At 48.3% G+C, this 72089-nt stretch overlaps 1 pseudogene; it reads left to right on the top strand.

Moving 5' to 3' along the window:
* The first annotated feature begins 962 nt into the window (after positions 1 to 962).
* On the top strand, positions 963 to 38636 carry LOC149329140 (uncharacterized; annotated as a pseudogene).
* Positions 38637 to 72089: the final 33453 nt, after the last annotated feature.

Here is a 72089-nt window from a genome sequence, read left to right on the forward strand (position 1 = left end):
CTTCTGTGCATACAGTTTCCAGCCCTAGCAAAATTGTTGCACATGCCGTTCTCGGTATGTAGAAACCTTGGGTTTATTGGCGAAGGTCCGAACATTACATCAGCCGTTGCTCTAAGAAACACGCTTCTAGGGCCCCCTACGTTAGTGCAAGCAGTTCCGGGGGTCTCATGCGCACACATAAGTTACACGAAGGAAGTGTTCCAAAAGTCACACAAAGTATGCGGCCAACTGCGCCATCTTATGCTTGGGCTTGCCCCTGCGTCGACCACGGCCCCGGCCCGGGCAATTTGCTGTCATTGCCTGCCGATTACAGCGCGGGGTGGCTGTCGTTCGCTCTCCACTGCGCAGTGTTTCACGCTTTCCCCTTACGTGAGCGGCCACCCCGCGGTGGCCTCCAAGAACGGGAGCACAAGCAGCTGCGGCGTCCTCCGTTCCCGGGTGGCTCGCGCGGTTCGCCATGTGGCGTTCGCACGCTCGCCGCTGGCTGGCGGAGGAAATGGGGTACGCGGTTATCCCACAACATGACGGCGTCACGGAACTGCAGTGACGTCTTATTTCTCGCTCCCGTCACCACGCAATCTTTGTTGAAGAAACACGTACCTGCAAAACAAAAATGAAACAAGGACGAAGACCTTAACAAAGCCCCGGGAATCCTCTCCCTCTTTCCCGTTATGGTCAAAATGTCGGTGATCAACGAATTATCATTTCTGCTCAGCGGCAGATATGCGCATGCCTGCGGGGTAGCAGTCTGAAGAGTGACTTGAAAGTGTTGACGATTCACAACGTGGCAAGGAACTGGGACAGGTGTATACGCGGTGGCAATTCACATCGATCGGAGCCTGACGACGGGCAAAAAACAAAATCGATGGAGAGAGACGGAGAGACAGAGATAGCGGGACAAGCATTCTCGGATGGGCACAGCATTTCCATCGTCTTCAGCACTAGGACGACAGCAGGACGGGATGCCTCATGGAAAAGTGTCCTACACGCTGGTCGGTTTCACCTCCGAGCTCGACTGGAGGCCTCTGCGCTTCGTGAAGTCGCCTCTACGAGTCAGAGTGTGCAGTGCTTGCGGACTGGTGCGGTCAAAGGCGGCAGTCCTTGCCTGCGAGCACATCCTTTGCATGTCCTGTTACGAGCAGTGCACGGAGGGCGTCGAGCCCGTGTGTCCCCTGGATGGCCTCCTGTGCCCGGAAAAAGGAGTGAACTGGACGTATTTTCCCGTTGAAGAGCTGGTGAGTAAAGAGGTGAGTGACCAGGGCGAACTGTTCAGGTTTTACGCGTCGGATTCTTGGTGTTTTTAGATGCAATAAGGGCTGCAAGTTTAATGTAAGCAGACGACATGACGACGCCTTCTCATAACGAAAGTTGAATGTCTCGGAATGCGATTAAATGGCGAGCGGTGACGCAGTGGCCGTTTGAGTACGTTTCTTTTACTATCGGACTTTAAGCAAGCTTCCTGTAGCTCAGAAGTGCTCACGTGAGGAACTTAATTCTATTTCTACTGGTGGGGGGTGTTCGGTGCTCCTTATCCTCAGTCCAACCGCGAGATTTGACCGGAATCTCTGAAAGTTCAGCCTACGGATTGCTACGACTACAGCTGGGTAGTCATGGAAAATTGGAAAATAAAAACTTGCCCGGCCTCACAGGAAGTTTTATCCGCGGTACGCCACGACAGCTGCGAAGACGCAATTGGGCGGCAAGTTGAACGCCATGCATTCGTTGATCGTTGCCCTGAGATTTATTTCGCGCGCTCTGCAGAGGAAAACAAATCCCTAGAGGCCGGAACCATTATTCGCTAACTTATTTATTCAGATAAGTATATAACCTGTCTAGCGCCGGAGTGGACCATTTAATATCCGCACGGGCAGCATCCGCGTGCGGTAAATACAAATAGCGGCGTTAGCTATCTCTGGAGATTAAAAGCGCTTCGTTATCGTAGAATTACAACACATAATCTAGTCTCCTTTGTGACTTAGATTCCCATGTTGTCCATGCACAAACGTCGGTATACCCTTTGGGATGTAAACACTGCGAGTAATCTAACAGCTTGGCACGAAAATTTATTAGAGCAAGTCGTGTCGTTCAGGATTCGTTTTCAATCGTTTTTGCTATTACATGTCACCTAATTTAGTCGTTAAAAATTTCATTGCCACTCTAGCGGTTGTCACGCTTTTCTGCCTGGCTTGTATCAGGCGGCAGAGATCTCCGTGGCACAACGCGACTCTCAAGGCAACTTGGTCTATGCGCCTTCACTCCAGAGCCATCACTCTCCGGAACCGAGTACCTGCTAAAAATTTCACATTGTTTTTGCTACATCGCGGCGTTCGGTTGCTCTAGAGAATTGCTCTGACCACAGTACGAGATTTCGCTCATCATACGTGTTTCTACGGAAATGAAATAATGTATTTAAAAAATAAGAAAAATAAGAGTGAATAGACTGTGCTTTTCTGCACATCAGTGTAAAATCAGGTGGAAATTATGTAAAATTTTGGCAGTTCGAAGTGAATTGTCCGGACTGATAGTTTTAAAAACCCCCAGTCCAAAGCGCCTAGCACTCGGTGAGACGCCTGACGCCGTCTCATGGCATGCTTCCTACCATTGCACGCGTCGCGTGGACCGCTAGTAGTTAGACGCCTTTAGCATGCAATTAGCAGAATATTGGCAGCTCGCCCACCGCCACTGCGCATGCGCAGATCCCCTCGATAACGCTAGAGGGCGCCAGGTGCCTTGCAGCTGCGTGCACGCCTTCAGCATCAGGACCAATCAGCGCGTGCTCACTGGCAGTGGGCGGGATCCCGGTGCTCCGGCAATGGCGACGGTAACACACTACACGGTATGCTAAAGGCGTCTATTAACAGATACCTACGTACCGTGTACCATGTTACCGTTACTGGAGTGCGCGCCCACCGCCGCTGGGCATGCTGCCTAAAGCCCCTGGAAATTTTTAAGGTAAGGACAACCTTTGCAGAGCGCCGCTTTTCCCTCTCCTGCGCCCATCGCCTCTTCCCATTGGTCGGTGGTTTCACGCGCAAAATTCCTTTAAAGCCGCGCTTTTCGCGGCCGCAGACGCCATATTGTCCGCTCCAACCGCGCACCGTAGGTTGTCCAGGCGTCGTTGCTGTTACTGCGCTTTTGCTTGCTGTGATGAACAGCGGCTTTTGTTTTGCTCGGAACGTGTGTCAGTCACCCAACTTCAAGCCGTCCATCTGTGCGGCTTGACGGGCTGCTGCGCCTTCGGGTGGAGGAACCGTCACGACGGTGGAAAGCGGTTCTTCGCGATCCATCATCGAAAACCGACGCGGGCCGGAGGAAGGTTTGGTTACACAGAATTGGCCGTCCGAATTTTAACGCAACGCCATCGACCAGACTTTGCGAGTTAAGTGAGGGGCTTTCAATAGCTGCTGAGTTTTCCTTTTTTTTTTAAGCTACGCTGGGCAGTGGTTTGTTCGCGATCGAGCGTATGGCCGCAGTAAGCTCGATATGACGGCGCTTGAGCGCATCGTGATTGCATGCACGCAAACGTGTAAGTGACGCAAGGCACACGTCTAACTGCAGAGTGACGTTCCTTAAATTTGAGCGCATGCCGCAGTTAGACATACATGCGTAGATAAAACTGCGCTCTGACATGGTGAAGCGCACGCGTTAGATTCTTCCAGAAAAAGACAAAAACAGAATTATCGCGCCGATATGCATCGTTACGGCACTGTAGGCATCGCTGATGGAAACACCAGCTAGCGCGCGCTGGCTTGCGTTTACTCTCGAAATATGACCAGTAGCTGTGGGTATGCGAGATAGTGCCCATCGCAAGTGGGTCGCGGGTTTCCTGTCACATCACTTCCGCGTTCTCGCTTCCCCTTGACGCCTAACTAGTTAGGAGGAGGCTACGAATGCGAGCAAATCTCTGATAACCTCTTTTATTAATGCTAAAACGTTTTTTTTTTGTTAACGTTGCCATCAGTGATGCCGCCATTATCTCCATTTTTAAAAGTTTTGTAGCCGCTTTTTTCTTTCTAAATGAGATCAGTATAACAAAAGGCTTTGGCTTTGCCGATGTGCATTTAGTACTCGGGCGGTTTCCGAGCCTGAGCCGGGCATGTCTACCTCGCGGGCCGGGCCGGGTTCGGGCCTATATTGAAAAAATCGGGCCGGGCTGGGGCGGGTAACGAAAAAGGTTGACGGGCTCGGGACGCGTGACTAATTAAGGCCCGTGCAATGCTCTTATAGCGACTATACGAATGCGGAAGATTATCGGACAGAAGTGTTAAAAGCCTGGTAGGTTTCGCTCCTCACTAAATGACTGATTCCGATGAAACATTTACGTACAACTTTATTATCCCATTGCTGGCAGGCGAAGGATATTTGCGAGGTAGGTTTTTTTCTTACTAAGTACCTATTCCAAAGAAAATTTTTATGCGGGAGTGTATATCGTTACAGTAAATGCACGCGAGACAACAGGGGAGGCACAGGTAAGTGTACACGTAGCGTGGCCTTCATACCGTATTTCGAGCACTCACTCAAGCGTCTTACCTGGTCCGCGATACACTGCAGCAGACCAAAACCAAAAACCACTAGAAGAGCGGATGAACTACGGGCATTTAAAATGGAGGGCATTTAAAATGGAGGGCTAGTGGAGGGCTCCGGAAATTTCGACCCCCTGGGGTTCTTTAACGTGCACTCACATCGCACAGTACACGGGCCTCAAGAATTTCGCCTCCATCGAAATTCAGCCGCCGCTAGAGTTACTGCATAAGTACCTAGAGTTGCGCATAGATCTGCTTTGTTGCCGCAAAGCATCCAAACTATGAGAGAAATCCGCAACTCTTGAATGCAGGAGGTGGAATACGTGCAGGAGTTGGAGCAAGTGCAGGCTCAATCCGCTTATTTCTGGCAGCCGAACTTGCTTTATTTTAGGTAAATTTCTGTCGCATTGAATCATACAGCTTACTAGCAATGCGCCGGCTGCAACGAGGCCTACCTCAATGATCTGCGAACAAAATACTCGTCTTCTGAATGGGTGACGCCATCTTGTGTAAACGTCACAAATCACAAACGTTTTTCTGGTGGCCTCCGCGATTATTCTTTTGAACAATTAGAGAGCACTTGTGATAAAATTGCGTGTTAGTGATCAGAAAACATCGTTTTCAGAGAGCACGTGCTCTACGGCTAAAAAAAAAACTGCCACAAAGCACGAGGAAAGATGTTGTACATAATATTTGCCGGTGTACAATGCAAATGAGTTAGCGTCTCCGAAATACATCAATGCTTTTCAACCATGTGATCGCATATAGCTAATAGAGGCGCGTGCGGCCCAGGGAAAAAAACGCGCAACTCTATAAGCCAGTAACTCCAGTGCCAGCGGCAGCATGGGCGCCCTCTCTCGGTGGAGGCGACAGTTGTGAGCAGTATAGTAGGATGTGCCTGCGACAGGCCCTTTACATTGCCGCCTGTACATCGTGCCTCGAACAGCAGTGTGCTGCCGACGCTGCTGTTGTAGAGGGACTCAGTAGAGATCACCCCCTTGTGTGCGTGGCATATCCCAACGGTAGTCTCTCAACGCGCTAGTCGGTGTTGACCAGCGTCATGACCGAAAACTTAGGGCTAACTGACCGGTTCGCGACGTCACAACACCCGTGCTATCACACCCTTGCTTCCCGTATTTTATATTCTGCTCCGTCACAGCGCAGAGAGAGAAAAAAACTTTCATTTAGAATAGATTAATTCCCAGAAGTCAGGTGGTTGGGGCGCCTAGTCCAGGGCTCCAAGCAAAACGGCAGTGGCAGTGGTTCAGGTGAAGTTAAGAGTGAATAAAAGGTGTTTGCAATGGCCAACAAAAGGTGTTTGCAGTGGTTTGAAAAGTAGCTAAGCACTCGTTAGTCTGATCAATTGCTTGCTAGAGCATGCAAACCTTGCTCTTGCAGAGCATGGCCTGTCAATTTATATGCATATCACAAGCGTTTTCTGGTGGCCTCCCCGATCATTCTTTCAACAATTAGCGAACACTTGGGACAAAATTGCGTGTTATTGGCAATAAAACACCATTTTCAGCAGACGTGTGCTCTGCGACAAAAAAAAAAAAAAAAACTGCCGCAAAGCACGAGTACAGTCGGTGTACAAATTTACTGCCAGCAACGGCCGAGTGCAACGGAGTTTCCTTCTCCAAAATTATTTGATACCTTTCAACGATGTGATCGTGTATGGCTAATAGAGGCGCTAGCGGCCCAGGGAAAACAATGCGCAATTCTCGGCACTTATTCAGTAACTCTCGTGCCAGCGGCAGCGATGCGCGCTCTCTCGGCGGAGGCGACAGTTGTGCGCAGTGTAGTAGGATGTGCAGCGCTGCATGTATCCTCTTTGCTCCGGCAAGCCGTGCACATTGCCGCCGGTACCTAAAGTGACTCTGACAGCAGCGTACTGCCGACGCAGTTGTACAACGACGCAGCAGAGGCAGCTACATTGTGTGCGTGGAACAGCGCAACGGCAGTCTCTTAACGCGCGAGCTTTAAAGGCCCCGTGTCGCAGAAAAACCGCGGTTGGCGTTGACTGGCGGTAAGGCCGAAATCTTAGGGCGAACTGACCGGTTCGCGACGTCACAACACCCGTGCTATCGCAACCTTGCTTCCCGTATATTATATTCTGCTCCGTCACGTCGCAGAGAGAGAGACAAAACTTTCATTTAGAATAGATTAATTCCCAGAAGTCGGGTGGCCTGGCCCCTAGTCCAGGGCTCGGAGCAAGGCGGTGGTGGCAGTGGTTCAATCGAAGTTAAGAGTGAATAAAAGATGTTTGCAATGGCCAACAACAGGTTTTTGCAGTGGTTTGAAAAATAGCCAAGCACTCGCTAGTCTCGCTAGTGCATGCAAGAACTCGCTAGCGCATGCAGACCTTGCTCTTGCAGAGCATGGCCTGTCATTTTGTATGCATATTGGCTTGAATTTAATTGCAAATTTTGAAGCGTTAAACTTTTAACACCGGTGTGCTACAATTCTGCCAAATGGCACAGTTTTTTAATGTGGCCACCGCTAAGTCTTGAAAAGAAGTAGACATGCTAAATGTCGTGCTAAAGGTTGGCTGACTTACTTATTACAGTCAAGTGTTAGGTTACGACGACCAATATGCACTCAGTTTATGTCGGCCTGGTCGTCTCGTGTGGTCCTGTGTGGTCCTCTCTTGTGTACGTCTTGATTGCGTTACAGTTCTTTTCTTACAGTATGCAGGGTTCTTAGTGTTTAAAAAGTCCTGAAAGTATAATCTCGAACAAAGCGTATATTGTTCATTTTCTTCGCACATTTCTTATACGCAGGTGAAGTGCCGGAACGCAGAAAATGGCTGCGAGGCAGTGGTGACTACAAAAGATATCATCCGCCATTTCAATGAGGAGTGCAAGCACCGCTCAGTTTTCTGCCCCAGGTGCACGGCTCGGGTTCGCTGCGCCGAAGTGTGCACGCATCTGAGAACGGACTGCGCCATGTCACATTTTTGTGCAGAATGTGAAGACGAGTCCAGATGCATAGACGAGTCTATGCCTTTGCGGTCTGCCGGCCAAGTCTCAGAAGAGCAGGCGTGTGTGGAGCAGCTGGCCAGGAACCTCGTAACACAGAGCGACGCACTCAAGAAGCTCTCTGACACTATGCATACCTTCAGTCAGGCTCTCGGACTACTTGAAGCAGCAATGAAGCAAGACCATAGCAGAATGACAGAGAACGACACCAGAGCTACCACAACTAATGAGGAAAACACGTCAAATCTGACAGCACTGAGCAACGCAGTTGGCAATCTCTCGAGCACCACAGAGACATCCGACGCAACACCCAAATATGAACCAGCGAGGGTTGAAAAAGGGAGAAATGGGTCCTTATCCGCTGCCGCCGACGGACCAGAATCCGGAACGCAAGAAAATAACCAGACGTCATCGAAGCGCATCTACCCCGGGCTCCCAGCCGAAGAACGACGAATAGCTGTCAGCGAGTCGTCAATAACGGGGTTCGAATCACTGATAGATAAATACCTGGATAACGTTTATGCTGAGTTTAGGTGCGAGGAGGTACGGCAACTAGGCTGCTCCGTGTCACCTGTAGCTGTGCTCACAAATATCGACCAAACCTGTCTGCTTCAAGTGACTGTGCGGATGCTGTGGAACGATGACCTTTGGCTGCCTCCAGCCGTAGGAGCACTTGGGCTGAGTTTCAGACATCCATCGGGATTAGAAAAATATTCGGACGGAAGCAGAATACATTTGTCAGTTCCAAGAAGGGGTGACGAATTGCGGACCATTTTTTTTTCCTTTTCCATCGCTTAGGCTGAGGCAACTCTGGAATGAAGGCTTTGTGTGCGAGGACATAATTCGGTTGAAACTAAGGTGGATCTTCTGAGTCTAATCCACTCGAGGCGAGAATCCGGGACTAATTTCTACCAGAGAGCCTCTAGGAATCCCTGCAGTTTGTTCATGCTTCTGTGCATGTATCGAAAATTATTCAAAGTGCTTCGATGGTTCCATACATAAGCTTAGCTCTGTGCTAATGCTTCTGTTTTGCGGTTAGCAGTGGTGTTCCATTTCGTAACCAAAAATTTCCGAAATTAGGCCCGAAAATCGACATTTTTAGCCCTTTCTCCTTCCAGCAGTGTAGCAATGTGACCCAGTCGGTTGGAACGAGAAAATTTCCCGAGAACAAGTGAAGATTCCTTTTTAGGCGTATTTTATTCCCGAAATTCCCTGAAAAACAGGAAATTCCTCATGTGGAACATCAACGCTGTGTGTGTGACTTTTTTTGTGCTTTATGCGTATGATTTAATTGATACGCATACGCATTTAATTCATGTTATGGTAATAAAGAAAGAAAAAAATTCCAACAGCAGATTGTTTTTCCTCACTCTTCGCTCAAGGATGGAAGCTACATTGCATTTATAATTTTTTATCAGTGTTTGAGAAAGTCACTGTTCAACATTAGACAGTTTTAGCTGTGCGTCCGCAAAAGCTGTGCGTACGCTACGGGCGCACCTTACGCGCAGTGCCACCCGTCCTGGCAACGACAGTTTTAGTTGGGAGTGGCTAGCGTAGCGCCCAAGGTAGATATACCATGGTAGCGAAGGCTCCATAGACGCCCATTGGTCCAAAAAATGGCGACTCATGGGGCACCCCCGCGCCCCCATTTCGGGGGGCAACCTACGTATGAGTGACGTTGAATGACGTCACGCTTACGTATGCCCTTGGCGCGAATTATAAAGTGGTCTTTTTATAGGACCGGCATTTTCGAACCGGTATCTCTAGAAGGTTGCCTTTCAGCGCGCACGAACCTTTGCCAGTCAAATGTGCTCGCGTTCCTGCTAGTTATGGCCTTGTTGATGTGCAATTGGGAACCAAATGAAAGTCACTGGCAAAGAAGGCAGCATAGAAAGGCAGCAACACTTCCAGACGCTGGCTAAGGATGCATGATTCGTAGTGGAAACCTTGGTGAATATACTGGTGCCAGTACTTTTGAGTACATCAAGGTATGATGCACAAAGCACAGGCTCAAATGCACAGTTTGGAATACAGTGTACGGCAAGTATGGTTTTGATATTTATGGTTTATTACAGCAACCAAACAAATACAGTGATAAAGCACGCCAACAAAAAATGCGCGTCACAGGCAGCTCAAGCAGCAGCTTTTTTAAGCTGGCTATTCATCTCAATGGTCACAGTGCGGATAGGAAAAAGCCCTGAAGTTCCACGAATGTTGCCAAGTAGGAAATTGAAAAGTATAGAAAACAATGCTACGACAGCTTCCATTGAGGCAAACATGACATGACATAAGTAGGCGCATCAACACATAGACCATGCAGCACACAAGGATTACTCTTCACACATTTCGTTTCTTCAACTGAAAGAATATAGCAGCTATGTTTACACCTGCATGACAATATTGAAAACAAGTTTTAGCATCAACAAATCTGCTCAACGCTAGAGCATTACACCATACGTAGGGCCTGCGCACAACCTCGAGACCTGATTCTTGTCGCTAACCGAAGTAATTTGAAGCAATTCTAATCAAACTAAAACATACATGAAGTGCAGTTTAAAGTGAAGTGCAAGGACATTCAATACAGCCACTTTTTCCTCGAGTAGGCACAGCATGGAGACGCAGCCGTCCTGACCGCAGATACACAAACAGTTCGAAGTGCTTGGAAAAAGTCCTCAGGTCTCGCAGCTGGCACGGCGTCTTCTCCAGGCTGAGGTTGCGGCAGAACTGCACCCGCGATTTGCACCTGGACATGATGCAGCGTCCACGTTATACAACTGCACCCAAATGAATACCATATACTCCAAACGTCAATACGCCAAGACTCCTTTCACCTAAATACAGTACGTTATAACTATGGCAGAAAATGCTCGCGCCAAGCCTCCAAGCCTCAGAGTGCGGTTACGCTCGCCTGATACCACGCGTCAAGCTGCTTTTCTATGCTCAAAGAGTGACGAGAGCGATGCAGCGCAATGAGTTTAAAACTACATTGACGGTCATGTATACGTAAAACGGCAATAACTACTGCTGGCTGAATTCAGTTAAGGCACAGTCAATGCGGCGCACATGCACATGGTTGAGTTTCGATACTGTCAGTTGCGAGGAGATCCTCAAATTGGCTTCACGGTGCTGCAAAACCATTAATGTCATGCTCAGAGCTGTTATGCAGCGCAGTTGGTTTTAAATTGACGATGCGGCAAGTAGAGGGCACGAGGTTGCTCATGAGAGCCCGGTATCAATTTCATGTTGATGACAGTCGGCTGCACGAAACTAGCTACAAATAAGACAAATGATTTGTGTCTTTTGCACATCTTATGATTGCACGTGCGTGCCCTGCAATTTACTAAAATATCCCGATAACATGAAGCCAAGTGCGCAAGAAACGGTTACAGCTACGATAGGCGCGGAAAGCCCGACAAAAGCATATATAGAGCAGACGACAACGGCAAGAGCTCACCTGCGAAAGTCCAGAGGGAAGCGGTGTAGTAACTTGGTAAGACACTCACGGTACAACCCATGCTGTCACAATGTGCCACGGAGCAAGGTTTTTTCACATGCCGCAAGCTCATCTTGAAATGCAGAGCTAAGCGCTCGAAGCGATGAGCGCGAAGCCTCGGGAATAGGTTTCGCACTGGCCGTACACCGAAGCAAACGCTGCAGCGGTGCAGCGGGGTGCAGATCTTGCCAAACGGTGACAGAGAGGCGACGGGCAAGGACGACAAAAACTTCTTAAAGGGGCCATTTCGAAACCGGCGAGCTTAATTTGCACGCTTTCCAAGGCGTGCCATAGCAGGCAGCTGGAGATAACAAATCGCTTCGCAAGCTGCCGCAGCCACTGTGGCCGGGTACCGAAACTAGGCCTGCAAAGTCGCGCTGCAAATGCACCGCACACTGATCAACAGAGAGCGCAACAAGAGCGTTGAAAAAATTACAGAATTCGGCGTAACGTTTAGCTGAAATAGTTTACGTAACTTATAAAACGTGGCATTAAAATATTCATTTATTTTTGTTGTTTTATAGCATTTTAATTTGTGCTTTTGAATTTTATTATGTGAGTGTTTCGGCCGCCCAAAGTGGCTGTGCTGCAGTCGCGCTAAACCGATTTTGGGGCCCAGCCTTCGCCACCATTCTACATCCACCTTGGAGCGCCCGGGATGATGATGATGATGATGATGATGATGATGATGATGTAGCCTTCCCTTTGTAACGGGTGGGCGCCTACCAAAGGTGGCTGGATATACACACACATAAAAACACTACTATCAAACGCGAAGCGGCAAACACACACGCAAATACCGACGAAACAGTACTGTTCTAGTGTCGCACCAGCGTCCACCACTCTGTCAATCGGCGCTTCGTCGCTGCAACCGCCGCCTGGTTTGCCGCATCCGCCGTGCAGCCCTCGTTCGCATGGATGGATGGATGGATGGATAGGAGCGCCCCCTTTGAAACGGGGTGGCGGCAATGGCCACCACGCTCAGCTTTTCTTTATTTATTATTATTTTTTTGTTTGTTTACGGTGTTGGCAATTCTCACTAAGATTCTTCATCACCTTTGCCTACGGTTTCCTACAATTCTAACCTTATGCCACATCTCTGCTTTTCAGCCACCAATCCTCCAATCGCTTTTTGATGACTTCCACTGCAGATTTATTTACATGACCATTGTTATCTTTAAACCCTAGGGCCTCAGAAAGAGTGACTGTGCCTGCATCGACATCCGGATGGATACCATCACATTTGATTATGAGGTGTGCAATTGTTTCCACAGATCTACCACACACTGCACAGCTGCGCGTTCTAAGACACCCTGATCTAGCTTCAAAAAGTAGGGCACTGCCTCTTGAGTTATCATAGAAAAATTCTTTCCTGATCTGCCTTTTCCAGAATCGATATAGTTCTGCACTATGTTTCTTTTCCATTGAATTCATCCCATTTTTAACTTTCGCGTTTTTAACCTGTCGTTTAATGCTCTTTCTTTCTCCGTCCTCATGACCGGCATACTTATTGGTTAGTTTTCTAGTTCTTTTCCGCCACTGTGAGTCAACGTTCTTTCTGCATAAATATTTAAATACCTTAGCTGCCCATCTGTTATCGTCCAATTTCCTCAGGCGTTCTTCATATAGTATTTTACTCTTAGCTTCCCGTGCCTCGAACGATGCCCAGCCCATATCCCCTTGTACTGCCTCGTTTGTGGTTTTGCCGTGGGCACCTAGTGCTAACCTTCCAAATTCTCTCTGATTTACGTCTAATCTCGACTGAAATTCTTCGCATGATGATGATGATGATGATGATGATGTAGCCTTCCCTTTGTAACGGGTGGGCGCCTACCAAAGGTGCCCCGGCTGGATATACACACCCATAAAAACCACACTGTCAAACGCGAAGCGGCAAACACACACGCAAATACCGACGAAACAGTACTGTTCTAGTGTCGCACCAGCGTCCACCACTCTGTCAATCGGCGCTTCGTCGCTGCAACCGCCGCCTGGTTTGCCGCATCCGCCGTGCAGCCCTCGTTCGCAGGACGGAAACCCAACGCCTGCGGAAGCGTAGCGCCCTCGTGCGGTGGCGTTGGCAGCTTCTCGCAGAGTAGGACGATGTGCTCCGTTGTTTCGTCGTGCTCTCCGCAGGCTCTGCACTGGGTGCATTCGACTGTATTGTCGAAGCGCTTGCGATACACAAGCGTTGGCATGGCGCCCGCGCGTGCCTCAAACAACAGGCGGCTGCCTACACTGTTGTCGTAGAAGCTCTCGACGCAGATGTCCTGCTTGGCTGCCCGGTACACTTCCAGCGTCGACTTCCCTTCCATGGCAGTCCTCCACGCCTCTCGCTCCTGCGCACGCACTTGGGCATCAACTGCTTTGGCCCATTTCCTCGCGCTGTCGGCTTGTACTTCATTTCTGAAGAAGCCGAACTTGCGACGAAGGTGTTGGAGCCGTTTCACCCATGTGGTCCGCAGGCAGTTTTGACTTACATAGTCAAAGACTCTGCGCGCCCACCTGTTTTTGTGCATCAGGCGCAGCCTGCCGTCGTAGGCTATTTTGCTTCTTGCCTCGCGAGCCTCGAAGGTAGACCAACCGAGGTCTCCCTGCACAGCTTCATTAGCCACCCGCCCATGGCACCCCGGCGCCAGGCGTCCCACCGCTCGTTGACCACGCTCAAGCCATTCCCTTGTGGGCGATGTCACGCAGATAACTGCGTTCGCAAATGACAATGCGGGCACATGCACTGCTTTCCACAGCTCGCGGACCATAACAAACCGATTGCAGCCCCATAGGCACCGCCTTCGCAGTATGTTTCCCGCTCGCTGCGAAGCTTGCTTCAAGTGCTCCTCATGTCTTGCTGCATACTCTGGCTGCGTGCTGAACCTAATGCCGAGGTAACGGTATTCTGTTGCCATCTCGAGGACGTCCCCATTAGGTAAGTGGACCGGCTGCTCGGCGTCCAGCGGCGCTGAAAAACACAGCACCGCCGACTTCTTTGAGTTGAAGCTCAGGCCAAGTGGTGCCATGGTTTCAGCGCATATGTTGATGAGGGCCTGGAGCTCCGCATTTGTCTCTGCCATTAATACTACATCATCGGCGAAGACTAGGCCTGGCAATATCCATCGGTCCTTTACACCACCGCTGATGTAGCTTAGAGTGAACCCCAACTGCGCATCCAACAGCTTGCGCTCCACCCCTGCAGCGTACAACATATACAGAAGAGGGGACAACGGGCAGCCCTGCCTCAACCCCTTCTGTACGACCACTGGCTCCGAGCTGACGCCGCACACTGTGGCCACCACTGTGCAGCGTGCATAGAGGCGACGAAGCACGTCGATCCAGGCGGAGGGCATTTCCAATGACTCTAGGCGTTGCATTAGAGGCTCATGCGGTACGCTGTCATACGCCTTCGCGACGTCCATAAAACAGCATGTCAGCCCACGAGCTTCCCTTCTTGCAACCTCAATACACTGGGTGAGGACAAAAATATTATCTTCCAGCCGCCGGTCTCGCCGAAAACCATTTTGGAGCTCCGTCAGATGCCCATTTTGCTCCGCCCAGCCACTCATCCACACTTTTAACACCTGCGTAAATACTCTGTACATTACGCTTGTCACTGTCAGAGGCCGGTAGTCCCGCAGAAGGCCGCTGTCCCCACCTCTCTTGGGAATCAGTGTCACTCTTGCACGAAGCCAGTCTGCTGGTATCGGTTCACCTTCCAGTATGTCACCGAAGATATTTGCCATTTGGTATCTTGACTGTGCTCCGAGACACTTGACGAGGCCAGCGGGGATGCCATCCAAACCGCAGGCTGTACGCGCGCTGATTTTGCCAATGGCTCTGTCGATCGCTCCACTCGAAACCGACCACTGTCTGTCGTCCGGAGGTCGTGCGGGTGTTTCCACGCCTTCGAAGACGTATGGCATGCCGTCAGTTGCGTACAGTTGCCTCATGTGGTCTGTCAGTACGCGGTGGAGGTCGCCAGTCTTTCCAGTTGCTTCATCTCTGATCAGCGGGTCTGGTGTTCTGCCGTCCATAGACGCTACGTACGACCAAAATTTAGCTGCTGCATTTTTACCAGCGGACTTAATTTCTCCGAGCGTCTGCCGATCTGCCTCGGCAATCTTACGCTGCACCATGGCTTGCATTTCGTGCTTGCGTTCGAGGTAGGTGCCCCAGGCTGCAAGTGCCGCTTCTGTGGTCAGCATCTTCAGAGCATATCGGTGATGGCGGTTTGCAAGCCTTCGCGCTTTATAGGCAGCTTTCACCTCATCATCCCACCACTTTTTTCTGAGAACGGGCACAGTGGCGCCATCTAGCGACAGGAAGTCAAAGCTTGTGAACTCTGTGCTGAGGAAACTTTTTCCGCTTTTATTAATGGCAGTGGTGGATGTATTCGAAGGCTTTGTTTCTTTTTTAATGTAAATCAATTGAATCAAATGAAAATATAAATTCTCGCGCAAAGTTGGAGAAGTACTTTACCGCAGGTCGTGTCTATGACGACAGCGTACGCCGTAGATAGTTAGGCTTAACATCAAGAAATTCTTGGATTTATCTAAAAAACGATTACTATTTGTCACATATATCGTTACGGAGGGATGAGAATGCACAAAATAAAAGTGAATACAACCGTTTAGAGCTAGCTATCGCGTCGAAAAATGCACCGGCGATGCAGTATTTGGTCCGAAGCGGGCGTGCAGGGCGCCACCATGTTGCCACGTTAACCACGCAAGCCACGCAAGCAACGCAACGCAAAGTCCGCTGGCTTGCGTACGTACGCAAGACGCACGGATCGCGATTGCGTTCTGCGCATGCGCACTACGGTCCCCGCAATCTCCTTGCGTACGCTAAGCCCTTGCGGACGCACAGCTAAAACTGTCTATTAAGTTATTCGTATCGCCCTCCCGCTCCCCCACGATGCAAATGCGGGATGTTGCCAAATTCGCAGTTACAGTCTCCTGGGTCGCACCCTCCAAAAAGCAGACAACCTTCGTTCCCAGAATTGACAAGAGGCTCCAGTGGCGTCGCTTGTGCTTATTTAATTATTTATTTGAAATCCTTAGAGGCCCATTGGGCATTGCGTAAGTAGTGCGTAAAAATAATATACTCTGCATTCATAACCAAAGGAAACAAAAGGGAAACATACAGTCATGATAAACATCATATCAACAAATTAGTAGAGAAGAAGAAGAGACGCGGAAATAAAAGAAAAAATGCGCGACCCAAAATAAATACCAAATAGGAGTACATATATAGTCGTTGACATCCACCCGAGCGCAGCCATACGGCTACAAAGGAAAGCTATTCCCCTAAAACATCCGATCAAAATAAATACCAGCAATAAAGGATATTGTGCTGGCGGAACGTGGTAACAGTGAGTAGCGTAGCGCCACTAAGGCAAGCATATAGGAGTGAAAAGAAAAGGAAACATAAGTAAGAAAACATCAAAATGGCACGACAGTTGCAGCAAAGTAAAGAACAAAAAATAAGAGATAACAATGATTTGAACGAAGGCGTGCTAAATGACGGTTTCAGTGAAATGTGTGATGAGTTAGGTATGGAAAGAATCTAGATTATATGTGGAAGCGATGTTGTCTGTTATGTCAATCCGTAATCTCATGGCTCGTGGTAGTGCGGATGATTTGACTCCGAATGTATCACCTATATCCTTGCGAAACTGAGCTGATTACATAATCTTTTCAACGTGCGGGCTGAGACATCGAGGTGAAATGAACTTGTTCTATTCAAGTGTATGTACATATCTGTGAAATAGCGTTAGGAGAGTGAGGTGGCGGCGTGTGCTTTGTGATTGTGGCCAAAGATCGTTTTTAATCTGAGTGACGCTTGAACAGTAGTTGTAGTATCGTGAAATGAATCGCGCTTCCATGTTTTTGATAGATTCTAACGTGGTGATCATGTTATTGTGACAGGGAGACCAAATGAAAGAAGCAAATTCAAGTTGTGGACGAACAAAAGTGAGCTATGCTAGTTTTCGAATATCAGATGGTGGATTTCGGAGATTAATGACTTGGAGGTGACGGCGCATATGGATGAGATATCGAGTGACATGAAAGATATGAAGAAACGCCAAGGTATTTGTAATGTGATACGTGAGAGAGTAGATCATTTTGAATACGGTATAAGTATAGCTAGACTTGATACTTTTACGGGTGAAGGAGATGACTGCGGTGTTCGCGGGTCCCGGCAAGTAAGAAGCGATAAGAACGCTGCGTAGCACTTTATTGGGCAACAGCTGAGATGCGTTCTGCCGCGGCGCTCATGCAGGCGCTCGCTTTTGTAGAGCCACTGCTGACGTCATTTGGCGCGTCATCACGCGTCTCACTCGGTAGACACGAAACGCCGGCACACGTCTCTCTCGGCTCGCACAGAACGCCGGCACGCGTCACTTCCTCCACCGCAATTTGGAGAGTCACGATGGCTGGTATCGGTCAGGCGGCTTCCTGACTCGCTGAGGGTACCGCCTCGTAGGGCTGTTTCCGCTGACCACGGGTGCAGGGCTAGTTGCGGAGACAGCGGTTGATGAGGGTGGCGGACAATCTGAAATTTCTGGATGACAGATGTCGGTCTCCTCCCCCACCGCAAATGGTGACGGCGTGTTCGCAGCCGAGGCTCGTAGCAAATGGTCCTTGTGTCGCCTCCACATGCAGGATCCGTGGGGTGTCTGCACCTTGACCTCGTACGACACTGGCCCGGTGCGCTGCACGATAGTTGCTTTGAGCCACCTTGGTCCGCTCCTGAAATTGCGCACCAAAACCTGTTCATTCACTTGAAACACAGTATGATCAGCACTTCGCAGCATCGTTTGCTGAAACTGGCTTGCTCCGACTGTACGCGACAGGGCGGGCTTTAAAGCGTCCAAACAAGTGCGCAGCTCACGACCAAGGAAAAGATAAGATGGTGTCTGAAGTGTCGTCGCATGCGGTGTGTTCCGATATGCCATCAGGAACTTGGATAATGTTTCTTCAAGGCTTTCTGTGGCTGGGCCTTTGCGTAAGGCGTTTTTATGCGAAGCATACTACTTTAGCTACCACTTCAGCCCTTCACCGTGGTTATGCGCCTCCAAATCACGTGATACATGCGTCACACCACGTGACACGATGACGTCACGGCAGTGGAGAAACGGGGGCCCACCTCGCGCCGTCGCTGTGGTTGAGCGCCTCCAAATCACGTGATACATGACGTCACACCACGTGACACGATGACGTCACGACAGTGGTGAAACGGGGGCCCACCTCGCGCCGTCGCTGTGGTTGTGCGCCTCCAAATTACGCGACACGATGATGCTTCGCATTCTCCAGGCTTAACCAAGTTAATCCTCAGCCATTTTTTACCGTCTGCACAAACCTTTCAGCCAGCCCATTGCTGCTCGGGTGATAGGCAGAAGTGAAAACTTGTCGAACGGCGTGCTCTTCATGCACGCTTGGAGCTCGGATGAGGTGAACTGTGTGCCGTTATCACTTACAACAGTCTCCGGCGCGCCGTATCGAGCGAACAAATCACGTAAACTTGCTATGGTGGCTTGCGCGGACGCACATGTCATGACGTACACCTCAGTCCATTTTGAATGCGCGTCCAATTTAATGGATACATACGTGTATTTAAATACTTTGTTGCGAGGTTCTGTGTATACATGCTGTGACTTTGTTTCCAGGGGCACTTTTTTGTCCTTTATAAAGTTGTATCTTCGCATTTATAATACTCGATTTTATCTTCGCAATTCTAATGTATATCTTTCACAACTCGTTTCTTCATTTGCTCGCAGTTGCGACTAAAATTTCGCTGCAATTACTCGCAATACATGACCGGTGACAGCTGCTGCTGCTGCTGCAGTACACTGGAACGAAGGACTGCGACACAGATTTTCCCCTGGCCGTTGCATATGTACAAAAATGTAAAGGTTCTTGAACGACAAAGATTCATAGCGTCACTGAGATTTTCCCCTGGCCGTTGCATGTGTACAAAAATGTAAAGGTTCTTGAACGACAAAGATTCATTAAAATATTCGTCCTGTACTTGCTGATTTCATGGCCTCTTCGTTTCCCATATCAGCGGCATGCACTGCTTTGCTGCTTTCGGACTGATATAGTTCTAGACATCGTGTGCTATTTTATTTCCTTAGTGAATACGCAAAAACTTGCAAGCATTGGTATTAGTTATATCTGCCACGAATTTTAAGACATACGATTACATTCTTTTATTTAAAAAAATGCATATTTCACTTGTCTAGACATTGCGTAGCGTTATCTAATGCACAATGACAATGCAGTTATTGTTCTTGAGTTTGACCCGTCCACAAATTCTATGTGGTCACGCTGCAACATGAGCCCGCCACCCCCGAACAATAATTCTGGCTATGCCACTGGTGCGGATGGCTTGTCACTCCCTCCAAACGCTGCTGCTACTTCGCTCGCACGAGCGCGTCTCGCCGCCTTGTCCTCTGCTGACCCGCCGTACCTGAGGGGGAGCGTTCTTGCATTGTACCAAGGCTGCCCCGAGGAAACCGCCATTTCCGTTCCTCAGGCGACCTAGCTGTAGGCGTTACACATAACAAGAATGCTTTAGTTCACGAGTGGCCCGCAATCTATTCGCTTCGTTATTTTTTGCCTGCACTTTTCCTTGGTAGGACGTCATACAATCAGAAAAAAAAGAATGCGATGTACACAAGCTACTGCAGCTAGCAGTCGATCATGGCCAAATGAACTGATCCAAACGTGTGCGGAAGTTGCAAAAGGAGCTTCAACAAATGAGAAAACTGATGATTCCACTCCTAGGGCGATGTTAAGAGTCCCCGTAGCTTTTTTATATCGATTGACTATTCAGCATCCTAATGAGCCTTCTGGAATTCAAGGAACGCATAATTCTGTGGTATTTGCCTGAACGGTGGAAACATTCATGAAATAAATGTTCCGCTTTAAATTTGTCGATGTGAACCTGAGCTGAACATTTAACGAAAGGACGGTTATCAATAATGTATGAAGCTAGAGTATCCTCAACGCTCGGTGCGCAGCGCTGTGATTAACCTGATTCCTTTTATCGAATTTTAATCTGTGCGGTTTCTGACAAGCGAGGACCGATTGAAAAATTTAATTTATTGAGGCAACAAACAGCAATATTTCTTGTACCTAAGAAGGGCACAGGCAGAGACCCCACAACTGCACGAGGTAAAAGTGATGTTGGAAAATAAAAGGTACCAAGGTAACTAAGATTTAAAAATCGTTAGTAAATTTTGAACGAAAACCACAGGAGCACGAACAGTAACACATGCTGAGTTGCCACGAGATGCAAATCAGCCGGGTAAAGATACCACTGCAGAAATACAAATGTATAAATGAAGAAACAAATAAATAACGGCAGCAATAAAAATGAAATGTCTCAAATGATAAAAATTGAAAGCCATTGCCGTAAAATATTGTCTCCGAACATCCATGCCACAATTTTCTGCATACCGTTATATATAAATAACGGCAGCAATAAAAATGAAATGTGTCAAATGATAAAAATTGAAAACCATTGCCGTAAACTATTGTCTCTGAACATCCATGCCGGAATTTTCTGCACAGAGTTACAATGATTATGAAGGACCTAAAAAGCGCGGGAATAAGCCACATAAAACTTGGCTGTCCCTTGGTTTCTGTGGCTGTTGCTTCTCTCATATTTATAACGAGCCCCTCATTCCCCTCCCCTTGTTTGCTTAATTGCTTAGCGAGGGCCTCTGTTCAAGCAGCCTTGACGCCATAGGAAGCATAAGAGGGTTCTCACACAGCTTCCACCCTCGCCGTTCGATGGCTTGACAGCCGTCGCCGAAGCTCAGCGGTAGAGCACCGGGCGCGTAATTCGGAGGTCGTGGGTTCGGATCCCACCGGCGGCACGTGGTTGTTTTTTCTTCTGCTTTTAGAATCAATTAGCTTTGAGTGATAACATATTCAGTAATATTCTAAATCGAACAACAGCACGAAATAAATAAATTAAAAATCCTCTACGTCCCTTGGTTTATGTGGCTGTTGGCTTCTCTCATAATTATTTGTAACGAGCCTCTCATTCCACTCCCCTCGTTTGCTTAATTCACTGACTAGAGTTCAGGATCAGGATATCGAAATATAAATGTGTAATAGTGTTGCAACAGTATTAATCGATTCCGACAGCTCCAAATGTGGCTTTTGTCTTGAAACATTCAGAACATCCAGTTTTGTGCGTCTGACTCAGTACGCCAAGCAACCACGAGAGGACAGGTCGGAAGGTACCCCTTTTCTTTGGCGGCAGGTGGGCGCCACACCTGTCGAGTCACGACACGACTGCCTCCGGGGCAACGTCGTTTCGGCCCCTCTTTAGTGAGGTCCTTTTCCCTTTCATGTGAAGGGGAGAAAGAGAGGCTAAGATGACAGGGGCACTGGCCGATCTCTTGTGCACGTGCATCAGGGTCACCAGAACCAAAGCCACCTGGCAGAACCCATGGAATGCATCGCGCTCAAGAATGTTGCCGGCTTTGACGACAAGGACCTTCCAGGAACTCAATGGACCACGAGCAGAGTAATCCCGGAGACGTGGTTTAGAAAAAAAAGGGAAGTGGGGAGGGGGGGGGGGGCAGTCCAAGGGAACGTCACAACGAGCGAGTGCAACACACGACAAAAAAAAAAAAACGGACTCGGAAGATGGTCGCTGGCGGCTGGGAAGGAAGAAACGTACAGCTCTTGTGCATACTTGTGCTGCGTGTATTAAGCAGCTTGTTGCGTTGGAAACGTAATGCGTGTTTTAAACACGTGGCAGCAAGAACGAGAGATAAAACATCACGACTGTCCCAAGTAGTTTCTTTTAATTCGGGGCTGAATTCTTACAGTACAATCATGAGGATACAGACTTCTCTGGTAATATTTGACAGTCGACGAACTCTTCGCCGTTCTGTGTAATATCCATATTGTGACGCATATTCATGCGTCTCATGGCACCTCAATTTTGAAGCGACAAAGGGCAAACATTAAGTGCTATGGTATTGGGCTTATACTTCTGGAGCCATAGTGCAGGCATGCATCTAAGTGTTGGGGAAGGGGGGTGGGGGTGGAGCGGCGTCTTAGCCGAAAATCCTAATCCCCCGTCCCTGACCTTCGATACGAAACGTTAACTTGGGCCCCTCTCGAAAAATACTGCTGGCTACGTGCCTGCCCTAGTCTGCGGAAAACCATCACTTACTTTTGCGGGCAGTAATAGATTCGGATTTTACTTAGCGGTTTCCCTCTCTAAGGGATTGCCTTTTCTTTTGGACAACCTTCGCCGGGGCACTTGGGATAAATGATTATCATCGGATAAGAAATTTATGCACTCATAGCAGCAGATGCGACCTCGAGCTTGTCATTATAGCGTCGTCCAAAGTCGGTGATTCAGTACAGTCGTACGCGATGACGCCAAACCTTTCGATCATGTCTTCGAGGCAGAGTTCCTGCACAGAGACTCGGTCTTTGCTCCTGACTACTTACTTGGTAACATCAGAGCGCAATGACTTCGCTCATGGAACACCACCGAGTATGGCAAAAGACATTTTGGGATGCCTAGCAAGGGTTTAAGGTTGACGATTTTATAAGGCCGTAAAAGGGCGCTCAAGACGAAGACACAAAGATGAACACACTAGGCGCTGGTGCGTCCATCTTTGCGCGTCTCCATCTTCTGAGAGCCTGCACTATCCTATGATACGCAATCAACTATAGGCCTAGCGCTGCCGCTGTTGACGATTCGAAGGCTGGAGATGGAGACGGCTCTCGTTCTTTGTGTGAAGGAGAAAGGTGGGTTTAAAAAGCGAGCTTCACTGCCCAAGGCTACACGCATATGCCACAAAATAAGTTGTAAATTAGCACGCAAGCTAAGCTACTGCAGACTTTGTTTTTGCTGGTTGAGTCTGCAGTCACCGCAAGCTCCAAATGATTTGATGCGAGGTTTGCTACTTCAGAGCGGCATAGATTCGCCAGGAACTTCACAAATGCACCGTCCTAAATTAAATCATACCTGGGAGATTAAAAGACGCTACACTCTTTCTCCGTTGTGTCTACCTTCATAATGAAAAATTGTCGCGGCACCTGCTTGCCGCATTTATGCCAGAACCATCGTGGAACATCTTGAGGCTAAAAACAATGTTATAGTGACAAGATAACCGCTAATAAAAGTTGTTCTTGCAAAAAACAACAAGCTACATAAATAGCTATCGCATCTGGGAAGCAGCAAAAGAAGTGCCACTGAAAAAGCAGCGCTTGCCACATGCGGGGAATTTGTTTTCGCTCTGCCACTTAGGAAAAAAAGCAGAAATGCTCAAGAAGGCTTACAAGGTACCTGAGTCAGCTATTGCCATAAGACAACTTGAACAGCGTGCCTTACTAACAAAGGAGAGTTGGACACGTGTCTATGATAATGACAGGTTGGTTGTTCACTATTCACGTGAATATATTTTCAGATATCTGCTATGCATACATGCTATTAAAGCATATGTACAGTCGGGGAAAAAAGTCTGTGAACCACGTGTTCCTCAAACGAAAGCGGCGGCTGGTTTGAGGAACACGTGACATTTAGCCGGGGGCTAAAGAGCCCGCTTGGGGAGGTGAAAGTCAAAGCTTTGTTCCTTCATCTCCACAAGTGTGGTCTCCAGCTGCTGGCTAACAATAAAGCTATAGGCTTCGTTTGAGGGACCCATGGTTCACAGACTTTTGTCCCCTACAGTACTCCCAGTAGGTTTTCCTATATAATGTACACCTCCCTCCCTCCCCTGGTCAAAAGTCCCCGGGCTACGGAGTTAGTTTTTAAGCTGCGTACTGGAACGTCTACAACACCATCCCTGAACCTCGAAATAAGTGTATGTGTTAGGAGAGACATCATTCTCACGTCTGGAAGCCTTGGTAGCTTTACACACGTATTAAGTGTCATAATAAACTGCAGAAAACCCGACAATGCGACCTAGAAACTATTGGCTCACTCTGTACAGATTCTGTAAAGCGTTATACTCTGTTTACTTTCCTGTTTACATTCTCCTTAATTATTCAACGACTTGGATATGATTTTACCAGAGCGTTGACATTAATTACTCAGAATATGCGCACCGTGCTCCGTCTAAGCCTCGCACCTAGCTCTTCGGCGGCGCTCCGACTGCCTTCCTTCATGCTTCCTCCTCTGCGCCATGTTTTCAGTGCGCTAGCTGGGCGCTTGACGCATTTTTACCATGTTTTTGCTCTTTTTTGGATTTAGCGCTAAGACAACGAACTCGAGATCCAGTGGGAACCATTGCGTCCTCCTCGGATGCGACAACTACACTTAACTTCCGACGTAGGGTGGCCTGTTTGGGCTGGTCGCAGGCTCGTCGCGATCGACGAACGATGATGGCACGTTGGCCGGTGGTCGCATACACGGCGGTTAGTAGTACAATGAACATTTCCGGTCTTCGTCCGCCCGTCCGGCGACACGTTGCCGGTTGGGGCAGTAATTCCAACTTAACAAACAGAACTGGTTTATTAAGGACTGGAATGAAATGGAAGGCAGTTTAAGAAAAATGTGGTTTAGAAGAAAGGCTAAGATTGAGACTCGGCGCGCTCTTTCAACTTCTTTGTTTTCGGCTGGTTTCAAAACCTTCGGCAGTTGGTCGGAAGTTTACTATTCCTGCTCGCGCGTAATTCCAACCAATAAGAGTGCATTGGCAATGCACAAACAAGTAGGCGGAGCTCAGGGCTCGCCAGTGCCTTACTCAGTGGACCCCGTACTCCAAAGAAGGTGTAGGGCGACCAGTTTCGCGTATGCAGCTCGCTACATGTGCAACCGATGGAGGGTCCCCCGCAGTGTTGCCGGTAACGCTTTACTTTTTTCGGAAACTTAGTAGCGTACTCGTTACCATTTCGGAACTGTAACGGGTAACGTACTTACGTTAACATTTTCCGGCAACGTGAGGTGTCACGTTACTAGCTACTTTTTATTCCAAATGCCCGCCTCCGCCTCTTTTTGAAAAAGAGGCGGAAAGAAAAAAGAAAAACGCCGAAAATGATTTTTCAAATAAACAAAATCTACAGGTGTTTTCGACGACCCGTGTTGCGGCTCGCGTGCATGCCAAAAAACACCTGTCCTTGAAGACGCACTCAACTAAAAAAAAAAAAAAACCACGAACACGCAGTCACACACTTGCCTCCGTCCCCAAACCACTCACGAACTCAGGAATGTCGCCAGTTCACTTCAAGATGGCCCCAAGAGAGTCGTGGAAAGAGTACAATGGTACAGCACAGAAAAGGGGATTGCAGTCAACCGGCTGTTTCTATCTGCAACTGCGGCTACGTTTCTGGTTATTGCGAGCAAAGCTGACCTTGAACACCTTGACATAAACACTCGCATTTTGCGATAATTATGCAGGTTCAAGTAAAAAAAAATTGTTTTCGTGCGTAAATTTATTTTTTCTGGAACTGACATTTAAGCATTTCTTTATTGCTACACGATTTCCGCGTAATTTCGTAAGCAGAAGCACACCAGAATTCCTGTAAATTTGGTGAGTGCAGCTGTTTTCTTTGTGAACATATTTGACAAGGTTTTAGGCGTAAAAAACAGACGAGACACATAGGAAGGTAACAGGACGAAGCGCCATCGTCCTGTTTCGGCGATGGCCCTGCGTCCTATTACCTAATTCCTATGTGTCTCGTCTGTTTTTTGCGCCTAAAACCTATTCAAATATGAACCAAAACCAAATAGCATAGAAGCAAGTGTTCTTTCTTTGTGAAGTTGGAATTCTATGAAGTATGAGATTTATAAAATTGTTATCTTGGGTTCTTACAGCGAGGACACACTGAATAAAATTTATGGCCATAGAGTAACGGCAAATTAACGTGCGATACTTTTTTCGGTAGCGGTAACGGTAACGCGTTTCCTTTTTGGTAGGTAACGTAGGGCGGTAACGCGTTTTTTTTTTTAGTGTAACGAGTAACGTATTTAGTTACTTTTTTTCCCGTTTTTTTCATGAAAAATTGGAAATTTTTCAAAGCGTGACGAAAACAGATTTGTTTGCAACAGCACAACGATAAATAATAATGCTCCGAAGTTCAGCGGAATATGCAGTTGTAGATGTCATATTGTGAAACGAACTTCTTGTTCTACTGCACCGAGAAGATAAAGAATGATTTGTCATCAGGCGTATATGGAGATATAAATATCATATTTATGGAACGAACTTCTTGTTTTACTGCACCGAGAAAGGGAAAGACTCAGAGTCAGTGTCGCTACAGTACTACGCGCAGCAGCATGGATTGAAGCTTTGTCCGCAGCTTGGTTCGACTGCACATACACAAGCTTTCGAACGCGTTCCCCTGAAAGCCTGTTGCGAATCCTTGTATGGATGTTTCCGAAACGTGACCAGTTTCGTTTGCAGCTGGCGGATGATGGTGGCCGGCAAGCAGTCGGCAAGCCAGACGAGTTAGCGGCTGGTTGGTGCAAAGGCCTTGCCACCAGGTAGATGGGGCCACGTGCTTCGCTGAAGACCTCTGTCTTTGACAAAATTCCTGCGGCTGTCCCGTACTCTGCTGCGTTGGAAATCAAGAAGCTAGGCTTGTATTTGCCTTAAACCGCTTACGTTCACAGCAGCCTATGTAATTTATGCCATGTGTGTAGCACAGTAGAATTTGCAGCCATTTTGTTCTACTTAAGGCGTGAGTTCAAGCGGTTGAATTTCTTTGGAGGAGAAATTTCAAAGGCCCGTGTACTGTGCGATGTCAGTGCATGTTAAAGAACCCCACGTGGTCGATATTTCCGGAGCCCTCCACTACGGCGTCTCTCATAGCCTTATACCCGTGCCACACGCTCACAAGAAATGGCAGTAAATGCTTAAGGCCTTAAGTTTGTTAATGCCATTATTTTCGGAGTTGGTGCTACACGTCCACATTTAATGCCATTATCGAAAGTGACGATGACGATAACGCTTGCAAGGTAGTTAAAAGTTTCATCTGAATATGAACATTGCTAATGAGCACAATATATGGGAAATGTTATTCAAATGTAATATAAAATCGATTTTTCAGAAAATACGGCTCTTCCTGCTTTACAAGTCGAAAAAGTAGCCATAGACTCGCATGTCAGCACCGAAGTCGAGAGTACCTGTCAATAAGGCTGATAAAAATGGCGCTCTTCGCATCGAAAATGCAGTATAGTTGCCTCATCTGACTGAAAGTTAAGAATTAACTATTTCCTACTGGTTAGGAAGTTGCTACTAACAGCTGCATACTGTTCTACGTGTGGAATGGGAACGAGAGTAGGCATTGCACGGGCGAATGAGTTGTGGCGAACTCAGTAGGTCGCGAATGGCAGTAAGGCTAATGCCATTAAATTTGTGCGTGTGGCACCGCACGAATGCCATTAAAACTTAAGGCAGTAAGCACTTAATGGCATTAAATCTGTCCGTGTGGCACGGGTATTAGTCGCTTTGGGACGTTAAACCCCATAAACCAAACCAAACCTAACCTGTTTTTAAGTCAAGCCTGGATCTTATATGTGACCTGGCCTCCAACCCGCGTACTCACAGCACGAACGTTTTAAAAGCACTACATCGCACCGGCGATGACGACTGCTCTCCAATCGTTCAACGATGCACGCTGTAATGGTTTTCAAAGCAAAAACAAAAAACCTGAACTGAAAGCAAGCAGTCATGAAACTTTGAAATTCCACTGTAAATTTTTCCATGTCTCTTTCCATTTTTTCTCGTCTGAAAAAAAAACCGCAAAAAAACGTTTTTTTTTCCAATATTGCACTGTTTTTTTTTTCAGGCCTTCACACCTGCAGTCCTGATGTCCCCCCACCGTTGTCTTGCCTTGGCGCCGTCGGGGCGACGTCGGCGGTGGCGGCGGTGCCATTCCCCTGCGGTCACGGTGGCCAACAACTTCGTCGGGGCGGCACAGAGCCACCTCTTCATGTCTTTATCCCACTATGGGACACAGCGACGCCAACCAGGGGATTATCCCTTTTTTGCCTTGACAAGGAGCGCCGACCCGCCACCTTGTGGGAGGTGTCCGAGGGCGGAACAAAGCCCCTTCCCCGAACTGAGTAATGAACACCACTAACCCCGCTCGTGAAATGCCCGGCCAGGTGCTTTGACCTTCCTGGACACGCCGCAGCGGGATATCTCAGCCGACGACCCTGGTACCGAAATCAGTATCCCTCCCACAACACTCTCTTTCATTTCACTCCTACACACTGCCTGCTGTCCTTTATTTTTCAGCCACAAAGCGCACAAAATTTTTTGTACAAATAAAATGTAAATAAAAGTTCCTTATTTCCATTTTTATTCTTGGTTCCTGGAATCCTGGAAATGAAGCCGCCAACCTCATAGCCGGAGGTTCCTTAAACAGAGGAGTTTAGAGCACCAAGCGTTATCTAAACAACTCTCGTTGTTAAAAAGTTTTTGACCATGATTTCGTTTTGAGCGAAAAATTGTACCTTGAAATCCACTTTTGCTGAGGTGAAAGTCGCATGGCGACCAATGCGCACGCATGAATTCGATCACAAACGGAAAACCCTAAGCAGAGCGAATGTCCATCTCTAAGGACACCGCTGGCCTCTCATGCTTTTTTTGCGCTGTGCACAATGGAATATAACGATCTAGGAAGCCATTCAACGCAAATGCCTTTATAAAGAGTCATCACTAACCTCCAATGCTAACATCAGGCACAACCAGCACACTGTTGAGAGTCGACGAGCTATCGCAGCTTCGTTGCTAGCTGAAGCTCCAAACATGTCTCAGCGAGCTTGACTCAACAACCTCATGCAATCATTTTTCGCGTCATGTGCACTGCAGCACCGACATTAAAGCACGCTAGAAAGAGAACAGCTGCAGTTGACACACATGCGAATGCACAGCTGCACGTAATCCCACATTCCAACACGGCAACGATATCGCCCAGATCATAGACGGTGCTGCATATGCAAGATGGCAGCGCCCCAGTCGGAGTCTCATTCCATGCTAAAATCGAAAGTAACGGCAAAATTAAAACGGAATGAGAAATAGCCTGCACCTGCGTAGCATCAACAGACTTAAACCAATAAAAAATAAAAGAACAGGGCCCATGTGGCCAAAACTCGAATTTGGTGCAGAAACCCAATGAGAAAAATAAAGTAGGGCACGGTAGCATTGTAACCGAAGGGCTCAACGAGCACAGAGGGATGATGAATCCTCGGTGAGCTTCTTTTATTGACGAATATCAATCAGGGTGCCAAGCACGAAAAAAAAGAAAAAAAAGATGACATGATAATTTACATAAATACAAAAAAGTGGCTTGATTATTCACAAACTAAAAGAAAAGAAAAAGAATGTAGAGCAGAGAAAGATTTTTTTTCTTTATTGCATTTTCACAAAAGGTACAAAGAAGTAAAACTTGTCAGCAACACTTTCACTGACACGGCAGGTTAAAATTTTTTCAGTACAACCAAGTCATCCAACACATTTAACCAAATTGGCTGATCAGGTAGTGCCTGATACACTTCCCTCAGACGTATGACAGCTTCAATGAAATGCTCGAGTGGAGATCTCACAACTACTTCTGCATTGTTGAATTGCGTCCTTGTTTTCCATGAACTATGGAGGCAAAGGAGCATAATAGTGTCATAAGGGATGTACTGTTTTCCTACCTGTAAGAACCCTGATGCCATGCGGGTGTAGCGGTAAATCTTTCTTTAATGTTCTTTGAAGCACATCCCAGAAAAAAACCGCATCCCAACAATCTAAAAACACGTGATCTACTATTCCAGGTTTTTTACATAGAAAACAATCTGTTGACCGAGGGAACTATGTCGGTCAAAACATGGATGCATGGTAGAGCAGAGAAAGATGCAAGATGGCAGCGCCCACAGCTTCGCAGGGGGGGCGCTGCGGACGCCAGTGAAATGCGCCCTCTCCGGCCGACTCCGCATTTTTGACCGGGATATGCGAGCTCCTGTTATCGTCGGAGGAGTGTCCACCGCATGAAGAGACGAGATTTCGCTGTGTAGACATAGCTTGCACGTGTCGACACCGCCCCCATCAAGCGCTTGCGGCCATGCTGCCGAGCCATTCGGCTTTCTCCGCCCTGCGGTGCCCGACCACTCCTCGGACGCTTTGGATTACTTTCTTATCTTTCGGGCGCGATGCCTACCCCACAGAGGAAAGAACCATTCAGCGCAGGCTACTTCTCTGTACTTATTCCATCGGCGCGCGTACGCTACGCACACAAAGTGAAAATTAGCGACGATATAGGGCCGTACCCGCCGCGACCGGGAGTCGACGCGACGATGGGCGTTGGTGTGTTCCCTGAAGAGGCCCAGGGGGATATCATGTTCTCTTTCCAGCTTTGTGAAATTGGGAGGGATGAAAGCCTTCTAATCAATGGAGGCACTCAACGAGTTCTACAGAAGCCTGTCTGCGATGCGCCTACGAGACGAAAAGCTCGGCCTCGGCACGCCGCTTTCTCTGCCGCCATTGCTCGCTGCGGTCGTGGCGATCCGAACCGGCTTGCCTTGAGCTGTAGTTAGGATGTAGCGACGCGGGTCTCAGTCTAGGTTTGTGTTGTCAGACAAATCGGATGGGGTCAATGAAAACAGCAACGTTCAATTCAGGGTGCAACCGTTGCTTCCCATGTTTTCGCTGACATTTAGTTGACGACACAAACCTTTTACCTGCACAGTGTGCTCCGCAGACAAGGAGATTACAGTTATCGAGGTCCAAATTATCGCGCTTAATGCGAGCCAGCCACAGCTCGCGCAGATTCGTACTGAGTCGATCATGGAGAGCTCGCACTTGCATGCCTACGATTATCTGATGAATGCAGAGGAAGTTCGTGTTAATCGGCCTCTTGTTTCACCTGGAGATGTCGTTACGGTTGGAGCAGCAAAGGGTGGCGCACAAAACCATACTGAATCTACAGATGGACGAGAACCAAACTATGCGAGCTACCATAGGCAGCGGTAAGCTAGAGGCAGGGCTGACGGTGGTTCGGCAGCATGGCGTAGAAAGAGAAATTTTTTTCTAATGTCAACAAAAAATACAAAGCAAAACTGCTGAACTCAATGCTCTGATTAGTTAAGTACATGCGCAGTGACAACCTTTGCAGAGCGCCGCCTCTCCCTCTCCTGCGCCCGTCGCCTCTTCCCGTTGGTCGAGGGTTTCGCGCGCAAAAGTCCTTTAAACCCGCGCTTTTCGCGGCCGCACACGCCATATCGTCCGCTCCAACCGCGCAGCGTAGGTTCGGCAGGCGTCGTTGCGGACACTGAGCTATTGCTTGCTGTGAAGAACATCGGCTTTTGTTTTGCTCGGAACGTGTGTCAGTCACCTAACTTCAAGCCGTCTATCTGTGCGGCGTGACGGGCTGCTGCGCCTTCGGGTGCAGGAACCGTCCGTCACGACGGTGGAAAGCGGTTCTTCGCGATCCCATCATCGAAAACCGACGCGGGCCGGAGGAAGGTTTGGCTACACAGAATTGGCCGGGCGAATTTTAACGCAACGCCATCGAACAGACTTTGCGAAGTAAGGGACGTGCTTTCAATAGCTGCTGAGTTTTCCTTTCTTTTTCAAGCTACGCTGTGCAGTGTTTTGTTCGCGATCGAGCGTATGGCCGCAGTAAGCTCGACATAGGGGCGCTTGCGTTGAGTGCATCGTGATTGCTCGCACGCAAGCGTGTAAGTGACACGAGGCACACGTCTAACTTTAGAGTGAAGTTCCTTAAATTTGAGCGCATGCCGCAGTTAGACATACATGAGTACAATGAGCGCAGATCAAACTGCGCTCTGAAATCGTAAAGCGCACGCGTTGCATTCTGCAGTCGCGCGCGTGCACACGTGCGTGCGTGTATATTATATATATAGATATATTTATATTACAGAAAAAGACAAGGAATTATCGCGCCGATATGCATCGTCAAGGCACCGTAGCACCGTTGGTGGAAACACCAGCTAGCGCGCGCTGGCTTGCGTTTACTCTCAAAATATGACCAGAAGCTGTGGGTATGCGTGATAGTGCCCATCGTAAGTGGGTAGCGCGTTTCCTGTCGCATACTTTGTAACAGCACTTCCGCGTTCTCGCTTCCCCTTGACGCCGAACTAATTCGGAGGAGGCTACGAATGCGAGCAAATCTGTGATAACCTCTTTTATTAATGCTTTTGTTTTAAAAGCTTTGTAAAAGCTTTTTGTTGTAAAAGCCATTTTTAAAAGCTTTGTAGCCGCTTCTTTTGTTTTAATGAGATCAGTATAACAAAAGGCTTTGGCTTTGCCGATGTGCATTTAGTACTCGGGCTGTTTCCGAGCCTGAGCCGGGCAAGTCTACCTCGAGGGCCGGGCCGGCCCATGCTGCCGAACCACCGCCAGACCGCCTCTAGCTTTCCGCTGCCTATGTTAGCTCGCAACGTGTCGATTCTCGTCCATCATTAGATTCGGTATGGTTTTGTGTGCCACCCTTGGCTGCTACGATCGTAGCGACTGCTCCAGGTGAAAGAAGAAGCCATTTAACACGAACTTCATCTGCATTCGTAAGATAATCGTAGGCATGCAAGTGCGAGCGCTCCATCACTGAGTACGAATCTGCGCGAGCTGCGGCTGGCTCCCATTAAGCGCGACGATTTGGAACCCGTCAACCCAAATTTACTTGTGCGCGGACTGCACTTTGTGACAAGTAAGAGGCTTGTGTCGTCGACTAAATGTTTACGAAAACGTGAAAAGCAATGACTACACTCTTGAATGTTGCTGTTTTGATTGACGCCATCGAATTTGTCTGAACACAAACCGAGACTGGGTCCCGTGTCGCTGCATCTTAGCTACAGCACTAGGCAAGCCGGCTCAGATCGCCACGACCGTAGCGAGCAATGACGGCAGAGAAAGCGGCGTGCCGAGGCCAAGCTTCTCGTCTCGTTGCTTGCGCATCGCAGACAGGCTTCTCACCCACCTGCTGTAGAAATCATTGTGTGCCTCCATTGATTCGAAGGCTTTCATTTCTTCCAACTTCCCAAAGCTGGCAAGAGTACACGACATCCCCCGTGGGCCACTTCAAGGAACACATCAACGCCCGTCTTCGCGTCGACTCCCGGTTGCAGCGTGTGCGGATCTGTATCATCGCAAATTTTCAGTTTGTCTGCGTAGCGTACGCGCGCCGATCGAATAAATTCAGACTAGTAGCCTGCACTGAATGGTTCATTCCTCTGTGGAGTAGGCATCGCGCCTGAAAGATAAGAAAATAATCCAAAATGTCCGAGGAGTGGCCAGGCATCGCAGGGCGGACGGGCGGGGACGGCCGAATGGTTCGGCAGCATGGCCGCAAGCGCTTGATGGGGGCGGAAGTGACGACACGTGCAACCTATGTATAGCGACTATACGAATGTGGAAGATTATCGGACAGATGTAAAAGCGAGGTAGGTTTTGCTTCTCACTAAATGACTGATGGCGATGGAACATTTACGTAGAAATTTATTAACCCATTGCTGGCAGGCCAAGGATATTTGCGAGGTAGGTTTTCTCCTTACTAAGTAACTATTCCAAAGAAAATTTTGATGCGGGAGTCTATATCGTTACAGTTCATGCACGCGGGAGAACAGGGGAGGCACAGATAAGTGCACACGTAGCGTTGCCTTCATACCGTATTTCGAGCACTCCCTCAAGCGTCTTACCTGGTCCGCGATACACTGCAGCAGACCAAAACCAAAAGCCACTAGAAGATCGGATGAACTACGGGCATTTAGAATACCTTTACTTGAAGGTGTCTTTTCGGATGTCAAACCTGTGCATCCGTTGTAGCACGTCCAGCGTTCCGGCGGGGACGGTCGTTCTGTTTGCATACTCCTCTTCACCAAAACAGATCACCGCTAATTCCTTCTACGGCCTCGTGATTCACGGTCACGTTCAATGCACGCCCCACCCTCGATATCAAACTTGGCACGCCGCATAAAGCCCGGCGCACCCGGACGCGGTGCGCGTGAGGCTCTACCAAAACAATTCATCTATGCGTGCTCATTTTTGCCTTTAGACGATTCAGTGAAGCATGCAAATGTTTCTCCTAAGTCACCGATGTATTTATGCAGCGGAACGCATGGTTAATGCGGAGACATAGAGAAGAACTCGGCAAGTACGGGAATTCAGCGCAACCAATTGAAAAGGGGCTTTAGTTCCTTCGGAGCGGGCTAGAGGTCGCCACCGCAGTCACATGAAATCACAAAGAAAACAAAAGTCGTTCGGCCGGCGCGCGCGGGAGGAAGAGAGAAAAGGGAGGGCGTCTTGTCGCTACTTTAGTTTTTTTAGGGGCTTTAATGCTGCCCGGTACCTGGCGCCATCTGGCGCCGTCAAAGCGACTTGCGGAAGCGCATTTCATGCGTGCGGGCTCCCACTACACGCCATGCTAAAGCTGTCTAATATTTAGCACTCAGTCGGCTGAACCCGACTATCAGTAGAGCAGTAGCTCCATGGTTGCGCAATATGCCAAATTTGAAGGCTCGTCGATCGGACTCCTTGCCAATGCAAAGCATAAAACCTGAACACAAGCCTGAAAAATGCAGTCTCTGAAGCGTTCGCACTTCAGAACTGCCTTTTTAGTGCAAATTTTAACTTGAAAGCATTAAGGGCCCTATTCAGCGGAGAACCGGCCATCGGCAACTTCGTGTCGAGAAAATCGGGATTGGTCGAGAGGGTCATGACGTCAAAACCAAGCACAACCTCATGCGGGTAATTCAAACCACAGACAACAATGACGCAGTGAAGCAGTGATGACGTTGCTAACATTTCCTCATGGGTCTACTTTGTGGTGATGCAATCCCACCACCATTACGTAGTGCCTGGAAGAACGAAAAAATGATCGAGATGCGAGTCCGTGACTCGAACTGCTACTCCTCAACCACTGGGACCGGTGAGGAAGGTTTGTTCCACTTGGCTGAAAGGACGCCTTGTGTGTTAAAAAAAATAAGATGAGATAGAGGAGAAAATAATGTAATAAAGAAGTTTTCATATCAGTGGAGTGATCTGCAAAGAGGACCTCAGGCTGCTGAAGAGATTATGGAACCGCGTCGTGCCCTTACGGTAACTCTTTAGGATGAAAATTAGGGGCGATCAATTTTAGCGTTGCAGAGGAAATGTGCTAAAATTCCACTTATGATTCCTTCTCTTCCAGTCAAGATTCTGATTGTGAGCACACATTTTATTAATTTTTTGCGCCTGTCTTGAGTCATTTTTATATAACTTGAGTCATTTTCAGTTCGGCATCTTCCTCCTGCCCTATAGGCAACGGGCGAACGTAACTCCGGCGCCGACGGAGGCGCCTCTCGCGGCGAGCAGCGCAGCGGAGACAGGATACGCTCGCCGTCGCACGCATTGGCAGTCAGCTCCGCATGCCATCTGATCGCCGCGGCTGGGCTGCGTACTCTTTTTGCGAAGAATGCCGGGGTCAAATACGAATGATTCTCCTGCTGTTGTCAATCTGAAATAACAATCAGAGATGCGAGCCAGAAAAATACAAGCGATGAACAGACGTAGCTTACCTCGATCTCCACGCTCTTCGGCGGCGCGTTGATTTTACCTGTTCTACACGGGTACTTTCGAATGACATCTGAGTCGAATGGCAGTCGAGACTTGGAATGGCATTCGAACTCGACGGACTCCCGCGGTGCTACACGGCACTTCCCAAACGCATTCGAAATTCTTAGCTCGTTTTCAATGTACAACGACGACTACGGTCACGCTAGTCCGACAACGGCACTATCACGGTGAACAGCAGCATGTGATTATAGTGAACTATCTAGTTTATTATTATATTATTGTAGTGGCACAATTTTTTTGGCTAAACGACACCGACGAGTCCGATCAGCGGACGGTCAGCTTTCATGCCCTCGGGAGTTCGGCGGCTGAGCGAAAACGCGCTGATGAGGTGACGGTGCGAATACATGCGCGCTTATACATATTGCGGATTGGAAATAAGCGAAACGAGCGCCTATATTTCACATGTGCACACATGGACAATCACTAGCGACAACCACTTGCCAAATTAATTTCAGTCGACGACGACTCCGTTCCCTTCAGCGACGACTGGCGAGCCCGCAGGGTTGGATCGGTGATTGTGAAGAACGAATTCACAAGTTTTAGCGAATGCAAATGGTCAACGAGTGTAGTTTTGACAAGAGTGACATGAAATCAACTATTGCTTACATCGCAGGACGCGCATACGATGAACGGGAAGCGGCGGTGTGACTCGGGCTGCCGAGCAGTGCTTTACGGCCAGCAGCAGTCGTCGCCGTCGCTAGCTTGTGGGTATCAAGTTAAGCCATTTCAGTTAACGCGAACGGTCACCAAACATGCTTCTGGATAAAGTAGTTTAAAATAAAGTACGGGACATGTCGGAGGAAGCCGGGAAAGTTAGCGAGAAGCGCCGGTCCTACGCGATGTCAACAACCCGGCTGCAAGTGTTTCTCAGGCGAACGATCGTGTCGGCGCTTCCCACAGATTGTCGCACTGCGTAAACAGGCACGGGTACAACCGGTACAGAAGAGAGGACATTATTTAATAGAACTAAAGCGCATATTTCGTTTTATGTCTTGCAAACCAGTACAAGCTGTTCATACGCAGCGATGTAAACAGCAGCATGAGTACAGTCGTCCTCATCGGCGCACTCCTGGGGAAATTTCATGCACACGCGGTAAATGTTCGTTGGTGTACTATTTTCTGCAAGCACTCACTTAGACGGAACATGAACTATTTGCTAAACAAACAGCAGAAAAAAAGCGAGTAGCGGGTATCGAAATGAACAGCCACAGAGCCGAAAGCAGTCGCGCGGCTGTGGGCGGGGCGAAGCGACGGCGGCAGCGACGGCTATTGGTCGCTTCGGGCTGTGTTCGCGTTTAGAAGGCAAAAATCTGGAATGTCTCCGCGGAGCTCCGTAGACTCGAATGTCATCTGAACCGAATGCCGTTGAAAAACTTCGTGTAGCAGCGTTCGACAGTCGAGTCGAATGCCATTCGGTTGGAAGGCATTCGAAACGCCCGTGTAGCAGGGGTCTGCGCCATGCATTTCCCCCTTATTTCGGAGCCGCTTGAAAGCACGAGCTCTTTCACGTTGTGCACGTGACCGGCTTCAAGCAAAAGCTTGCCCTTTTTCAAGTTCGCTCCTCGGAAAAAGGAATTCAAATCGTCCAAATCGCGAAATGCCGCCTCGGCACGCTTTCCACCGCCATTCTACCAGCCTCGCGCAAGGCTGCCATGCCGTCTGCTACGACGGAGCAATCCTGCGATATGTTCCCCGCCTGCCCGCTAGATGGCGCTGGTTGTTCAGCGATCGTGGCGGCTCCTGACGACTGCCCGTTGCCTATACAAGCGTGGAAGAGACGTTTTTGTTTATATTTTAATTTGAATAATCGAAGCCATATACCGGGGGTGACAAGGCCATCCCATCTTGATGTTTCATTATTCTTCTCGCTTGCACCTTTAGTAATTTCAATAACTAACATTTACCGCTTTGAATGCAGGTCAGATGCTGGAATGAAGAGAACGGTTGCACTGCTGTAATGGCTGCTTCAGACATCGCTGAACACTTCCAGCACGACTGTGGACACCACTCTGTTCACTGCCCAAAGTGTTCGGCGTCTGTTCTTTGCCGCAAGGTGTGCGAGCACCTCAGATCTGGCTGTTCAGATCACACAATTCGTCCTCCTTCAGAACACGGTGGGCAGACTGGGCAACATGACGAATCACTTTTGACAGCTCTGAGCAGAGCCCTAGATCAGCACACAGCCGAAATGAGGGCACTTCTGGAGCAATTGCTTAGCGATGGCAATGCACGAGCCGACCAACTGAACAAGATCTCGCAAAATGTAAACGCTGTCAGTAAAGCTATAAAGCAGGAACCCTCTGAGGGAGCCCGAGAAGGCCACGGCACTATAAACGGAAGCTTTCTCCAAATAACCGCACCAGAGCAAATAGAAAGATCCTTGATCGCTAGAAGTGAGGTAGCCGACACTCTCTCGAGGAGAATAAGATCATTAGGAGAAGAAATAAAAGGTGAATTTGAAAAAGCAACGGCACAGAGGCACGACTGCTATTCACGGCTTGCTGCAGCCATCAATGAAGCTAAGGATAGCGAAAAATGCGAACAGAAGGGCATTGGGCCAATTGAACAGACTCATTCGTCAGACTGAAAACAGCATCACAGTGCAATTTTTTTTATCAGAAACATTCAACTGCTCCACGATACAGCGCTGGCGCTAGGATCTGCCGCCTATTATACCTGTGTGGCTACCGCGTGTCTCCTGCGGTTGTGCTCAGTAAAACAACCAGGCTCTGTTGCTTTATTTGGGGCTGCAGCTACACAAGGGCAGCATGGACGACGTAGTTCAATGGCCATTTCAACACAGATTTAGGGTTAGTGTGGTGCACCCGAAGGAATGGACAAAACGGCAGCCCGAATTTAAACCCTCTCCTTTATGCGCATATATACGAAGGCCCATAGGTTCATCGAACGAGCCTTTTTATCATACCGAAGGGTCGTTTAATCTGTGTGACCTTGCACGTGACGGCTATGTGCATCAAGACGAGCTTAGGATAACACTGGAGTTGATTTCGTGCAAATGTCTGAAGGCCAGTGGTGTTTGTGGAAGAAACTTCACCTCAAGAAATTTAAAGTGGATCTTGACTGTTGTTTATATCGACTGACCTCTGCGCATCACTTTTGTTGTGAGCAGATTGAGTGTGAAATAAAACTGTTTTTGTGTTTTGCAGTGAATCATAAAACTCGGACTCTGAGTGATCAAGTAGCATTTTTTGTAAGGCAGAATTTTCTTTCGTTATAAAAGGCGCAGTTATTTTGATGCACTTGCATATTGCAGCAAAGGCCGTTATAGCCTTGTTTTGCCGCACATATATCCCTGCCTTCTACCATGGAATGTACTCATTAGCTATGGAACCTTAATTGCTTCATGAGTTTTTGATCTTAACATAAATAACGTAATCGAGTTTAAATCATCAACCACCTTCAAACACATTGAATTTTACACCTGCAAACCTAAGCGTGGCAGGTTTCAAAGGGGAAATTCCATGCCAAGCGAACCATAGTTTGCACTCGACGGGCCTCCTCCGATCTTTTCCATAAAATCTGTGGCTCTTAATTGAACCGTCTAAAGTTCCAGTTGACTGATACTTTTTTTTCGTGAGGCTGGCAACCATGGGTTGCCAATAGGCATAAAACAGCACTTCATGCCCCAACAAGCAAAGTATTGGTGCACGGAGTTTTACACTGATGCCTCCAAGACATCTTCATTTGCAAGTGCAGTTTACAGCTGTCAATCTTCCGAAACGAGAACAATGAATAGACACACAAGAATATTTAATCCAGAATGTCATGGTATCCTGACGCGTAATTCGGAGGTCGTGGGTTCGGATCCCACCGGCGGCAGTGGTTGTTTTTTCTTCTGCTTTTGTAATCAATTAGCTTTAAGCGATGACATGTTCAGTAATATTCTAAATTGATCAACACCACAAAATAAATAAATTAATTTAAAAAAAATCCCCTGTGCCCCTTGGTTTCTGTGGCTGTTGGCTTCTTTCATATTTATAACGAGCCCCTCATCCCCTTCCCTTGTTTGCTTAATGGTATCCTGTTGGCTGTCAGATCCATCCTACAAAAGAACATCCCAACGTCTGTTATTTATTCAGATCCTTTAAGTGCGGTTATGGCCCTGTCCTCCCGGAGACCCTGTAAAAACCCTGTTATCAATTCCCTCTTGAAATGCCTTATGGCTGCATGCACACTGAACCTCAATATTACATTATGCTGGGTACTAGGTCACTGTGGCATAGAAGGAAATGAGGAAGCAGATAGCCTTGCTGCGTCAGCTGCCAAACTGAGTCTTATTCATGTAAACCAACTTCCACACCATACTCAGGCCTCATATTAGGAGTGCACTCCGCAAAGAATGCCTGCAGGATTGGGAAAAATAGAAAACAAACCACACACGATAAAACCAAGGATTGGAAGATATGCCAGAGATGAACAAAATTGATTCAAAGAAGTTGCTATCTGCAGACTGAGGATAGGATATACATACATCACACATTCACGTCTTTTAAACGCTACACCGGCACCACAGTGGGCGAGATGTGGACCCCACATCTCAGTTGTGCACATATCAATCACGTGCCCGAGATTGGAGACAGAAAGACGACACTTCCCAGAACTGTCCACATTCTAAAAACCATTGCACCCTTCTTTATTTTCAGGTGATGACCGCACGTTTTATTGGATAGGGCTTTCAAACGCTTTAGACAAATAGTCTTCTCAATGCTGAGAAGGCTGAGCTGCTAGATGCGTCGCTCTTTTTGCCCAAGCAAGGACCGAGGTTTAGGCTACCGTCTTTTATGTATAACTGCTCTTACTACAACTTTTAGGTGCTATTCACCACTTTAGGCCATTCCACCTCAATTATACATCCTCATGACACACCATAATCATGAACATGCTAACTGTTCGTAGGCCCTATACACCTGGAGTTGATTTTAACATGTGCCATATTTTAGCCTGAGCTGGCCAAAAACCTCGAGTCTGGCGCTCTTTCGCCTTAGATGCACTTGCACCAATAAAAATCTAGCATCATCATGTACCGTTTAAAGAAACTAGCTTTAAAGGTGCACTGAAAAGGAATGTTTAGCGCTGCAACTCGGTCTACATGTTCCAAGCGTTCTTGGAAGCCTCGAATTATTGCCCTGTGCGGCCAAGTTCCCTAATTTAAAGCCGATTAACATGGAGCTCAACCCTTCTTTTATTTTTAATTCCCCGCAAATGGTGGGAGGAGTCGACCAACCTTTCATCCAGTCCCGTGGCGGCTTGTTGCCCTGCCATCGGCGGAGTGATACGTAGTGATCGGCGAAGGCAAAGAGTGCACGCGTATTTTCACTTCGGTGGGCCTAATATTCAACTAGGTAGTCTCTGACTAGACCTATTTATTCACGGAAACCTAAAAGAAACAAAATAATTCCGAAAGCAAAGTTGCCACGCGACTGCCTGAAAGGCACCCCATGCGTTGGTAAACTCCTTAAAAGAAAGGTGGGAGATGGGACATTTAATCGGATTTAAATGAGGGAAATCGGCCGCACAGGGCCATAATTCAAAGTTTCCAAGAACACTCGGAACGTGTAGATGGAGTTCCAGCGGTAAAAAAGTACGAGTTCAGATTCCTCTTCAGTGCACCTTGAAGGCCCTTGGGGAAAAAAATTCCAGGTCATGTGGCAGCCCTTTGATATTCTCAGATGAGCACAAGATTTGGTCTCGCTATCGAGTGCACGACATAACTTCGTCGTCGCCACATCTATTGAGCGAGAGCCAGAGATATAACCCAGGCAGCACTAATTGTCCTGAGGATGTCCTCAAATGCTCAGAACGTCCTTATTCTGAAGAGGCAATTCTGAGCACCTTTGAAGGGCATCGATGCCTTATCGTCTTGAGCGTGTCCCAGATTGTACTTTGCTGGACAACTGGAGGATGAAAATTCCTCGAATGTCCTACAATCGTCCTATCGCAGGAGAATATTGTGGGACTGAGCTGAGATCAAACTAGCTTCATCTCTCGCTCCATGGATCTCTTTAATTAAAATCTCTATGTTCATTAAAACGTCTGTACAATCACGATGCAAATAAGCGCAAACAGCACGGTGCCTATGTGCACCGCTGTTCGAATTTCTTTTGACGGTGTGTTTACTTGGCTGGTAAGAAAAAGACGTTAGAGTCGTCCTAGAATGCATCACAAACAAATCTGGCATCTTTTTGTTACCACTGAAGTATAAGCGTGTTTAAAAGAAACGCGAACAGCAGAGCGCCTAGGCTCCGCTCTTCTCGTGTTTCTTTCCATCGCGCTTGTACATGCATATAATCAAGTAGACCATTGCGACCCCAAAATTATGTGCCTTGAGGAGATATCCTGCAATAATTTTGCATGCTTTCCATAAGGTTCCACGGTTTAGATTATCGTCATGAGGATGTCCTCAGATTGTACTTTGCTGGGCTTCTGGAGGATGAAAATTCCTTGAATATCCTACAATCGTCCTATCGCAGAACAACATCGTGGGACTGAGATCAAACCAACTTTACCTCATGCACTGAGGATCTCATTATTAAGAACTGTAGGTTCATTAAAAAGTGTGTACACAGACATATTATGTGCCTGTGAAAATTAGGCGCCTTGAGGAGTTATCTTGAAATATTTTTCGATGCTTGCATGAGGTTACACTGTTTACATTTTTGGACCATTCAGCTTTAGATTTAGGGAAAAGAGAGCTATAGCTCTCTGTGGCACTGGGCACAGTAAACCCGTGCTGCGCCTTTTTTGCTTATTCTGGTTAGCTTCTTTCATATTAGCTTTGACTACAGCACTCCTACGAAAAAAAAAAGCTCTTGATACAAATTCAGAAGTAGCACTGAAAATGTCCCCAACCTAAATCCTCAAAACGATCTGAGCATGCGACACGGATGGAAAAATGGATCCCAGCTGGACTGCTTCAGGACCAGTTTAGAAAGCCTGAAGATGTCTGAACATTCCGACGTGGACATCCTGAGTTTATACTCAGGAGGTCATACTCAGCTCATACATTCTGAGGTCATACTCAGGATGTCCTTGCGTTGTCTGGGCAAATGGCCACCTTCTGCAATTCCATTTCCTCAAAAGTCGCGAATGTGGCGTTAAGCTACCAAAAGCTTCGCGGAGCCGAGCGAACTGCTTGTGCTGCTACGCGCACGACAAACACCACGTCTTCGGGCGTTCGATTGCAGCGCAAAAACGCAAAATATTACTCCAGCGTAATTCCATGCTAACATGACGCATATGTGGGATTTTCTGCCATGTGTCAAAGCCGGCTCCACGAACGTTGATATTATTACGGGGGGTTAGCTCAGCGGCAGACGGCACAGGCCACAGTCAGAAGGCACACCGAGCTAAATCCCTCCAGCACAAACTGCCACGTCCTCGTCGTTGTTCACTGCCGAACGTCCCAAAACAACGTCGTCTTCTCCTAGCAACTATGCACCGTAACACTACCCCCCCCTCCTCCGCCGGGCGGAAGGAAGCACAGTCCCTGGGTGTCCTAAGATGGTGGGTTTGGATGGTAGGGCTTAAGACGGGCGACGTGTACGAGCTGTGTGGAGGAGGCCGCACGAGGAGTGTGGGGTTGCAGGGGCGCGATCTCGTAGGTGACATCGCTCAGTTGCCGCAAGACGCGGTAAGGACCCACGTAACGAGGCAGGAACTTCTCACACAGGCCCACACGACGCGCAGGGAGCCAGAGGAGTACGAGGGAGTCGGGAGGGTAATGGGCGTCACGGTGATGAAGGTCGTACCGTCGTTTTTGAGCGACTTGTGAAGCGTCGAGGCGATCTCGAGCGATTTGGCGGGCGGCGTCAGCTCGGGCAATGGCGTCACAAGCGTAACTGCTGGTACAAGGGTCGTGAGGCAGGAGGCTGTCGAAGGGTAGCAACGGGTCGCGGCCAAAGAGCAGGTAGAAGGGAGAGTAGCCGGTGGTATCGTGGTGCGTGGAATTGTAGGCGAACGTCACGAAAGGTAAACTGACGTCCCAGTCTCGATGGTGGTCTGAGACATACATAGACAGCATGTCCGTCAGGGTGCGATTAAGACGCTCAGTAAGGCCGTTGGTCTGAGGATGGTAGGCCGTCGTGAACTTGTGGCGGGTAGAGCAGGAGCGCAGAAGGTCGTGGACCACTTTAGAAAGAAAGCGTAACAATATTTTCCTTGCTGTGAGCCGTTTTCTCATTAAAGTTGAGAGTGCGCTCCACTCGGCCATCGTCTCCATGGTTCGGCTCACGCTAACCACGAACCCGCAGTGGTTCAAACTCCATGTACGCGAACTTTCGCGAGAACACAAAGCTGCGGGCTCGGCTCTTGCTTAGAGTCACAGTGTCTTCCATAAATAGTGTTCGCCCGGAACCAGATCGTTCATGCTTCCAGTTGCTCTCTCATGCATTGCGGTGGAGCATATCTTAATGACCAGGCATGCCGGCCTGGTCGTCGTAGCTGTACCAGCATATAGGCCTGACATAGGTTCGACATGTATTTTGCTGCGGCATTGAGGTAGAATAAAATAAAATTAATAACAAAATTCCTATTTGCTTTTTGCGAGCGTTGAATAACCAGCCTAACATTTCTCATGGGTTACACACGGAAGGGTGTCGCTGAGACACGTTCTGTGATGGCTGCTAAGAAAAATACTGCTGCAAGTACGTTACAAGATTCAGTATAGTGTCACCTTTCGGTCTTCTCCAAATTTCAGCACCTAGCACCTTCCAAGTCCTGCTACCTGCAGGAGTTAGAAGGAGCTATTGCTCACGCTACTAGCCAAAAGTATGTAACAGTTTAGCTGCTTGCTCTGCAAGCGATGTAAACAGTTGAACGAAAAATACATAGGCTCCATCACGACCTAGAAAGCCAATTTTAAATGCTTCTATATGCGAGTCAAAACGATTCAGTTGCATTTGCAGCACCATTTTAGATCTCCATCAATGCCTTTCAAGTTCTTCGGGGTGAACTAACATCTGCCGGACCAGCCACTAACCATTTTCACCAATTGCGTTCACTCTCACTCTTCCAGATACTGAAGGGCACTGCGGTAATATCTCTCCCTAATGACCAGTGTAGGAAGTGGCCCCGTGAATTCATTTGTCTATGAAGCACAACGTAGCGGAGGCCTGTGGATTAATTGTGACCACCTCGGGTTTTTTAATCACCAATGCTGCGTGATATCAGCGCGCATCAAAGACCTCGTTCATCGAAATTAACCAACAGTCATCCACTACGATTCTTGTCATAGCCCACGTGTAACTTCTTGGCATTAAATACCAAAAATAATGCAACATAAAATATCCTGGCATTTAAAAGCAATCCATGCTGCTTTCAGATGAGTTCGCTTAGTGTACTGCTGTCCTCTGCTAGCTTACTTTGGAAAAGATTGCAAATATTAGACAGATTTCTTTACTAATTACATTTCAGTGCGCTGAGAAAAAGCCTAAGTAGCAATTCTTTTTGACCTAGGGTTCAAGAAAGGGCTGAGGAATACGCAGTTCCTAGAAGTGTAATGAGAAATAAATTGTGCTATTTTTGTAAGGCTAACCACGTAACATATGATAGGTGTTACGTTAAGAGATCGGAAGCGGCGGAGTGGATGAGAGAACAAACGCGGGTTAATGACATCCTAGTTGAAATCAAGAGGAAGAAATGGGCTTGGGCAGGGCATGTAATGCGAAGGCAAGATAACCGCTGGTCCTTAAGGGTAACGGAGTCGATTGCTGGAGAAGGCAAGCGAAGCAGGGGGCGGCAGAAAGTTAGGTCGGCGGATGAGATTAAGAAATTTGCGGGAATACGGTAGCCACAACTGGCGAAGGACAGGGTTAATTGGAGAGACATGGGAGAGGCTTTTGCCCTGCAGTGGGCGTAGTCCGGCTGATGATGATGATGATGGACCACGTTATAGCATGGAATGGGATTCCGCATGGTCAGCTCATCACCTTCTGTGCATACAGTTTCCAGGCCTGGCAAAATTGTTGCACATGCCGTTCTCGGTATGTACAAACCTTGGGTTTATTGGCGAAGGTCCGAACATTACATCAGCCGTTGCTCTAAGAAACACGCTTCTAGGGCCCCCTACGTTAGTGCAAGCAGTTCCGGGGGTCTCATGCGCACACATAAGTTACACGAAGGAAGTGTTCCAAAAGTCACACAAAGTATGCGGCCAACTGCGCCATCTTATGCTTGGGCTTGGCCCTGCGTCGACCACGGCCCCGGCCCGGGCAATTTGCTGTCATTGCCTGCCGATTACAGCTCGGGGTGGCTGTCGTTCGCTCTCCACTGCGCAGAGTTTCACGCTTTCCCCTTACGTGAGCGGCTACCCCGCGGTGGCCTCCAGGAACGGGAGCACAAGCAGCTGCGCCGTCCTCCGTTCCCGGGTGGCTCGCGCGGTTCGTCATGTGGCGTTCGCATGCTCGCCGCTGGCTGGCGGAGGAAATGGGGTACGCGGTTATCCCACAACATGACGGTGTCACGGAACTGCAGTGACGTCTTATTTCTCGCTCTCGTCACCACGCAATCTTTGTTGAAGAAACACGTACCTGCAAAACAAAAATGAAACAAGGACGAAGACCTTAACAAAGCCCCGGGAATCCTCTCCCGCTTTCCCGTTATGGTCAAAATTTCGGTGATCAACGAATTATTATTTCTGCTCAGCGGCAGATATGCGCATGCCTGCGGGGTAGCATTCTGAAGAGTGACTTGAAAGTGTTGATGATTCACAACGTGGCAAGGAACTGGGACAGGTGTATACGCGGTGGCTATTCACATCGATCGGAGCCTGACGACGGGCAAAAAACAAAATCGATGGAGAGAGAGGGAGAGACAGAGATAGCGGGACAAGCATTCTCGGATGGGCACAGCATTTCCATCGTCTTCAGCACTAGGACGACAGCAGGACGGGATGCCTCATGGAAAAGTGTCCTACACACTGGTCGGTTTCACCTCCGAGCTCGACTTGAGGCCTCTGCGCTTCGTGAAGTCGCCTCTACGAGTCAGAGTGTGCAGTGCTTGCGGACTGGTGCGGTCAAAGGCGGCAGTCCTTGCCTGCGAGCACGTCCTTTGCATATCCTGTTACGAGCAGTGCACGGAGGGCGTCGAGCCCGTGTGTCCCCTGGATGGCCTCCTGTGCCCGGAAAAAGGCGTGAACTGGACGGACTTTCCCGTTGAAGAGCTGCTAAGTAAAGAGGTGAGTGACGAGGGCGAACTGTTCAGGTTTTACGCGTCTGGTGTTTGGTGTTTTTAGATGCAATAAGGGCTGGAAGTTTCGCGTAAGCGGACGACATGACGACGCCTTCTCATAACGAAAGGCGAACGTCTCGCTATTCAGGGATGCGATTAGCGGTGACGCACTGACTGTTCGAGTACGTTTCTTGTACTATCGGACTTTAAGCAAGCTTTCTGCCACTCAGATGTGCTCACTTCAGGAACTTAGTTCTATTTCTACTGGTGGGGGGTGTTCGGAGCTCCTTATCCTCAATCCAACCACGAGATTTGACCGGAATCTGCGAAAGTTTAGCCTACGGATTGATACGACTACAGCCGGGTAGTCATGGAAAATTGGAAAATAAAAACTTGCCCGGCATCACAGGAAGTTTTATCCGCGGTACGCCACGACAGCTGCGAAGACGTAATTGGGCGGCAAGTTGAACGCCATGCATTCGTTGATCGTTGCTCTGAGATTTATTTCGCGCGCTCTGCAGGGGAAAACAAATTCCTTGAGGCCGTTACCATTATTCGCTAAATTATTTATTCAGATAAGCATATAACCTGTCTAGCACCGGAGTGGACCCTGTAATATCCGCACGGGCAGCTTCCGCGTGCGGTAAATACAAATAGCGACGTTAGCTATTTCTGGAGATTAAAAGCGCTTCGTTATCGTAGAACTACAACACATAGGCCCAAATTCTGAAAGCTTCCTTTCCTTAGAAGTCTTCCTAACCTTACGTGAGGCCGCCTTTCCCCGAAGGTTCGATGGAGGAAGCCAGCTTACTCTGAAAGCTCTCCTCGCCTCTCCTCAAGTAAGGAACGCATGCCGCGTGTCTGGGTTTGAGGGTTCCTGCACATCGGCCAATAGGACGCCGAGTAGGAAGTTGCATTCCAGCGGCGACAACAAATATGGCGGCGCCCTTCGAAGCTGGGCGCCTCGATTCGGACTGAATTCGTCGTTGTTGCTGCGTTTTTCAGTGCGTTCGCTGGCCATAAATGGGCCATCGGTCTTTTGATTCCTCTCATCTCGCCTCTAAGGAAAGTATGAGTGATAAATTTGCCTTATTTTTTTATTTAGATTGGCGAATCAGCCGCTTTTAGGCTTAAGACCATCGGTTTGTTGACAGAAATGGTTTCCGTCCTAACAATCAGATGGCGCCACTAGGCTCAGCTAGGCGGAAAACTCGTCTACCAGATGCAAATGGAATAGCCAGATCAACGTCAATCGTCATGTCATTGCGTCGCTGTTTGCATAAGCTGAATTAAAAGTGGAAATTTGAGAAACGTTCTAACGTCCCGCAGAATACCTGCGTTTAGCGTAGATTTATGCTATTTGCCAGCCATATCTCTCACGCCACGAGCGGCGACGTGGTGGCCAGGGGGTGTGAACGAAGCAACATTTCGGCGGCGGCGGACTTTGCTCGCTCTCGCCGCCGAATGCCCAATTGTGATAGAGCCGCACCAGTGCGGAATCTGAACGCAAATTCTTCCTTAGAGTGCACTTCCACTGGACTCACCGCGTCGCGAAGCGACCTAGCTGTTCGAGGATACAGGTACAATTCATAGAATGCGTATTCACAAGCACGGTTAAAAAATTGCGTGTAGTCGCCTGCGTAGCGATCAGTCCACGCTGCCATTTTCTTCCGCTCCGCCTGCTCAACTGCGCTCACGCCGGGCTCGCGTCTCGCCGCCTGCGTGAGTGTGCGGAGTCACTTGTGGCAGCAGTGAGGTGAAGCGCTCCTCCAGGGCCAGGAGCGACGTAAGGACGCATGAAGGCAGCTGGCAGCTGCCTCAACTGTGAGGAGGCACCAAGGACGACCTTACTCAGGGCTCCTAAGTAAGGAAGCTTTCAGATTGACATGAGGGCGCCTCACTGCAGTGAAGGCTTCCTTACTGAGGTAAGGAAGCTTTGAGAGTTTGGGGGATAAGCGAGTCTGCTTTGTGACTTAGATTCCCATGTGGTCCATGCACAAACGTCGGTATACCCTTTGGGATGTAAACACTGCGAGTAATCTAACGGCTGGGCACGAAAATTTATTAGAGCAAGTTGTCTCGTGCAGTATTCGTTTTCAATCGTTCTTGCTGTTACATGCCACCTAATTTAGTCGTTAAAACTTTCATTGCCACTCTAGCGGTCGTCACGCTTTTCTGCCTCGCTTGTATCAGGCAGCAGAGATATCCGTGGCACAACGCGACTGTCAAGGCAACTTGGTCTATGCGTCTCCGGAACCGAGTACCTGCTAAAAATTTCACATTGTTTTTGCTACATCGCGGCTTTCGGTTGCTCTAGAGAATTGCTCTGACCACAGTACGAGATTTCGCTCATCATACCGTGTTTCTAGGGAAATGAAATAATGTATTAAAAAAATAAGAAAAATAAGAGTGAATAAAGTGTGCTTTTCTGCACATCAGTGTAAAATCAGGTGGAAATTATGTAAAATTTTGGCAGTTCGAAGTGAATTGTCCGGACTGATAGTTTTAAAAACCCCCCAGTCGAAAGCGCCTAGCACTCGGCGAGATGCCTGACGCCGTCTCATGGCATGCTTCCTACCATTGCACGCATCGCGTGGACCGCTAGTAGTTAGACGCCTTTAGCATGCAATTACCAGAATATTGGCAGCTCGCCCACCGCCACTGCGCATGCGCAGATCCCCTCGATAACGCTAGAGGGCGCCAGGTGCCTTGCAGCTGCGTGCACGCCTTCAGCATCAGGACCAATCAGCGCGTGCTCACTGGCAGTGGGCGGGATCCCGGTGCTCCGGCAATGGCGACGGTAACACACTACACGGTATGCTAAAGGCGTCTATTAACAGATACCTACGTACCGTGTACCATGTTACCGTTACTTGAGTGCCCGCCCACCGCCGCTGGGCATGCTGCCTAAAGCCCCTGGAAATTTTTAAGGTAATGACAACCTTTGCAGAGCGCCGCCTTTCCATCTCCTGCGCCCATCGCCTCTTCCCATTGGTCGATGGTTTCACGCGCAAAAGTCCTTTAAACCCGCGCTTTTCGCGGCCGCAGACGCCATATTGTCCGCTCCAACCGCGCACCGTAGGTTGGGCAGGCGTCGTTGCGGATACTGCGCTTTTGCTTGCTGTGATGAACAGCGGCTTTTGTTTTGCTCGGAACGTGTGTCAGTCACCCAACTTCAAGCCGTCTATCTGTGCAGCGTGACGGGCTGCTGCGCCTTCGGGTGGAGGAACCGTCACGACGGTGGAAAGCGGTTCTTCGCGATCCATCATCGAAAACCGACGCGGGCCGGAGGAAGGTTTGGTTACACAGAATTGGCCGTCCGAATTTTAACGCAACGCCATCGACCAGACTTTGCGAGTTAAGTGAGGGGCTTTCAATAGCTGCTGAGTTTTACTTTTTTTTTTTCAAGCCACGCGGCGCAGTGGTTTGTTCGCGATCGAGCGTACGGCTGCAGTAAGCTCGATGTGAAGGCGCTTGCGTTGAGCGCATCGTGATTGCATGCACGCAAACGTGTAAGTGACGCAAGGTACATGTCTAACTGTAGAGTGACGTTCCTTAAATATGAGCGCATGCCGCAGTTAGACATACATGCGTAGATGAAACTGCGCTCTGACATGGTGAAGCGCACGCGTTAGATTCTTCCAGACAAAGACAAAAACAGAATTATCGCACCGATATGCATCGTTAAGGCACTGTAGGCATCGCTGGTGGAAACACCAGCTAGCGCGCGCTGGCTTGCGTTTACTCTCGAAATATGACCAGTAGCTGTGGGTATGCGAGATAGTGCCCATCGCAAGTGGGTCGCGCGTTTCCTGTCACATCACTTCCGCGTTCTCGCTTCCTCTTGACGCCTAGAGGAGGCTACGATTGTGAGAAAATCTGTGATAACCTCTTTTATTAATGGTAAAACGGTCTTTTTGGTTAACGTTGCCAACAGTGATGCTGCCATTATCTCCATTTTTTAAAGTTTTGTAGCCGCTTTTTTTTTTTAAATTAGATCAGTATAACAAAAGGCTTTGGCTTTGCCGATGTGCATTTAGTACTCGGGCTGTTTCCGAGCCTGAGCCGGGCATGTCTACCTCGCGGGCCGGGCCGGGTTCGGGCCTATATCGAAAAAATCGGGCCGGGTTGGGGCGCGTAACGAAAAAGGTTCACGGGCTCGGGACGCGTGAATAATTAAGGCCCGTGCAGTTCTCTATTAGCGACTATACGAATGTGGAAGATTATCGGACAGATGTAAAAGCGAGGTAGGTTTTGCTTCTCACTAAATGACTGATGCCGATGAAACATTTACGTAGAAATTTATCATCCCATTGCTGGCAGGACAAGGATATTTGCGAGGTAGGTTTTTTCCTTACTAAGTAACTATTCCAAAGAAAATTTTTATGCGGGAGTCTATATCGTTGCAATTCATGCACGCGAGAGAACAGGGGAGGCACAGATAAGTACACACATAGCGTGGCCTTCGTACCGTATTTCGAGCACTCCCTCTAGCGTCTTACCTGGTCCACGATACACTGCAGCAGACCAAAACCAAAAGCCACTAGAAGATCGGATGAACTACGGGCATTTAGAATGCCTTCACTTGCAGGTGTCTTTTCGGATGTCAAACCTGTGCATCCGTTGTAGCACGTCCAGCGTTCCGGCGGGGACGGTCGTTCTGTTTGCATACTCCTCTTCAACAAAACAGATCACCGCAAATTCATTGTACGGCCTCGTGATTCACGGTCACGTTCAGTGCACGCCCCACCCTCGATATCAAACTTGGCACGCCGCATAAAAGCCCGGCGCACCCGGACACGGTGCGCGTGCGGCTCTACCAAAACAATCTATCTATGCGGGCTCATTTTTGCCTTTAGACGATTCAGTGAAGCATGCAAATGTTTCTCCTAAGTGACCGATGTATTCATGCAGCGTAACGCACGGTTAATGCGGAGACATAGAGGAGAACTGGGCAAGTACGGGAATCCAGCGCAACCAATTGAAAAGGGGCCTTAGTTCCTTCAGAGCGGGCTAGAGGTCGCCACCACAGTCACATGAAATCAAAAAGAAAACAAAAGTCGTTCGCCCACGAGCGCGAGGGAGGAGGAGAGAACAGGGAGGGCGTCTTGTCGCTTCTACAGTTTTTTTAGGGGCTTTAGTTTTCCGCCGGCGCCAATCCCAGCGCCAGCTAGAGTTACTGCCAGGGTGTCGAACCGGAATTTTTTCGGGTTCGGTTTGGGTTCGGGTTCACGCCTTTCGGGTTCAGTTCCGGGTTCGGCTCCACAAGGACATTTCGTTCCGGTTCGAACCGGTTCGGACGGTATCGAACCGGTTCAAACGGGTTCAAACGGGTTCAGGACAAAAAAAAAATTAGAATGTAGTTGGGTTGCAATCAACCTTGCTATGCTGTTTACTTTTTTCTGGCTCATCGATGTACAAAATAAAAAAGCAAAAATTTTGTTTTGAGAACGAAAATCTGGGTTAGTTTTTAAGGGTTCATGCTTAAGCAGCACAAGAACAGGACAAAAGGAAGACGGGAGACGATACGAGCACTGACTAACAACTTGTTATTTTATTCTGGGAAAAGTGTATAAAGGCGGAGGACACAGTGAACAACCCAAAAAAGAGAAGAACAAAGATTAAAACCTAAAAATCATATTGCGCATGCACATCATAGTCAAATAATGGCATCTTTTTCAATGAAATTCGGCTATCTTCCATAGTAAACGGCACTCCCCTATCTCCTGGACCGCACAGAGTTGCCAAGAAAGCCTAACTCCTTCTCTGCCAAACTGATAGATGGTGAAAAAACACTTCCTTCCTAGTCATAAAGGCCTCCACCAGCTCCCAACAATTCGTTCAGGGTGATTAAACACGGCACTTGTCCTATCTAAGGGGAGGAAGCAATGAGCATTTGTTGGAACATCGCCGATGGGTGAATTTTTTTTTTTTTGGGGGGGGGCACTTTGTTGACCTATAGTGCGGTGAGGCGAAAGCCTTAAGCGTGGTGTTGCTGCTTATGTCACTGATATGTGGTTAAGATGTTAAGCTTCGCTTCTAAGTGTGGGTTGCAGCCAGCTGCGGCTAGTTGGTTTTGGTTCATATTTCAATAGGTTTTAGGCGCAAAAAACCAGACGAGACACATAGCAAGGTAACATGATGAAGGCGCTTCGTCCTGTTACCTTCCTATGTGTCTCGTCTGTTTTTTGCGCCTAAAACATATTCAAATTGTCCAACAACTTGTTTCAGGCATTTATTTGGAGAAATACAAACAGCGACTTTCTGGCAGCTGTGCTTAATAGGGTACTAAGTGCTCGGCTGTATTTTCTGGATATTTTCGCGTGAAAACTTCGTGCTGATTCATTCGGTTTTCTCACTTCTCGATTTTTCTCGGGGCACCTGTACGGCCTCTCCACAAGGCAGATGACAAATGTTGCGATCGGTCATTACTTCCTCTACTCATACATCTGCAGCACTACCTGGACTTTCTTGATACCAGTGTATTAAAGCGAATTCCGCGGATGTACAGTCGAGCCCACTTTAACGGCCGCAGATACAACGAACGCTCGTTTATTACGAGCGGGTGCAGTGCTACCGTCAAAATATGCATAGCGGCCAATTTGTCGCAGATACAACGAACAAGTCTGGCCGCACCACTCGGCTATAGCGAACGAGGAGTCGCGGTAAACTACCCTCGAAGTTGAAGAGGTCGTGCTTCCACTAAGCACGCAGATGAAAGAGCGCCTCTCAACCTTCACGACACCACCCCGGAAAGAACGCGTCGACCCAGCAGTGCAATTAAAAGGCGGCACTGCCGTGCGCAGCGCTAACCGGAAACTCCGGCGTCTGGTAGCACTGTAAACGGTAAAGTAAACACGGTAACGATATGCTAACCGTATTGAAACCGTAAGTAACCGCCGGCCAAGCCCGCGTCGATGGCCTACGAGGGCAATCATTGCCTAAGTGTTCGCCGGCTGGCCAAAACATTCCAAATGGAAGAAGCGCGGTGCGCGCGAGACAGGGGCATCGTCGAAGGCTAATCTACTGACCACGGCCGTGGATGAACTAACCGCAGAGATTTGAGAATTTTGAAATCCTTGCTGGCTATGCTAGTCACGTGGTATAAATAGCCTACCCAGACGGTTTTGCGCGGCTACCACGTGCAGGCATCGTCATACAGCGGACTGTGCAAATGATGCACTCTGCGCCACAAGCGCAGCGCTACTTTCGTCGCTGCATCAGCCCAGGAACGACAGAAGCAGCTAGAAAACGCACGTGACCAGACGCATGTAGATTTCTGGCAACGCTTCGTTAATCCATAGCTGGCCAGATGTTTCCTCGGATAACTACGCTCCTGCGGACCCCAAAATCGCAGAACCACCTGCTCTGACGGAGACGTTGAACACCAAGTGCGAACTCTCCCTACTGCCAGAAAGCTCATTTATGTGGCCGACCTGCACCAGTTGCCATGCACACTTCATCCATGATTAGTTATACCCCTCAATTCGATAGTTGGCAGCAAGGGCCTCGACGAGGATTAAATGACCGCCCTAAACAGCCTGGAAAGAGCCGCGGCAGGCTCTGATTTGCACAAGTAGGCGCGCGTAACGCAGTTTTATAAGAAATAAACGCCACTTTCAGCGGCCTTAGTATTTTTGGCTGTGGTACTAAGATTGGTTTATTGGTTTATTTGGGTTTAACGTCCCAAAGCGACTCAGGCTATGAGGGGCGTCGTAGTGAAGAGCTCCAGAAATTTCGACTACCTGGAGTTCTTTAACGTGCACTGACATCGCACAGTGCACGGGCCTCTAGAATTTCGCCTCCATCGAAATTCGGCCGCCGCGGCCGCGATCATGTTCCGCAAAAATCCACTTGCAACGAACATGAGATATAGCGAATGGAACCCGCGTGATCGTCAGGTTCGTTATAAGTGGACTCAACTGCAGTTTCAATCAGCCACAAAAACCTTTTTCACGCTTCAGGCATGAACCTTACGCGTTAGGACGTATACCTTCGCGCCAAGGGGACGTTTGTGCCGTGGTCAGTGATTTTCTGCCTGTGCGAGCAAAGAGAAACCATTAAGCAATAAAATGATATTTTTGTCGTGATGCTTCGCTCTTTTGGGACATACTTAAGCAGTTTCTTGAAAAACCCATTGACATCATGCATCTCATTATAACATTTATGTCTGCTATGAAAGAATCCGGAATTCCGTGCGAACTCTTCGTGTTCATAGGACCGTTTAGCGTGTGGAAAACCCGCATGATGGATGAACACACGGAACCGCCGCGTTCAATGAGGTTACTGTTCAGACAACAGTGTACTTTAACTCAGGAGGAATATGCGGCGCAAGTTCAACCTCCTGACTGGTTCCCCTTCTTGACGTGTACAGCGTCTGGAATTTTCATTTGCGGGCGGAGAAAGGGAACTATGGTGGCGTGAGGCCTTATGGCGAGATAACTGAATTCGACGCGGTCAAGTAAAGCACGAGGAGGGTCAAAGAGGTTCCAATATTCCATGCAGTAACCACAAGAAGAAGCCTCGAAAATGGCCGAGTAGCCTAAGGCATCTCTAAACGGAGCTTTTCTGTCGCGCCGCCACTGCAACGAATCCCACTCGGAGTTAGGGGTTAGAGTATGCATACTCTTTTAGTTGTTCTTTTTACTGCGTTAGCAGTATAGCCTCCTTTCCCAAAAATAACCTCGCTCTTTATGTGTGGGCGTATGTGTGTGTGTGGGTGGGAGGGTGGTGCGTGCGTGCGTACAGCGTCCACCCTTAATGCACACTCCGGTGGGTGCGCATCCGGGCACACAATGGTAAAAATAAACCTCCAACTTTCATCCATCTCCCGAGCCCCTATCACACACCTGTACCCGATATAGCCGAGGCGGATCGTTGTGAAGGCTCAACGTATTCTGTCGCCCAAGCGTTCTACGAAAAAACGCCAAAAATCATAAGCCTGTAGTGCCAGACACCAAGAACCAGAAGTATGACAGCGAGCAGTAGATATAAGCCGCCCGACAGAGAATTCATGATCGAGCAGTCAGAGAACAGCTGATGAAACCGCCCGCTGGCGACTGACATCAATTTTTTTTTTATAGGCAGAACAATTTCAGCGAATCGGCAAAACGAAATAATTTCTCGCAGTTATAGTTCATCGCAGTAGCATCCTTCTGGGCGTAATCACTATCGCATGCAAGCGAGCGCATGCATTTCAGCTAATCGGTATTTACTTTTTTTCTGATATGTCCACCGCTGCCAAGCCTTTCGTTGCTTATTTCCGTCGTGTGGAAACAAGAATATGCGGATTCTAAAAAAAAAAGTTGCACGAACATCCTTCTTTTGGCAATACTAGTAGTAATATCTCGGGTTTAACGTGTCGAGTAGACATTGTGGCTTTATAGGATAGACGGTGTAGTGGAGGGATCCAGATTAACGGAAACCAGGTGGGGTTTTCAACATGCGACAGAGCACGCGCATTTTGTAATTTCGCGGCCATCCAAGTGCGGCCCTCGAGGCCAGGATTGAACGCGCAACTATGGAATAAGCAGCCGAGCTCCCCACCCATTGAGCCATTAAAGTAAATGTTGCACTACCCACTGCGGTGGCTCAGTGTTTAGGGCGCTCGGCTACTTATTCAGTGTACCCGGATTTGAACCCGGCCCCGGAGGCCGCGTTTCGATGGAGGCGAAACGCAAAAGGCACCCGTGTGCTGCGTGATGTCAGTCCACGTTAAGGCTCCCCAGCTGGTAGAAAATATTCCGGAGCCCTCCACTATGACATCTGTTTCTCTCTTTCTTCATTCACTCCCACCTTCCTCCCTCTCCTTACGGCGCCGTTGAGGTGTCCATCGAGAAGTGAGACAGTTACTGCGCCATTTCCTTCCCTCGAAAACCACCATCACAACGTTTTTGGGTGCTCGCGCTAATATTTCATATATTTGTGGTAAATGACGCATAGAAAGGGAAGGTATTCTCAATCGGTGCTTAAAGGACTATAGACACTCGGTTTTATTGCGTGTTCTCTTCTTTCAAATGGCGTCCCAGATATTAGAATACATGGATCACCGTGTGGTATTCACCTGCTGCCGCTAAATAATTTATAAATGAATTTATTCTCCAAAGCTGTTTCAGTTTCATCAACAGAATGATGGCTGTGACGTGTGGTTTAACATTAGGTCATATGAGGCGAGGAAAAACTAATACAAACGCTGATATGTTGTATTGACTCACTATAGCACTTCAATCAGCCTGATTCAAGATCTAGAATTACAATGAACAGCGTATCAGGAGTTATATTGCCGATTTTGTTGCGCCTCACGTGACCTAAATTCCACTACATGTCATAGCCATCATTCTGTCGATGAAACCAGAACAGGGTCAAGAAGAAATTCAAATATAAATTATTTATTATGTGTAGGCGAATACTACGGGGTGCTTTATGTACACCAATGTCTAACGCATCGTTTGAAAGAAGAAAGCACGCAAGCAAAAATTTGGTGTTTATAGTCCTTTACTGAGTTGGAGCAGTCCTAACAATTTGATTGAAACATTACGCAAATATGTAAAAAGGGAGGAGTAATAACTCAAGATTTCACATAAACCTAACGTGCAAGTCTTTAGAATTGGCGGTGGTAGATTACAGAATCGTCAATTAGGCTTCTTCCCATGCACCAGATTTCATATAAGTTTGTTGTCGCATATACTGGGTGCCATTTTCGCACTTTCCACCGCAGACACCTACAGGACGATAAATCTACACGCTAGATCACCTCGTTTTGTTTGAAAAAAAAGTATGCCAAATGCAAAAAAAAAATTATGGCTGAGGCTTAGCTAAGGTTAAGCCTAGTCAGATGCGAAGCATATTGGTGGCTAGGCTTGGTAATACATGGCTTTCCTTGGTTGCATACTTGGTCATTTTAATACAACCACTAGAAGCCTTCGTCGTGGGGGGAGACAAAGGCATGGCTACAGCGGAACGCCGACTAACCCCGAGACGCGCGTTGGGTGAGCGCCTGGATTGCCACGGAAGCCGCGTGCGCCTGCCCGGTGGAGCGAGCGTTTCACCTACACCGAGTGTGAACGCGCGTTCGAAATGCGCGGGAATGCCGCTCGAGGACATTCCGGCGTCTGTGCGATGACATCGTCACGACGACGTCACGGTGTCACGTGGCGTGACGGCTAGGGGTCCCACAGCGACGGCGCGAGGTGGAGGCCGCCTCTCTCATCCGATGTCACGTGGTGTGACGTCACGGTGTAGCGTGGTGTGACGTCACGGTGTCACGTGGTGTGACGTCTAGGGGTCCCCCGCCGACGGCGTGAGTGGTAGCTCTAGCAATATGCTTCGCATAAAAAAGTGGGGCTGAACCGAGTCCCGAACCGGTTCGGAACGGTTCCTTGGAATCGTTCCGGTTCAGATTCAGTTCCAAGATGGCGAAAAAAATATGGGTTCGGTTCAGTTCCGGTTCCGGGCGAAAATTCGGGTTCGACACCCTGGTTACTGGTCTGTGGTTTGTGGAGTTCAACGCCCCAAAGCGACTCAGGCTATGAGAGACGCCGTAGTGGAGGGCTCCGGAAATTTCGACCCCCTGGGGTTCTTTAGCGTGCACTGACATCGCACAGTACACGGGCCTCTAGAATTTCGACTCCAACAAAATTCAGCCGCCGCTAGAGTTACTGCATAAGTACCTAGAGTTGCGCATAGATCTGCTTTATTGCCGCAAAGCATCCGAACCATGAGGGAAAGCCGCAACTCTTGAATGCAGGATGTGGACTAGGTGCAGGGGTTGGAGCAAGTGCAGGCTCAATCCGCTTATTTCTGGCAGCCGAACTTGCTTTATTTCAGGTAAATTACTGTCGCATTGAATCATACAGCTTACTAGTAATGCACCGGCTGCAACGAGGCGTGCCTCAATGAGCTGCGAACAAAATACGCGTCTTGTGGATGGGTGACGCCACCTTTTGTAAACGTCACAAATCACAAACGTTTTTCTGGTGGCCTCCGAGATTATTCTTTTGAACCATTAGCGAGCACTTGTGATAAAATTGCGTGTTAATGATCAGAAAACATCGTTTTCAGAGAGCACGTGCTCTACGGCAAAAAAAAAAACTGCCACAAAGCACGAGGAAAGATGTACATAATATTTGTCGGTGTACAATGCAAATGAGTTAGCGTCTCCGAAATACATCAATGCTTTTCAACCATGTGATCGCATATGGCCAATAGAGGCGCGAGCGGCCCAGGGGAAAAAAAAACGCGCAACTCTATAAGCCAGTAACTCTAGTGCCAGCGGCAGCATGGGTGCCCTCTCTCGGTGGAGGCGACAGTTGTGAGCAGTATAGTAGGATGTGCCTCCGACAGGCCCTTTACATTGCCGCCTGTACCTCGTGCCTCGAAGAGCAGTGTGCTGCCGACGCTGTTGTTGTAGAGGGACTCAGTAGAGATCACCCCCTTGTGTGCGTGGCATAGCCCAACGGTAGTCTCTCAACGCGCTAGTCGGTGTTGACCAGCGTCATGACCGAAACCGGTTCGCGACGTCACAACACCCGTGCTATCACACCCTTGCTTCCCGTATTTTATATTCTGCTCCGTCACAGCGCAGAGAGAGATTTGGATTGGATTGTAAAACGTTTATTGCCAACAGTCTGAAGGGCATATAGGCCCCCCGCCTAAACGACGGCCAGAAGGTCTTGGCTCCTGGCGGCGTCTTCGGCCAGTTGGACGACTTTTGTTTGAGTCTCCGGATCGGAGCTGAGTAGGAGAGCCTCCCATTGTTCAAGTGACTTTATTTTTTGTCCCTCCAGGGGGGCAAAAGGGCATTTCCAGAGAATATGGTTGAGATCCGCCTTGGCCTTACATTGCTTACACTCGTTTGAATATTGTCCCGGATAATAACGACTACACATAACCGGGTTCGGAAACGTATAAGTTTGGAGACGGCGCCAAGAGGTGGCCTGACTCTTTGTCAATGATTTATCAGCAGCGGGGTACTTTGTTCGATTGAGCCTATAATGTTGTGTGATTTCTCTGTAACCTACAAGACGATCCCTGTCTGCGAAGCCCTCGGTATGGCCACTGGCTCGGAAAGCAAGACCTCGAGCCAGTTCGTGAGCTGCTTCATTTCCAGCCAGGGATGCGTGTGCAGGTGTCCAGACTATGCGAATTTTGCGGTCGTCCCTTGCAGTCCGCAGGATTCCGTTCGTCAGAGGGGAGACCCTCCCCTTGGCAAAGTTCATCACTGCTACCTTTGAGTCACTGACTATCATTGACGCATCCGTGCCCACTATTGCAAGTGCGATGGCGGCTTCTTCTGCAATTTCGGGACTGTCCGTCGTGATCGAAGCGCCGGCTCGGAGATATGTCTCGGCGCTAGCTACCGCTATTACCATTCTCCCCCTCCCGCAATTAGCTGCGTCCACGTAGGCCACGTCTTCTATCGGATAGTTTTTGAAACATTTGCCGAGGGCTTCAGCCCGTTTCTCTCTGCGATCCTTGTGGTGGACGGGATGCATGTTTTTCGGTAGTGGTGGAATCATCAGCCTATCGCGCACGCTCTTAAGCATGTCCACTTTCGGACCTCGCTGACTCTCGTAATTTATTCCTAGTTTCGCGAGGATTTGCCTGCCTGTAACGCTTCCCGACAGCCTTTCGTACTGCGAGACTGTCACGCCTTCCACAATTTCATCCAATGTGTTGTGAAGACCTAGTTCTAAATGTTTTGCGGTGGGGGTCCGAATTGGTAAACCCAGCGCCTGCTTGACACTTCTGCGAATGATCCCTTCCAGCTTGGACTTCTCCGCTGCCTTGAGATTAAGGAAAGGAGCTACGTAAGCAATCTTACTTATTACAAAGGCTTGAACTAATCTGATTAGATTCGTTTCTTTCATGCCATAGCGCCTATTTGCGATTCTGCGGGTGAGCCGCATAGTCTGTTGCGCGCATATATCTCCAACTTCTTTATTGCTTCTCCATTGAAACCATTGTTTTGAATGTACAGCCCTAAGACTCTAATCCTGTCCACCGTCGGGATATCGAGTCCCTGAGCCTTAAGAGATATCCGCGGGGGATCCGACCGTGATTTCCTCTTTGGTTGGTAAAAAAGCATTTCCGATTTTTGCGGGGAGCACCTAAGCCCCCTATCATTGACATACTTTTCAACTTCTCCTATGGCCATTTGGAGAGTCTCCTCTATTTGACCGTCAGTTCCTTTGCCAATCCACATAGTAATGTCATCCGCATACATGCAATGACTGAGACCTTCAATCGCTGCTAGTTTGCTAGGAAGCCCGATCATGGCCACGTTGAAAAGAAGCGGGGACAGTACAGATCCCTGCGGGGTCCCCTTGCTACCTAGCTCTATGTAGTCTGATTTACTTTCCCCGAAGTTAATTTGGGCCACTCTGTCGGAAAGGAAATTTTTAACATAGTTGTAGGTTTTCGGGCCTACTCCCAGGAGGCTGAGATTATCCAGGATCGCCTTGTGCGTGACGTTATCGAAAGCCTTCGCCAGCTCAAGACTCAGAATGACCTTCGCGTCCCGCGTTTGTGAGTCCAGAATTTCATGTTTTAGTTGCAGCATCACGTCCTGCGTTGAGAGATGAGACCTGAATCCCACCATGGAGATAGGATAAAGATGGTGGTCTTCCATGTAGTTGTTGAGACGTGTCTGCACTACATGCTCCATCAATTTCCCTGCACAGGAGGTTAGGGATATAGGCCTTAGATTCTCGATCGACAAAGGTTTCCCCGGTTTAGGAATAAGTACCACCTTAGCCGACTTCCACTGCTTAGGAATCTCACCCGCCTCCCAACATTTCTGCATGTAGGCAGTGAGTGCTGTTATAGAGTTGTCGTCGAGATTTCTGAGCAATTTGTTGCTTACCCCATCCGGTCCGGGCGCTGAATTAGTATTTAATCTAGCAAGCTCTGCTCGCACTTCGGATTCAGTAATGGGTTCGTCCAAGCGATCGTTGGGTATCCCACAGTAACCATGCAGAGGTACCTTCTCGGTGTCCCCTATGTACTTAGATCGAATCTCATCGAGCAGCTCTTGCTCTGTACCCTCATGTTTATGCTGGATCTTTTGGAGGTTTTGCCTCTGGGCCGTTTTACATCCGTCAGGGTCTAGGAGGTATCTGAGTAAACTCCATGTGCGAGCCAGACTTATATTCCCGCCCATTTTGTCGCATAGCGATTCCCAGTTTTGCCTAGAAAGTTTGAGCGCATATTCCTCTATCTCTTTGTTGTGCCTTGCTATCCTTCTGCGAAGGTTACGATTCCACTTTTGACTTTTAAGTCGCTTTTCCATACTGGTTTTGGCTTGCCACATATGGAGGAGGCGGGTGTCCATTGTTTCTAGGCCTGAGTCTTCCGCCACAGTCTGGGTCGCTTTACGAGCGTCCAATTGGAGCTGCCTTATCCACTCCTCAATGTCATCAATTTCTGTGGTGTTAGCGCTCTGTTCCCGGATTTTTCGGAAGGCGTCCCACTCAACAAGTCAGTGACGTCGGCCTGGGCGTTTATAGGGCCCAGCAGTAATTACCGTTTCCAAAATAAAGTGATCACTGCCTAAATTTTCTTGAGTGTTAACCCAGTTTGCGCTGCCGACGTTCTTAACGAGGGTGAGGTCCGGAGATGTGTCCGTACTGACGCTATTTCCCGTTCTAGTGGGAGACTGAGGGTCCGTAAGTAGGGTGAAGGCCCCTTGTTGCATATCGAGCCAGAGCTCTCTACCCTTGACACATTCTCTCTGGTACCCCCAAGCAGCGTGATGGGCGTTGAAGTCCCCCATTACCACCACCGCTTGTTTGTTAGCAATGCGTAGAGTTTTTTGAAGAAGCGACCCGAAGCGAGTCTTTCTTTGTTTTGGACTGCTGCATATATTCAGCACAAATAGGCTGGTCTTAATTTTATTATTCGGAATGAGTTCTAGAAGAACGTGCTCTACGTGACTGATCCCCGTGTCATGCGCAATAGCCGTTATGTTTCTTTTGACGAGGGTGGTAACTCCCGCCTTCTCGCCAAAGGTATTAAAAGATTGATAGCCTGATAATTTTGCAATCCCCCCAGTTTCCTGAAGAGCGATCACGTCCGGGCAGTCTTTACCAATGAGGAGTTGTTGAAGAACTGCTCGCTTCCGGCGGTATCCCCGACAGTTCCACTGCCAGAGCGTATATCTATTGTCCTTATGTTGCCTGGCCATTTTGAAGTTGTTGAAGGGTTATCGTAATAGCGTCTGTCTTATTCTCTACGGCCTGCCGCCATGCATTCATAGCTAACAGCTCGTTTCCTAGCCTTTTGGTTTCTCTAGTGATAAAAAAACTTTCATTTAGAATAGATTAATTCCCAGAAGTCAGGTAGTTGGGGCGTCTAGTCCAGGGCTCCAAGCAAGACGGCGGTGGGAGTGGTTCAGGTGAAGTTAAGAGTGAATAAAAGGTGTTTGCACTGGCCAACAAAAGGTGTTTGCAGTGGTTTGAAAAGTAGCTAAGCACTCGTTAGTCTGATCAATTGCTTGCTAGAGCATGCAAACCTTGCTCTTGCAGAGCATGGCCTGTCATTTTATATGCATATCACAAACGTTTTCTGGTGGCCTCCCCGATCATTCTTTCAACAATTAGCGGACACTTGGGAAAAAAACTGCGTGTTATTGACAATAAAACACCGTTTTCAGCGGACGTGTGCTCTGCGACAAAAAAAAAAAAACTGCCGCAAAGCACGAGTACAGTCGGTGTACAAATTTACTGCCAGCAACGGCCGAGTGCAACGGAGTTTCCTTCTCCAAAATTATTTGATACCTTTCAACGATGTGATCGTGTATGGCTAATAGAGGCGCTAGCGGCCCAGGGAAAACAAAGCGCAATTCTCGGCACTTATTCAGTAACTCTCGTGCCAGCGGCAGCGATGCGCCCTCTCTCGGTTGAGGCGACAGTTGTGCGCAGTGTAGTATAATGTGTAGCGCTGCATGTATCCTCTTTGCTCCGGCAAGCCGTGCACATTGCCGCCGGTACCTAAAGTGACTCTGACAGCAGCGTACTGCCGACGCAATTGTACAACGACGCAGCAGAGGCAGCTACATTGTGTGCGTGGTACAGCGCAACGGCAGTCTCTTAACTCGCGAGCTTTAAAGGCCCCGTGTCGCAGAAAAACCGCGGTTGGCGTTGACTGGCGGTAAGGCCGGAATCTTAGGGCGAACTGACCGGTTCGCGACGTCACAACACCCGTGCTAACGCAACCTTGCTTCCCGTATATTATATTCTGCTCCGTCACGTCGCAGAGAGAGAGACAAAACTTTAATTTAGAATAGATTAATTCCCAGAAGTCGGGTGGCCGGGCCCCTAGTCCAGGGCTCGGAGCAAGGCGGTGGTGGCAGTGGTTCAATCGAAGTTAAGAGTGAATAAAAGATGTTTGCAATGGCCAACAACAGGTTTTTGCAGTGGTTTGAAAAATAGCCAAGCACTCGCTAGTCTCGCTAGTACATGCAAGAACTCGCTAGCGCATGCAGACCTTGCTCTTGCAGAGCATGGCCTGTCATTTTTTATGCATACTGGCTTGAATTTAATAGCAAATTTTGAAGCGTTAAACTTTTAACATCGGTGTGCTACAATTCTGCCAAATGGCACAGTTTTTTAATGTGGCCACCGCTAAGTCTTGAAAAGAAGTAGACATGCTAAATTTCGTGCTGAAGGTTGGCTGACTTACTTATTACAGTCAAGTGTTAGGTTACGACGACCAATATGCACTAAGTTTATGTCGGCCTTGTCGTCTCGTGTGGTCCTGTGTGGTCCTCTCTTGTGTACGTCTTGATTGCGTTACAGTTCTTTTCTTACAGTATGCAGGGTTCTTAGTGTTTAAAAAGTCCTGAAAGTATAATCTCGAACAAAGCGTATATTGTTCATTTTCTTCGCACATTTCTTATACGCAGGTGAAGTGCTGGAACGCAGAAAATGGCTGCGAGGCAGTGGTGACTACAAAAGATATCATCCGCCATTTCAATGAGGAGTGCAAGCACCACTCAGTTTTCTGCCCCAGGTGCACGGCTCGGGTTCGCTGCGCCGAAGTGTGCACGCATCTGAGAACGGACTGCGCCATGTCACATTTTTGTGCAGAATGTGAAGACGAGTCCAGATGCATAGACGAGTCTATGCCTTTGCGGTCTGCCGGCCAAGTCTCAGAAGAGCAGGCGTGTGTGGAGCAGCTGGCCAGGAACCTCGTAACACAGAGCGACGCACTCGAGAAGCTCTCTGACACTATGCATACCTTCAGTCAGGCTCTGGGACTACTCGAAGCAGCAATGAAGCAAGACCATAGCAGAATGACAGAGAACGACACCAGAGCTACCACACCTAATGAGGAAAACACGTCAAATCTGACAGCACAGAGCAACGCAGTTGGTAATCTCTCGAGCACCACAGAGACATCCGACGCAGCACCCAAATATGAACCAGCGAGGGTTGAAAAAGGGAGAAATGGGTCCTTATCCGCTGCCGCCGACGGACCAGAATCCGGAACGCAAGAAAATAACCAGACGTCATCGAAGCGCATCTACCCCGGGCTCCCAGCCGAAGAACGACGAATAGCTGTCAGCGAGTCGTCAATAACGGGGTTCGAATCACTGATAGATAAATACCTGGATAACGTTTATGCTGAGTTTAGGTGCGAGGAGGTACGGCTCCTAGGCTGCTTCGTGTCACCTGTAGCTGTGCTCACAAATATCGACCAAACCTGTCTGCTTCAAGTGACTGTACGGATTCTGTGGAACGATGACATTTGGCTGCCTCCAGCCGTAGGAGCACTTGGGCTGAGTTTCATACATCCATCGGGATTAGAAAAATATTCGGACGGAAGCAGAATACCTTTGTCAGTTCCAAGAAGGGATGAAGAATTGCGGACCATAGGAGTCTTTTTTCCTTTTCCATCGCTTAGGCTGAGGCAACTCTGGAATGAAGGCTTTGTGTGCGAGGACATAATTCGGTTGAAACTAAGGTGGTTCTTCTGAGTCTAATCCACTCGAGGCGAGAATCCGGGACTAATTTCTGCCAGAGAGCATCTAGGAATCCCTGCAGTTTGTTCATGCTTCTGTGCATGTATCGAAAATTATTCAAAGTGCCTCGATGGTTCCATACATCAGCTTAGCTCTGTTCTAATGCTTCTGTTTTGCGGTTAGCAGTGGTGTTCCATTTCGTAACCAAAAATTTCCGAAATTAGGCCCGAAAATCGACATTTTTAGCCCTTTCTCCTTTCAGCAGTGTAGCAATGTGACCCAGTCGGTTGGAACGAGAAAATTTCCCGAGAACAAGTGAAGATTCCTTTTTAGGCGTATTTTATTCCCGAAATTCCCTGAAAAACAGGAAATTCCTCATGTGGAACATCACCGCTGTGTGTGTTACTTTTTTTGTGCTTTATGCGTATGATTTAATTCATACGCATACGTATTTCATTCATGTTATGGTAATAAAGAAAGAAAAAAATTCCAACAGCAGATTGTTTTTCCTCACTCTTCGCTCAAGGATGGAAGCTACATTGCATTTATAATTTTTTATCAGTGTTTGAGAAAGTCACTGTTCAACATTAGACAGTTTTAGCTGTGCGTCCGCAAAAGCTGTGCGTACGCTACGGGCGCACCTTACGCGCAGTGCCACCCGTCCTGGCAACGACAGTTTTAGTTGGGAGTGGCTAGCGTAGCGCCCAAGGTAGATATACCATGGTAGCGAAGGCTCCATAGACGCCCATTGGTCCAAAAAATGGCGACTCATGGGGCACCCCCGCGCCCCCATTTCGGGGGGAAACCTACGTATGAGTGACGTTGAATGACGTCACGCATACGTATGCCTTTGGCGCGAATTATAAAGTGGTCTTTTTATAAGACCCGCATTTTCGAACCGGTATCTCTAGAAGGTTGCCTTTGAGCGCGCACGAACCTTTGCCAGTCAAATGTGCTCGCGTTCCTGCTAGTTATGGCCTTGTTAATGTGCAATTGGGAACCAAATGAAAGTCACTGGCAAAGAAGGCAGCATAGAAAGGCAGCAACACTTCCAGACGCTGGCTAAGGATGCATGATTCGTAGTGGAAACCTTGGTGAATATACTGGTGCCAGTACTTTTGAGTACATCAAGGTATGATGCACAAAGCACAGGCTCAAATGCACAGTTTCGAATACAGTGTACGGCAAGTATGGTTTTGATATTTATGGTTTATTACAGCAAACAAATACAGTGATAAAGCACGCCAACAAAAAATGCGCGTCACAGGCAGCTCAAGCAGTAGTTTTTTTAAGCTGGCTATTCATCTCAATGGTCACAGTGCGGACAGGAAAAAGCCCTGAAGTTCCACGAATGTTGCCAAGTAGGAAATTGAAAAGTATAGAAAACAATGCTACGACAGCTTCCATTGAGGCAAACATGACATGACATAAGTAGGCGCATCAACACATAAACCATGCAGCACACAAGAATTACTCTTCACACATTTCGTTTCTTCAACTGAAAGAATATAGCAGCTATGTTTACACCTGCATGACAATATTGAAAACAAGTTTTAGCATCAACAAATCTGCTCAACGCTAGAGCATTACACCATACGTAGGGCCTGCGCACAACCTCGAGACCTGATTCTTGTCGCTAACCGAAGTAATTTGAAGCAGTTCTAATCAAACTAAAACATACATGAAGTGCAGTTTAAAGTGAAGTGCAAGGACATTGAATACAGCCACTTTTTCCTCGAGTAGGCACAGCATGGAGACGCAGCCGTCCTGACCGCAGATACACAAACAGTTCGAAGTGCTTGGAAGAAGTCCTCAGGTCTCGCAGCTGGCACGGCGTCTTCTCCAGACTGAGGTTGCGGCAGAACTGCACCCACGTTTTGCACCTGGACATGATGCAGCGTCCACGTTATACAACTGCACCCAAATGAATACCATATACTCCAAACGTCAATACGCCAAGACTCCTTTCACCTAAATACAGTACGTTATAACTATGGCAGAAAATGCTCGCGCCAAGCCTCCAAGCCTCAGAGTGCGGTTACGCTCGCCTGATACCACGCGGAAAGCTGCTTTTCTATGCTCAAAGAGTGACGAGAGCGATGCAGCGCAATGAGTTTAAAACTACATTGACGGTCATGTATACGTAAAACGGCAATAACTACTGCTGGCCGAATTCAGTTAAGGCACAGTCAATGCGGCGCACATACACATGGTTGAGTTTCGATACTGTCAGTTGCGAGGAGATCTTCAAATTGGCTTCACGGTGCTGCAAAACCCATTAATGTCATGCTCAGAGCTGTTATGCAGCGCAGTTGGTTTTAAATTGACCATGCGGCAAGTAGAGGGCACGAGGTTGCTCATGAGAGCCCGGTATCAATTTCATGTTGATGACAGTCGGCTGCACGAAACTAGCTACAAATAAGACAAATGATTTGTGTCTTTTGGACATCTTATGATTGCACGTGCGTGCCCTGCAATTTACTAAAATATCCCGATAACATGAAGCCAAGTGCGCATGAAACGGTTACTGGTACGATAGGCGCGGAAAGCCCGAAAAAAGCATATATACAGCAGACGACAACGGCAAGAGCTCACCTGCGAAAGTCCAGAGGGAAGCGTGGTAGTCTTGGTAAGACACTCACGGTACAACCCATGCTGTCACAATGTGCCACGGAGCAAGGTTTTTTCACATGCCGCAAGCTCATCTTCAAATGCAGAGCTAAGCGCTCAAAGCGATGAGCGCGAAGCCTCGGGAAAAGGTTTCGCACTGGCCGTACACCGAAGGAAACGCTGCAGCGGTGCAGCGGGGTGCAGATCTTGCCAAACGGTGACAGAGAGGCGACGGGCAAGGACGACAAAAACTTCTTAAAGAGGCCATTTCGAGACCGGCGAGCTTAATTTGCACGCTTTCCAAGGCGCGCCATAGCAGGCAGCCGGAGATAACAAATCGCTTCGCAAGCTGCCGCAGCCACTGTGGCCGGGTACCGAAACTAGGCCTGCAAAGTCGCGCTGCAAATGCACCGCACACTGATCAACAGAGAGCGCAACAAGAGCGTTGAAAAAAATTACAGAATTCGGCGTAACATTTAGCTGAAATAGTTTACGTAACTTATAAAACGTGGCATTAAAATATTCATTTCTTTTTGTTGTTTTATAGCATTTTTATTTGTGCTTTTGAATTATATTATATGAGTGTTTCGGCCGCCCAAAGTGGCTGTGCTGCAGTCGCGCTAAACCGTTTTTGGGGCCCAGCCTTCGCCACCATTCTACATCCACCTTGTAGCGCCCGGGATGATGATGATGATGATGATGATGGTGGTGATGATGATGATGATGATGCTGATGATGATGATGTAGCCTTCCCTTTGTAACGGGTGGGCGCCTACCAAAGGTGCCCTGGCTGGATACACACACACACACACAAAAACACTACTATCAAACGCGAAGCGGCAAACACACACGCAAATACCGACGAAACAGTACTGTTCTAGTGTCGCACCAGCGTCCACCACTCTGTCAATCGGCGCTTCGTCGCTGCAACCACCGCCTGGTTTGCCGCATCCGCCGTGCAGCCCTCGTTCGCATGGATGGATGGATGGATGGATAGGAGCGCCCCCTTTGAAACGGGGTGGTGGCAATTGCCACCATGCTCAGCTTTTCTTTCTTTATTATTTTTTGTTTGTTTACGGTGTTGGCAATTCTCATTAAGATTCTTCATCACCTGTGCCTACGGTTTCCTACAATTCTAACCTTATGCCACATCTCTGCTTTTCAGCCACCAATCCTCCAATCGCTTTTTGCTGACTTCCACTGCAGATTTATTTACATGACCATTGTTATCTTTAAACCCTAGGGCCTCAGAAAGAGTGACTGTGCCTGCATCGACATCCGGATGGATACCATCACATTTGATTATGAGGTGTTCAATTGTTTCCACAGATCTACCACACACTGCACAGCTGCGCGTTCTAAGACACCCTGATCTAGCTTCAAAAAGTAGGGCACTGCCTCTTGAGTTATCATAAAAAAATTCTTTCCTGATCTGCCTTTTCCAGAATCGATATAGTTCTACACTATGTTTCTTTTCCATTGAATTCATCCAATCTTTAACTTCCGCGTTTTGAACCTGTCGTTTAATGCTCTTTCTTTCTCCGTCCTCATGACCGGCATACTTATTGGTTAGTTTTCTAGTTCTTTTCCGCCACTGTGAGTCAACGTTCTTTCTGTACAAACAACATTCAGGGGGCACTTTGTCTAAAGTGGGTAGAGGCGGAAGCGTTTTCCGCACCACCTTCGCTGTTTCTGTGGCACTGGTGGCGTCACATATATTTGAGTACTAATTACTAAGTTATGGCAAATCACTAATTAATTGTTAATTACTGATCAATGCCTGAATGCTAATTAACTGCTAATTAATGACGCTTATGTTTCGCCTTTAGGAGTGGAACGCGACAGCGCGTTGTAGCGCTGCCAGGGAGTCCACGGAACGCCACCACCCGTTCGGCGCGCGATGCCTTGCCCTTTGAACGCAACGCTTTTTGAGGAAAGGAAATGGCGCAGTAATTCTCTGTCATCTCAGTGGACACCGGAACCCCACCGTAGAAGAAGGGACGTGGGAGTGAAAGAAGATAGATAAAGAGGAGCCGTAATGAAGAAAATGAAAATTGTATTTGAGGAAAGGAAATTACGCAGTAACTGTCTCACATATCTCGGTGGACACCAGTCAAAATTCAGGTGGGGGGGGGCACTTTTTTGACCTAAAGTGTGGTCACTGATGTGTGGTTAAGATGTTAAGCTTCGCCCCTAAGAGTGGAACGCGACAGCGTCTTGCAACGCTGCCAAGGAGTCCATAGAACGCCATCGCCCATTCGGTTCTACGTCTCGCTCGTCGGTAAATTGGTTTTTGAGGAAAGGAAATGTATCTGTCTCTCATTTGTCGGTGGACACCTAAACCTCGCCGGAAGGGAATGGAGGAGGATGAGAGTGAGTGAAGACACCGTATTCACTAGGCGCGCCTTTGTTCATTCCAAACCATCGAGCTGGCATGGCGGAGTGGATAGCTCGCTCGTCTCTCGCGACGAAGACCGGGGTTCGATTCCTGAGCTCGACCAATTTCTTAATCGCTTTTATTTATTTATATGGCCTGACTAGTAAAACTAATTAGGCTAATTGGGTAATTAAGCAATTAACTAAGCTCAGTCCCACTTACTTGGAGCATCACTATACGATCCCTTCTATTGGTTGTATGGCTACTAGACAAAGTGCAATTGGCCCCGTTTGAAATTCGCGCACTGTGACGTCACGACCGTTTCCACCAATTGAAAAGCGTGACATTTTCTGTCGACAACTGCTGCTTACAACGATGAGACATTAAAGGCTTCCGCCTTAATATTTAAATACCTTAGCTGCCCATCTGTTATCGTCCAATTTCCTCAGGCGTTCTTCATATAGTATTTTACTCTTAGCTTCTCGTGCCTCGAACGATGCCCAGCCCATATCCCCTTGTACTGCCTCGTTTGTGGTTTTGCCGTGGGCACCTAGTGCTAATCTTCCAACAGGTCTCTGATTTACGTCTAATCTCGACTGAACTTCTTCGCAGAACGGGCACAGTGGCGCCATCTAGCGACAGGAAGTCAAAGCTTGCGAACTGTGTGCTGAGGAAACTTTTTCCGCTTTTATTAATGACAGTGGTGGTTGTATTCGAAGGCTTTGTTTCTTTTTTAATGTAAATCAATTGAATCAAATGAAAATATAAATTCTCGCGCAAAGTTGGAGAAGTACTTTACCGCAGGTCGTTGCTATGACGACAGCGTACGCCGTAGATAGTTAGGCTTAACATCAAGAAATTCTTGGATTTATCTAAAAAACGATTACTATTTGTCACATATATCGTTACGGAGGGATGAGAATGCACAAAATAAAAGTGAATACAACCGTTTAGAGCTAGCTATCGCGTCGAAAAATGCACCGGCGATGCAGTATTTGGTCCGAAGCGGGCGTGCAGGGCGCCACCATGTTGCCACGTTAACCACGCAAGCCACGCAAGCAACGCAACGCAAAGTCCGCTGGCTTGCGTACGTACGCAAGACGCACGGATCGCGCTTGCGTTCTGCGCATGCGCACTACGGTCCCCGCAATCTCCTTGCGTACGCTAAGCCCTTGCGGACGCACAGCTAAAACTGTCTATTAAGTTATTCGTATCGCCCTCCCGCTACCCCGCGATGCAAATGCGGGATGTTGCCAAATTCGTAGTTATAGTCTCCTGGGTCGCACCCTCCAAAAAGCAGACAACCTTCGTTCCCAGAATTGACAAGAGGCTCCAGTGGCGTCGGTTGTGCTTATTTAATTATTTATTTGAAATCCTTAGAGGCACATTGGGCATTGCGTAAGTAGTGCGTAAAAATAC

Source organism: Amblyomma mixtum, chromosome 9 (assembly GCF_055824585.1).
Source record: "Amblyomma mixtum isolate Tamu chromosome 9, ASM5582458v1, whole genome shotgun sequence".
NCBI classification, from domain to species: domain Eukaryota; kingdom Metazoa; phylum Arthropoda; class Arachnida; order Ixodida; family Ixodidae; genus Amblyomma; species Amblyomma mixtum.